Raw genomic sequence first — 72,089 nt, 5'->3', positions numbered from 1 at the left:
CAGAACGAAATCGATCAAACCAACACTGTGCTGTGCAAATCGTTACAGTATCGGGTCCATAAACTACACGGACTTTTTTCGGCCGATTTCGTTGCAGTTTTGCCTCGCAGGTAGTAAAAACGTAAAATATGGCGAAATTCTTGCTTGGTGGATTCCATCTTTGACGCGCTATAACTTGAGACTGAAAAGGACAATCGCAACACTGTCAAAACGACACTTGTAGCACAGATTGTCGTCTTTAAATAACCGTATAAAATGACCCGATGCGATAAGTACAACACAAAATATATTTCAGTGTTGCCATATATTGACAATATACGACATTTCTTTTTCCCCAACCCAATATGAAAAAAACAAAAAAAAAATTAAAAATATATATTTTAGACATTGCAAACTGAAGTTTTATTTGTGAATTAAAAAAAAGAGTGCTATTTTTTTTCTCAGTGTACCGTTCTGAATCATATTTCGGACACTTTTTTCTAATATCTTGAAATGCTTGATGCACTGATGATATAACTATTAAATTTTTATCACAATTGCTTCTTTAGAGTAATTCCTTGGTTTCACTATCACTTCATTTGAGAATTACATTTGAATTATTACATAGTAGGAAAAAATCCATCTAAAATACAATATCCACTCATTTTTGTTTTTGTGGTTGACTTTTGCTTAGCGTGAGCACGTAGAATTTACCCCTTCATCAATATTTAAATTTCTGTCGTGTTTCATCAGTTCTCATCATCGTTATCAGGTTACTGTGATTGCTTGGTAAGTGTTTCGCAATTGACTATAAAATATAATCAAGTGTAATGTAATTTTCGTTCAATGTTTTCAATCAAATAGGTACCAAAGTAGAAAGCTTAAAAGAATATTGAACTAATTTATTAAAAACATCAACCAATCAATACTCTATAACTCTTTCTTGTCTTTTCTTTCTTGTGCTCCCTTGGCCGAGTGGTTAGCGTCATAACTAACAAGTGGTTAGCGTCATAACTAACATACCGGGTGTTCGGGTTCGATTCCCGTTCTGGTCGGGGGAATTTTTCGTCAAAGTAATTTCCTCCGACTTGCACTGTGATCACGCGTATTCTAGAGCTTGCCACTCAGAATGCATTCAAGGCGTGTTATTTGGCATAGAAATCTCAACTAAGTACTAATAAAAATGACGCAAGTAATACTACGTTGAGACGGTGAAGTTCCTCTAGGAACGTTAGTGCCATTGAAGAAGAACTCTTTCTAAGACACTATTTCGGTACGACTCATAGTTTTTGAGATATGAATTATCAAAGATTTCTCTTACTAAAACCGATACGCCCTTTCCAAAAGTTACACTTGAGTCAATAAAAAAACCCAAATGCTGTGGAAAACTCATATTTCCTCCAACCCTAACGGAGTACAAACTTTCGTTCGAATAAAAAATAAAAGTTTTTAATTTTGCATTTTTGGTTCGATTTCATTTGGAATTGCACTTAGCTCTTCACGATATCATACTTCATTACTGTACTTTGAATCAAAGATTTGCAACAAGTAGGTGCCACTATCTCGTATATCTATTGCCTTCCTCATATATACATAGTCTCTTGATTATGTCAGCTTCATAGAACCGTTTATTTAAATCTAATGTACATTTCATCCACATGCATACATATCTTTCACAGGACTTTTTCCCACCAGTTAAAGTATGCTTTATACTTGTTCGCTTTCAGAGGTTCGAGATTGAAACAACTCTCACAATTTATCGCTGTCTCAAAAATAGATTTTTTTTTCTAGAAATACCAAAAATATACAATCGACAAAAAATCAGAGAAACAGAGACCGAAGTCATAATTTTTAGGTGATTTTCGAAATATTAGGTGTACCAGTAAGTTTCTTCGGTTTTACAACAGATAGCGTAACTTGATTTTTATTCCAGTAAATCAAATTTCCAGACATTCGTTGGAAAGCTACTGTCATTGCGCGTCTTTTTCAGAATATGTCAAAAAGTTGAAGCGCAAACAACATAGTGTTTTGCCACTTCGAATATGTCGAATTTCATACCAACGAGTGTTTTTGGGGGAGTGTTACTCCATTACTTCAATATGAAGAAAAAAGCTGAGGAAAGTCATCGCATTTTGGTGGAAGTTTATGGTGACCACGCTCCAACTGAGCGAACGCGTCAGATGTGGTTTGCACGGTTTAAAAGTGGTAATTTTGACTTGAAAGACAAAGAGCGTTCCGGACCGCCAAAAAAGTTTTAAAATGAAAATTGGAAGCTTTACTCGGTCAAGATCCGTCACAAACGCAACAAGATACACTTGGAGTAGCTCAGCAAACCATATCCGATCGTTTCAAAGCAATGGGAATGATCCGAAAGATAGGACATTGGGGACCTATGAATTGAAGCCACGAGACGTCGAACGCCGTTTTTCGCGTGCGAATAACTGCTCCAACGGCATAAAAGAAAGGGTTTTTTGCATCGAATCGTTACTGGCGATGGAAAGTGGGTCAATTACGACAATCCTAAACGTCGGGCAACGTATGGATACCCCGGCCATGCATCATCATCGACGGCCGCGGTGTATTCGCGGCCAGAAAGTTATGGTGTCTATTTGGTGGGACCAGCTGGGTGTGGTGTACTATGAGCTGCTAAAACCGAATGAAACCATTACGGGGGATCTCTACCGACGACAATTGATGCGTTGGAGCCGTGCACTGAAGGAAAACGCCCACAATACGAGCAAAGACACGATAAAGTTATTTTGCAGCACGACAATGCTCGGCCGCATGTTGCGAAACCGGTCAAAACATACTTGGAAACGCTGAAATGGAACCGTACGAAGACAGTTTTGATATAGAATTTGAAATATAAAAGTTAGAGCAAAACAAACCGCTTTTTCATGGTCATTGTTGAACTATGTTTAGCTCTATTTATAAAGAAAAGAAAGTTATATTTTTTTATTTCAACTATAATTTTGGTCACCCTATTTTTGATAACATGAAAATGAGCGCTCTATTATATGTAACAACTTTGTTTAAGACAGTTTTTGTTTAGAGAATAACTATCGAGCTCTAAATGCTAATTTCCACTTAAATGCATCTCCATTGATTAAAGCAGCATTATAAAATTATTTTTATATCAATGCCGCAATCGATCGTCGTATCCAATTGTCGGGAAGGGGATATTATTTTTGCTCTCCAAACGTTAAAAATTCTACTCCTGACCAACGAAATGGTATGATATCCATTTCATATAAAAGACAAAATGATCAAGAGTTATATGATTGCTACTTGTTAACTCAAAAATTGTTTCAGGAGGAGGAATCAATTTCTCCTTTGAGCGTCAATAATAATTTACCGACTAAACGAAGTGGTATGATGATCACTTTATTCGGAAGATAAAATATCTAAGAGTTATATGCTTGTTATCTATTGATTGCTAAGCCAACGTTAGTTCTACGTCCACCTTGCGGTTATGTAACAGATAAAACCCACTTCCAATTTTTGTCAACTTATTTGGGTCCCGGTAGCATCAGTTTTTTGGACCCAAATAATAAAAGTGAAATACTTTCAAATAAGCTAAACAGAAGAAAATTTCCTTAGAAACAATGCTCCCTTTGATTTTACTGTCATTAGAGTAATAGATTAACCGACGCAAATTATTCGTTCCCTTGGATTATTTACTAACTTTTTTTTTCCTTCATTAATCGATTGCTAGATATCACTAGACGAATTATCGCCAGAAAGATCCAATTACAGACAATGTTGGGATGGACATACCTCCACCTTTATTATTGTTTTCACAGTATTTCTTTCTCGTAATGTTGCTCCAATGTTTGTTCAGGAGAGATAGTCACTTTGCATGTGCTTCACTTTCGATTCCCACATGCAAGCTCTTCAAGTCTTGAAGATTGAAGTTTGGTCTCTTCTAGGTCAGATCAAACTCGCTGCAAGTAATTCGTCTCATATTATGAAAGCTTCTAAAGTTCAACGGAATAATATTAAGTGAAGATGGGACAAGAAATTCGTTTCATCAAAACAGTTAACAAATGACGAAAAATATAATATTAAAACAACATTACACCTCATATATCAATTCATTTCCTATAAGCCACTCTTGCAACATTTCCACAACGTTATTTCTTTACTCACCCAATCCACCCATTCTCTCCCAATTGGCTGGTGTTGCCGTGATTGACACCATGCCTGGCACCAGCTCTGCGAAGGGTTATCCACTAGTAATCCAAATATGACGGACAACCTCAGTCCCATCCAGCCTTCCAGCCGTATCCAGCAGGGCGCAGTGTTTGAATGTGCGAACGAGCTGTCACGAGCTGTGATCCACATCCACCCAAAATCTGAAAAGTGAAACGTGTTTGGTCGGAAACGGTACCTTTCATTTCCCCGGAGTATGAGCCGGCATATTTCTGGTATTAATTTCCACAGCCCAGCAAAGGGCTGATAGGGGGTGGGTCAGCGATTCGCATAACAAATGAAGGCTCATCCGGTAGCCACTGCGGGTAGGTGTGCATCGACTGGGAACAGTGGCACGAACGAAGCCTGAATAATGTGATGCTGTCATCCGACCGATTTAACCCATACACAGGGCTTGATGAATTATTTATGTGAACAGATTTTTGGAACGCGCCGATATTTTTGACAGAAGAGGGATCCCTCGGTGAGGCGGTAAAAAAAACAGCAGCGGGAATGTACTTAACCCTTCAACCGGCAACATTTAACACTTTCGCTCGCCTCCGGCAAACTTCCTTCAACACTCTGCGATTTCGTATCTGGGACATGCGATGCCCGAGAGTTTAATTTCCCATCCGAACTCTTCCCGACAGCATGCTGTCAAAACTTCGAACCGAAATATTTGCGTTCAGTAGCGCGTAAAAACGACCCCGCCGTGACATGTGACTTCCTGTCCCGGATCGTCTCCTTTTCGCTAGAAGTATCGTTCTGGCGGCGTTAGTGGGGGGTGACAAATTCTGTTTTCCAAGAAATTTCGCTTGGGGCACACGCTGGGATTAACTCTCGGTACTGCGTCTTCCGCCTCCCTTATTGTCGTTACTGTTGTTGAGGTTGTTTGCTGGAAAGCCGAATTGGAACATTGGAGCTAACTTTCGCTGTCGGGAGACTTTTAAACCGGCGAAAGTTGGATCGCCCGGGGTTGGTTGCCTGCATGGAATTTTTCGTGTATTACAGTGAAGGAGCCGGGATACATTTTTGGTATTTGCACTTTAAGGTGCTAACATGATTTTTTTAATGATTGACGAACAAGAAAGGTATAGTAAGGCCTTGATATGAAGAAACGCATTGCGACATATGGTCAGCTTGTGTAATGTTCTCGCTAGTGAAAGAATAAATCATGAATCAACCATCTTCATCTGATACTACAAAACCATGAAAACCACCTTGAATGAATCAAGACAACCAAATCTGTCTACTAAGAAGCTCATTCTAATATGTCAATGTATTCTAATTGAATAATAGCCCATAATATCCCGAGTAATAAACAAGTGACTGACGAATTTCATGCCGTTGGCAGCACCATCTCAGATAGCAGTGAAACGTTGTGGGTGTAAACACATGGGTCATTTAAGAAACTTTGCATAATTCAAATATTCGAAGAAGAACTAAACTTAACTTTTTGAAAAAAGCCAAAACATTTTTCTCAATTTTTTACAAAAATTTATAGCCTTGAAACTATGATACCTACAAAATTCTTGTCAAAGGATGGACTGTAGGAAATTATTTTAATTTTCACAAAAAAAAATCCAACATTTTTCTGGGAAAAAATTTCACTGAAAAAAAAGGTCTTTCAAAAATTAAAATTCATTTTTCTCAAAAACGTATTCTTTTAAAATTCCTTAAAATATATATAAGTATAAATAGCCCTTATAATTTTCAACAAGTCACTTTTAAATCGGAAGATGGGAACTTTTACAGGGAAAAAGTTTTTCCAACAACAACTTTACCATGTTTTCTTTGAAAAAAAATGCAACTAATCCTAATTCTGTTTGTAATCAGGATAGTGATATAATGTTTAAGCTTTAGATCTTATTAAAACATGAACTTTTGTCGAAGACATCAACTTTCTATCTTTTATAGTGTTTGGAATATAAGTCATTTTTGTATGAAGACAAAAATGATATTTTGCTCGTAATATTTTTGTGTGTAAAATCTCACGTTTGACATCTTCTAGACATGTTTCTAGATAGAAAAAAGTTAGCAGAGCATGTACATTGCGATAATTTATACACAAAAATGTTACGAATTGAACGTTAGTAGTATTTTTTCAAAGAAAAACATGAAAAAGTTGTTGTTCGGGAATTCTAAGGGCTATTTCATGTTCATGTTTTAATAAGATCTAAAACTTCGTCGAATACATTATATCGCTATCTTGACTTTGAACAAAATTAGGATTAGTTGTATTTTTTTTTTCAAAGGAAACATGAAAGAATTTTAACAACAAAACTTTTTCCCTGTAAAAGTGTCGATCTTCCGATGTACGACTTGTTAGATATTGTAAGGGATATTCATATATATATATTTGGGAATTAAAAAAAAATACGTTTTTGAGAAAAATGAATTTTAATTTTTGAAATATTTTTTTTTTCAGAGAAATTTTTTCCCAAAAAAAAAATGGTTCTTTTTTGTGAATATTTAAATAATTTATTACATTTCATCCTTTGACAAATTTTGTAGGTATCATTGTTTTAAAGTTATAATTTTTTGTAAAAAAATAAGAAAAAAAAATTACCTTTTTCAGAAAGAAGTCTAATTCGCAAAGTTGCTTAAATGACCCATGTCTTTACACCCAATACGTTTCACTACTATCTGAGATGGTGCTGCCAACTCCTAAGGCGAGTTGACATGAAATTCGTCGACTAATTCTGTAGTCCAAAGACATTAATGTGGTTGTGCTCTTCTATAAATTGAACTCCAAATTATATTCCATTTCTCTTTCTGGTTGTGTTTTCTAGATCACCTTAGTTTTTCGCTCTCAAAGTTCAACTTTCACAGCATCCGAATAACCCAGCCGCCATCATGTCGTACCGAGAAAACCATCCATCGTTAGACATAACCGTAATCCCAGCATTTCCCATTGTTCGCCATTGGTCTCGAAACGATGACATCGAATGTTCATATAAATTTCATTTGCAAAATATCATTATTGGAAATTTTTGCCTGAGCAAACATGAATTCCACATTTTCCAGCTGAACGAATCTCCCCTATCACTTCGTAAATGTTTTACCTCTCCGGAGGGGGTGGGTGGAGTGATGCGTTCCAATTCTATGAGTACTCGTTGTTTCAAATGTGAAATTTATTTTCACATACTGAATTGTAGGAATATCCTCCCAAATTAAATTCAATTAAATTGACTGGATGTTTTGGTCTTTGATGGATTGGAAAACATAATTTTCGTCACAAATCATCCACATAATCAGCCGTCATCCGGACCATGTTTTGGATCCCCGCCGGAACCGAACTTTCGCTTCCGGCAAAGTTCACATATCATTGCGACAACACAGAACGGACTTGCGGACTCCCTGTTGCTCGAGCCGCAATGGTACGGGATGGGGGAAAAGTTGTGGGGACACCCGGAATAACGAGTAGAGCATCAAATTCTCTTTCCCAGAGGAAGCAACCATTGTCATATGCTGTGGTGCAACGATTGCGCTGCTCAGTTTTGATTCTTCCCTCCCGGAACTTTACGTCCATCCATTCGCTTTCCACCCGATGCTATTAGAGATGAATTAAATATTTAATTGAATTTGGAAACATTCGCAAATATTGCGAATAGTTCACACTCCGCCAGGCATCGGACGTGTGTTCCTGATGAATGCTTTGGATGTGCGTAATGTCATCAGCATATTTCTCCCTTTTTGATAACACACTCTATATGGGCAGTTCAGTTCGAGTAGGATGCTTCAAAAATATGATTGAACTCAGGTTTTGGTATTCATCCAATATAATTTTGAAGGGTTTGTGTGTTGCGATCTTTTTAAGTAGCATAACGCCATCAACATGGTTATCATATCTACAGAATAATCAGTATTTATACAGTTTTTTCACACTTTCAGAGGCCAAGAATTTGTAGTTACAGGGTACAGATTTTTTGGGTTTCATACAGAATTAACAGATTTTTTAAAATAACGTTTCAATATTAGCAATGGCATGATTACAATCATATTTTTTTCCATCTCACCAATTTTATTCATATAGCATTTGAATCAATCAGAATGAGAGTCATTTTGCATAGATAGATTGTGTGATGTCCTGCTCATGTTCGATTTAAGGTGAAAAAATGCAAAAGTATGTGTCATCGGCTAGCGTTACAATGAGTAAATAACACTGTTTATCTTTTTTCTAATTAAAGCATAGTGAATGTGAATTCAAAAGTGCGCTCAAATGCGCTCAAATGTGTGCTTTTGATTGGAAAGTTCTCGTTTTAACACGTTGAGCCCCGAATTTTTATTGCTGCACTTTCCATTCAACCCGCATCAAGAGCGTTTGCACAATATCAGTGTCGGTCCCATCTCCATAAGGTACTTGTAAATAGTCATAAATTCGACTAGTAAGTAGTCAGATCTTGTAAAACATCCGAAAACAAACCGTATGTATTTTTTTTGTAACTGTCTGCCCAAGTCAGTTGGCACTTTCCTACCAAAAAAGCTCAACGTCTGCCCCTAGAGACCGACGCGGGGCTCAACGTGTTAAGGATTAAAAATATCTTAAAGAAACGGGTACAAATAGCGAGTAAAAATTAAAAAAACAAACAGTAAATAGTAAATTTACCAATTTCGAGTGCCTTTTTGCTCAGACATCTCATGAGGGATTCATGATATTTTGGCACCAATCGATTTGGACACTGCCTAACAATACATTGAAATCTATATACATAAAAATTATTTGGTGTCCGTTCCTCACGATTTAACTCGAGAACAGTGCAACGGATTTGAACTGTCAATATCTAGTTTGATGCATTTTAGTCTGCATCAGGTTTATATGACAAAAACGAAATGGTCCGAAATTATTGAAATGAAAATATCAATTGTGGGTGGGATGAAGCTCACCGAGTCAGCTAGTATAATTATAAAATTTCCAATAGTTATATGATGAAATGCGTTGAGAATTTATTTAAAAAGTGTAAATTCTGCCAGAACCTGTCCGTATCCCAAGCAAATATCATCAAAACAACTTTATGATCATTTTCAAAGCGTTGATAATTCTTCTATTATTGAACTGTTATCTTATTATGTTATTGTAATTGTTATAAAAAAGCTACTTGCATAGCGCAATGTACACATACATGCCCTGGTAACTATGTAAACATCCATTACACCTCAATGAAGCTTCGTTTTTTATACAGTTCTGACTCTGCGCGGATACCATCAACATCGTCGAATGCATAATGATACTAGACCTAAGATTATGCTTAAAAATTGCACTTATAAATTGAATACAGATTTTAATACAGATTTTCTGCGAAAAAAACTAAGATAAAAGATTTTTTTGAGACAAAAAACACAGATTTTATTATGGCAACCTTCAACATTTCATTTTTTTCATTTTTTTCAACATTTATGTTGCCGTACGTAGCTGAGGAAATGTTCTTGAAATGGGTATTCTATAGGACAATGGTCTCAAACAAACGAAAAGACGTGCGAAAGCATGGTTGTGAAGGAATGGTCAGTTCATTCACCTGACCTAAACGCTATCGATAATTCGAGGAGTGACATCAAAATGGCAAATGTCAACAAATACGGATCACCTATGAGCTAGTCTCGGTCTTTAATACACGATCGGGAAATCTGAATCTCTTATCACTAATCGGTTTCAATAGATTATGGATTATGAAGGTACTTCCTTATGAACAGGATTACGAAGGTGGAAAGCCGCAGACATATAAAAGGGGATTCTAGAAGAAACGAACGAACGGAATCAACAGCATACAAAATCTATGAGCAGGCTCAGTTACATAGATTTTAAGGAGCCGAATTCTTAATACGTTAAGCCCAGTGTCGGTCCCTAGGGGCCCGACAGAGGCTTCAGGAGGGAGTCTTGAAGCGTCGGATTGCGGCAGACCTCGGTATCTCTGAAACAGCTCTGAGAAAAAGGCTCACATCAGTAAGTGATTTATGATTTGAATCTTGTTTTACTGACAATTTTACTTCTGCTGGGATGTGCCAGCGAGCACCTAGGGCGGTTCAGACCACTATTTACCACTAGTAAACAGTCTGATGATCTGGCGAAGCTTTCTATGGTATGATTCTCGAAGATTCGAGACATCTTTCGTTTGATTTTGCGAAAGCCACAACCTCCAGCACGAATTCAACCAAGTTGCAAAACTGGCAGGAAAGGATTGGGTTTCTAGCTTCATGAGGAATCATCGTTCGTCTTTTCGAACTCCGAAACAGCGCAACGAAGCAACAGCGCTCCAAGGCAAAGCGTCGGAATCCTCAAAACCGAAATCCACGATGAGGAAGAAAAATAAACAATTGCTTCAAAATAATTCAAATTGGATTTCAAATGAAAATTTGTTTTTATTTTCACCATACATTCAATTCAATAACGGTTAAGTTTCGTTTATATTTTCCCAATGATCTTAACGCATACATATGGTCAATGGTCAATTCTGTGCGTTCCAGAACTTTCGACATTCCTTCTGGCGTACCTCAAGGCAGTGTTCTCGGCCCTCTTATTTTTATTATCTTCATCAATGATCTTTGCCTGTTACTCTCCTCATCCAATCTTTCGTTTGCCGATGACTTAAAACTATTTCGTGTCATAGTTTCACCAGATGACTGTGCTGCTCTGCAAAACGACATAAATCGTTTGCTTGTCTGGTGTGGCGACAACGGAATGCGAGTTAACTGCAAAAAATGCAAAGTGATATCCTTCTCCCGATGCAGTAACGTTTTAGTCCATCAATACAACATGGAATCAGTTGCCTTAGAGCGTATCAATTCAATATGCGATCTCGGTGTTACTATTGATTCGAAGCTAAGATTTCATGAACACATCAACATTATAACAGCTAAGGCGTATACAGTGCTTGGTTTCATCCGGCGTCATACATCTGAATTTACTGATGTTTATTGCCTCAAGACGCTATTTTGTTCGCTTGTGCGAAGTATTTTGGAATATGCTTCCCCGGTTTGGTGTCCTTACCAAGTTACACAGAGTCTTGCGATTGAGAAAATTCAAAGAAAATTCGTGCGTTTCGCTTTGCGCTCTCTCCCGTGGAACGATCCGGTCAATCTACCCTGTTATGCTGATCGTTGTAAGTTGATCGATTTGGAAACACTTTCATCGAGGCGCACTAAGTCACAAAGGCTGTTTGTTTTTGATGTTTTAATGGGTCATGTTGACTGTCCTAAGCTCTTGGAACAGATTCCATTGAATATTCCGCCTCGTCGCTTTCGAAACTCTCCATTATTAGCAATTCCTTACCACAGAACAAACTTCGGTTACAACAGTAGTTTTGATTTTTGTTTGCGTTCCTTTAATGTTGTTTGTAATGAATTTGATTTTCTGTTGACAAGAAACGTGTTCAGTACTAGGATTAGAGATTTAGTATAGTTAGTTTTAAGTCAGTCTGTGCGACGTAGTCGAAGATGATGTACTAAATAAATAAATATTGTTTTTCTCAACAATTAGTTTCAAATAAATCAAGTGAAGGTAACTATGTATTTACAAACTTGATCTATAAAAATAAAAATGATTTGGTGTCCGTTCCTCCCGATTTAGCTCAAGAACGGAGCAACGGATTTGAACAGTCAGTATCAGGATTGATGCGTCTCAGTCTACATCAGGTTATGTCAAAAATGAAATTATATACCGCGAGTATAGATTACGTACATAAAAATAATTCCAGTGGGAACTTCGGTGTTCCAAATGATTTATATCAATATATAAATTGTGGGTAGGACGAAGGTCGCCGGGTCAGCTAGTTGTTAAAAAAATAATTCTGTTTCAAATGTGCGACATTTTGAGGACATTTCTTATATTGTCAGTCTCCATCCTCCCATAAATTTCCACGTGGTATGTTCGACCATAACAACCACCCATCTCCACCCATAAAACATCATACAAACAATCCCCCCCCCATCCTCCTCACTGGATCGTACCAACACACTCTAGTAATGATGCTTCTCCCGCTGGTAAAGATAAAGCATTTATTTTTGTTACAAGTTACCTTAGAAGTACAATTCAATAAGTGCGCACCTTTGCCCCCACAATGGGGCAAAAGTACGCATTTGTCATTTTGTATTAAAATAAGTTTTTGTCTAACTACAAACAAAACTCGAGAAATTATTGTGCTACGTTTCGAAGGTGATATATATATATAGTTACAATTTGGTCAGCAAACTGAATTTTATTTGCTTCTATTTCCAGAATTATTGGACGACAACAGTTAGGTGCGCACCTTTGCCCCGCACTACTCTAGGGACAATCACACTCGAAGATCGATAGTTTTAACGAAAACATATATTTGGGACATGTAACCAAAGTCTAACCCAGCCAACACATCTCTCACCGGCACATTGGGTTGTTTTCCTCGGGCCCGAAGGGAGTTTTCTAAATTCGATCTGGCGACCAGATACACTTCGTACGACCAAACAACATGCTCGATGTCGTGATAACCTTGGCCACAAACGCAAAGATTGCTGCTGGCAAGATTGAAATGAAAGAGTAGTGCATCAAACGAACAGTGATTGGACATGAGTCGGGAGAAGGTGCGAATGAAGTCTATAAGCACTTACTTGTTATTATTATAAATCGTTTATTTGTACAGGCTAACACGTTAAGCCCCGAATTGTGGGGGGTGAGGTGTGGGGTGTTGTGACACACAAGTAAAAAAAAATCTACATAACTCATGAACCAATCAAGCTTGAGCTTGGGTAGACTGGACGCTTCGTAGTTGCTCTCCGTGATTCTGAACCAGCGAAATTGCACAAAGAATACACCGAACGACGCTTGGGAGTAGCAAAACATTCTCATTGTGCAAGTTTCGGTGATTCGAGCTTTAAATTTGCTCCCGGTCTACGTCTCAATATTGCAATTTCAAGACGTTTGGCATCATTTTTTTTGAAAACCCCGATTTTATATACTCCCTTCTTGGTTGATTTTTCGGCTTAAGAAACTTAATTTTGACCTCTGCGGCACTAGTAAATGAAGTCCGCTTGAGCTAAAATTTTGCATAGGGTATTTTATCGTGCAAATCAACATTCAGTAGACCCCGATTTCATCATTTTCAAACATCTTCGTGTATATGTTAAGCCAACGTTGAACCGACGGCTTAGAATGCCGGTTTGACATTTGTTTGCCATTATTATCGCGATTTGTACGAAATTATTCGTCCGGCAAATAAAAGACTAATATTTGGTTGTATGTATTTACCAAAAAAAATCATCATGTATACCATTTTTCTACGAGTGTGGATATTATAATAACAACTTGTTAATTCACACAGCAGTCATTGAACATTAACTCCCAATTTCCGAACAAGCAAACAATGGAAGAAAAAACACTTCTCGAACGGGTCAAAAATCGCTCTATAAATCTAGAGCGGCAACTGCAGGATACTTTGGACTATGCCAAGCAGCTAACCAGGAAGTTCTCCATCGATGAAAACCGTTCGATTGTGTCTCGCACAAGTTTAAGTGTTTTGAATGACAGTTCGTTTGTCTCGAGCAAAGATTTGAGTTTGGAAACCAATAGCGAAACACTCGTTGGAAGTGAATTGGAGGTTTCAAATTCAGACACCAATGCATCCATGGAGTTTGAGAAGGATTCAAGCGTGTGTTTCTGTAGGACATCGTCACAAAAGTGCGAAAACTGCATGGAAATTGCACGGGATGTTGAGAAGCGACTGAAAAATTTGGAGCACAAAATGGAGAAGGATGGTATTGAGAAAAGAAGAACGAATACTTACTAATTTCAAATAGTAAAATTGATTTTCAAACAAAAAAAATCTGTTTAGTTTAGCACTTGTTTTCATTGTTCTTCAACGATGATGTTGATACGATTCAAACATTTATTCTCTCCATTCAGCCGAGCATCCTCCGTGGCAACAGGAAGTTCACATTAGCAGTGGAACACAGAGTTCATTGGAACATTCCCCCTGTTCAACTAGTATACCATCTAGTTTCCCTTCGAACCATTCAGTTCCCCACAGTATAAGAAGCCACAGAACTGTTGCGCTTCGATCCCTTCGTTGGTATGCCACAGTAGTTGCTTTTTAATGCAATAAATGGGACGCCGTCATGGACGACGTTACTTTCGTCCGTTTTTCCGTAACGCCGTCACTGGTATTTCCCCGCTTGGACATTCCTGACGTTTGTGCGGCGGACCCATCGTGCAGTGCATTGGTAAATGCGCGCTTCCTTTTAATTGAATCTAATGCAATTATTTTCACTATTCATCTAAATGTGAACACATTCATTTTGCTTGACGTTGAATAATTATCTTGTAAATATGCGAAATGAAGCCGTGAACGGTTGCCGCCGATCGTGGGGTGGCGATGGTTCGCATTTTTATTCCACATCCCTCTGTTGACCGGTGAAAATGGAGATTTCCACCTTTGGGAAATAGTTCCGTTTAGAAAAACGCCTTACTAAGCTTACACTTTGTCCATCTCGAGTTCCCAATCAGTTTGCACTGAATTGAATTCATTTGAACCTAATCTTTCTCCACTGACTGAGCGTAGTTACAATATTTGTTTTCCTTCCGTCAGAATCAAACCGTACAAAGTTTAGATTGCTGGCCCACAAATCACCGCAACTATTTTCTCTGTGGATTGGCGAGTTCCACCAATCATACAAGCGCAACCACTCACGAGAGCTGGATCAGAGATTAAGATGTACTTTCCCTGGCATCAAAGCAGACCAGAAGCGAATCGGGTTCAACTCGAGAAGATACAAAAAAATACAGACTTGGAAACTCTATTCTTTATTCGACTCACGAACGGAATGTAGACTCCGAGTAGGGTGAAGCGTACAGCATCAGTGTATTGATAAAGTGCATCAAAACTCTTTCCATCGTCCCTGGATTCCGTTGGTTTTTTTTTCCAAGTAATAAATTGAGATAATCTGGTCACAAGTTTTTGTATCCGAGTACTGGAGTACATACATATTTTTTCCGTTGTTCGTTGCAATTTGAGCTCTGGTTTATTTACTAGAATAAAAACCTTTTCATCTTAACTTCTTCACACTAGAACAACCTACCGGTCAAAATGACCGGTTATATGATTTGTTCGCAATATTTTGTATTGAAATTTATTTTTATATTTTTTAATGATGTTATGACTCACATTATCATGCCGGGTGTTCGGGTTTGATTTCCGTTCTGGCCAGGGGATTTTTCGTCAGAGAAATTTCCTTCGACTTGCACTGTGGTCACGCGTATTCGAGAGATTGCCTCTCGGAATACATTCAAGGCGTGTTATTTGGCTTAAGAAATCTCAACTAAGTATTAATAAATAACGCTAGTTAATGCATACGTTGAGACGGCAAAAGTTCCACAGGGAACGTTAACGCCATTCAAGAAGAAGAAGATGACTTTTTCTAAATTCATGTATTGATCAATATTATAAATTATTTTGGTGTCTCACTTCCAATTGTTCTGATATACATATATGGTATACCTATTTATACCGACCGATCAAAATAACCGAAAAATTACTGCTTGTAAGTCACAAAATTTGTGAAATTTTTATAATATTATAATATGATAGGCTGTCAAAAAAGTCCTGCGGTATTTCCGCGAGGTGTCGTTGTAAGCGCGTAGTTCTAGTTGTATTCTTTGTATCGAGTCATACTATAGCTTGTTGGAAAGGTATTTTTGTGCGCTATAATATTGATAGTGTTTTGTTTGGATAAGTCGTTCGTGAGTTATAGTGTCGCAAATATGGAGCAAAATAAAGAGAAAATCCGACATATTTTACAGTACTACTATGACAAAGACAAAAATGCATCTCAAGCTGCCAATAAAATTTGTGCAGTTTATGGACCCGATACAGTTTCCATTTCCACCACACAACGATGGTTTCAACGTTTTCGTTCTGGAGTAGAGGTCGTCGAAGATGCGCCACGCTCCGGAAGGCCTGTCGTCGAAAATTGCGACAAAATCGCTGAATTAGCCGAGAAAGACCGGCATAGTAGCAGCCGTAGCATCGGCCAAGAGCTGGGGATAAGTCATCAAACCGTTATTAACCATTTGAAGAAGCTTGGATTCACAAAGAAGCTCGATGTATGGGTGCCACACACGTTGACGCAAAAAAACATCTTTAACCGTATCGACGCATGTGAATCGCTGCTGAATCGCAACAAAATCGACCCGTTTCTGAAGCGGATGGTGACTGGCGATGAAAAGTGGGTCACTTACGACAACGTGAAGCGCAAACGGTCGTGGTCGAAGCTCGCTGAAGCGGCTCAGACGGTGGCCAAGCCCTCATTAACGGCCAGGAAGGTTCTGCTGTGTGTTTGGTGGGATTGTCAAGGAATAATCTATTATGAGCTGCTTCCCTATGGCCAAACGCTCAATTCGGACCTGTACTGCCAACAACTGGACCGCTTGAAGGTAGCACTCATGAAGAAGAGGCCATCTTTGATAAACAGAGGCCGCATTGTCTTCTATCAGGACAACGCCAGACCACACACTTCTTTGGTGACGCGCCAGAAGCTCCGGGAGCTCGGATGGGAGGTTCTTTTGCATCCGCCGTATAGTCCGGACCTTGCACCAAGTGACTAAAGGGTGTGTCACATCAAATTGCATCACGGAAAAAACGCTGTAGAAATTCGACCAGTAGACCGATCCTTTTGAAAATTTTAGACAGTAAAATAAAATCTATTAAACAACTTTTGGCATTTTCTTTTTATTCATACCTCGAGCCCAAGCCCGTATGCTCGTACCTTCCTCTTTATCCCGTCCATAAGGTTCTGTACAACGTCAGGTTGTAGTTTTTTTGAACAGAAATCCATTTTTTCTTGAAGTCCGCCTCCGATTTGACAACTTTTCGGTTCTTCCGGAGGGCCTGCTTCATAATCGCCCATAATCGCTATTGGGCGAAGCTCCGGCGCGTTTGGCGGGTTCATTTCCTTTGGCACGAAGGTGACCCCGTTGGCTTCGTACCACTCCAACACGTACTTTGAATAGTGGCACGAAGCGAGATCCGCCCAGAAGATGGTCGGGCCCTCGTGCTGCTTCAATAGTGGTAGTAAGCGCTTCTGTAGGCACTCCTTAAGGTAAACCTGCCCGTTTACCGTGCCGGTCATCACGAATGGGGCGCTCCGCTTTCCGCAAGAGCAGATCGCTTGCCTCACCATGTACTTTTTGGCAAACTTGGATAGTTTCTGCTTGCGAATCTCCTCCGGAACGCTGAATTTGTCCTCTGCGGAGAAGAACAACAGGCCCGGCAGCTGACGAAAGTCCGCTTTGACGTAGGTTTCGTCGTCCATTACCAGGCAATGCGGCTTCGTCAGCATTTCGGTGTACAGCTTCCGGGCTCGCGTCTTCCCCACCATGTTTTGTCTTTCGTCGCGGTTAGGAGCTTTCTGAACCTTGTATGTACGCAGGCCCTCCCGCTGCTTGGTCCGCTGGACGAATGAACTTGACAAATTCAGCTTATTGGCGACATCCCGGACCGAACTTCTCGGATCACGTCTAAACTGCTTAACTACGCGCTTGTGATCTTTTTCACTGACGGAGCATCCATTTTTGCCGTTCTTCACCTTCCGGTCGGTGGTTAGGTTCTCGAAGTATCGTTTTAGTACTCTGCTGACCGTGGATTTGACGATTCCCAGCATCTTACCGATGTCCCGATGTGACAACTCCGGATTCTCGAAATGAGTGCACAGAGTTAATTCACGACGCTCTTTTTCGTTCGACGACATTTTTCCAAATTTACGAAAAATTGACAGTGAAGCATGGCCAACGTGATCTATACACTCTTATCTGATTTTAAAGCGAAAGCTGAAGATATAATTCCTAAAAATTAAATTTCTACAGCGTTTTTTCCGTGATGCAATTCGATGTGACACACCCTTTACCACCTGTTTTTGTCCATGGCGAACGAGCTAGGTAGTCAGAAGTTAGCCACAAAAGAGGCCTGTGAAAATTGGCTATCCGAGTTTTTTGCCAATAAGGAAGCGAGCTTCTATAACAGGGGTATTATGAAGTTGGCATCTCGTTGGGAACAAGTCATCGAACAAAACGGCGCATATTTGACTTAAAACAGATGATTGTAACTAATTTTATGAACAAATGAAAATTCAAAAAAAAATACCGCAGGACTTTTTTGACAGCCTTTTTTTCCAAAAAGTAGTCTAATTATTTTTCGAACATTTCAAGTATGCATGAAATTCGTCAGGAATCAAATAAAGGCTCTTTAATAGGGTTAATTGGATTTGTTATTGAGTTGGTTTGCAAAAAATTGTGTTAGTCTACAAAAAGTTTAAAAAAAAAAACAGAAAGAAATCGATTTTTTATTACTTCCTCATATTTTTGTCCACTACATCTACATACAACCAGATAAAATACGTTAATAACATACTTCGAAACAAGAAAGTTTGAGCTTTAAAATAATATGCATCCCATCTTCATATGTTGATTTTTTAAGAAGTTACAGCATTTCATAAATCACTTTGCACTTTGCACTTTGCACTCTGTTTCTTTAACTTTTTGTCGAAATACTATATTTTATGCAAATAGATGTATGTTTCATGTACTTGCAATATTAGAATGAAATATATTTTATTCTCTGTTAAATTTCGTTAGAATTTTGATATTTTGACAACTAAATATCATACCGGTCAAAACGACCGGTTTGGTAGAAATAGGTATATAACAACTGTCGGTAGTTCTATTGTTAATGTTGTTTTATAAGTAACTAAGTTTTATAACATTCCAAGTCAAATTAGCTGGTTATGATCATCAAGTAATGATGTTCTAAACCTAGCATGTGAATTCTTTTGAAAGATGCACACATTAAAATATTTAACATAAACCATTTTACAAAATGACAAAATAAATGAAAATATACAAGCAACAAATTGCGAGCTGCAGGTGAGTCTCAAAACCGAACCGCTTGAAAATATTACTCCTATCCTTGAAAATTTATCAACAAATCTCCGGGTTAAAGTAACTCTCCAACCGCTTTCAGTTCAGCTTGAGTCTGCTTTTGAACAAACTCCGGAGTAAATAATTTTCCTCTGAAATCCCCCAACTCATCAAGAGATCTGATTTTAGATAAGCGACTCGGTAAATGCTGGAAAGCTTCGCAGTTGTTGAATAATGAGATGTTTTTCATGCACTTTGTAGTCCCGTGCTCCCGCCCTGCTTCCGCGCTCCTGGCGTACTGTTTTTGTGGTTGCAGACAGAATCCTGTGACCTCTTGCCTTTGCTTTCTATCTCAGTCTCTTCTTAGCGCTAGCGCTTACCGCATTGAGATCATCTTAAAGATAGGATGCGTTTGCAAACATAGACCTCAGCATTTTCCACTCAGAAGGGTTGTATTCATTTTGCTGTTCTTGAGCGTTGCAATGTTGCAATATGCACCGTATGAAGCATATTTATCTATGCAAAAATATAACACTCTCTCTCTCTCTCTCTCTCTCTCTCTCTCTTGTGGGGAGGATGCAGATTGTGAGATAACAACTGATGAGCATCGGTGTGTTGTACCGGCACTCAACTGGATACTCTCGCCTTCTGACTGCCTTTGCAGAGGAAGGGTTGTCTATCCAACCGCATAATCCTAATTCAGGTTTTATATCATTGCTGATAAATTGGGTACAAAGTATGAATCACACACACCATATCATGCTGCTGCTGCTCAACAACTGCTTTGCGTAAGGAAGCAGGAAATCAAAATAAATTCACTAGAGCAAAATTTATTACGCACACGCGAAGTAATTGATGCTAACTTGGCACGAACTGTGCTGAGCTGTTTAGCTGATATTTACCGTACCGAAAAAAGGGTAGCCCGGACTCATGGCATCCGCTCGCAGGAAGCAATTAGTCCAAAATATTACCGGAAGAAGATCAGACAGGGTGCGTCTTTTGTAGCGGCGAAACAACGCTACTAGCCCCTTTTGTACTGCACCGAATACTGTCTAAACTGGCTATCATCAATCCGATGAATTCGATTCGGTGAACAGCAGTGGAAAGTGGATTAGGGGTTTTTTGGCAAGGATGAAGGGCCTCACATGATGATGTCTCCAAAATCAATGATGGGGTGGATATTATAAATGAATCATAATAATAACACAGAAATTTTAATGTGTACAATTTACTGACTTGAAATTTGATTCAAGTTAAACCTGGAGACAAATCAGAGCATAGTTAGTATTATAGTGAAATTATAATCATAAGGTTTCTTAATGCAATTTTAAGAACAAAAATGTATGAGGTGATGTTTAAGATTTGACCGCATTATTGGCGATGAATTATAACACATAACGACGTAGAACACGGTTAACCCTAAAAAAGCAACAGGAACAACTACTCCATTTTCGAAACTTGAATGATCCAATGATATATTTCATGACATATCGCGCTTAGAACCTCCTTCCCGGTAGCAAAATATATTTTTGGGTAACCTGAGAAGTAATATCTAATTAAACAGAGCTTTCATCTGAAATGTATTCCAGTGTACTAAAAAAAGTATGCAATTATTTTTCAAACGCGTCATATCCCACGTTTTGATTGGCCTAATTTGCCTCCCCCTCCCCTGTTCTGCCGTGTAAAAAGATGTAAAAGCCGATTTCCATGATTTCATTGTTCTGTTTCAAACAAATATTTATTTAGAAGAGTACATATTTAAATTTCTATTATTTTTTGTTCGCGCCCGAGAATATCGCAACAGTTATTTTTATAATAAGTTCCTTCATACTTTTTGTATATTCCACCAAAAAATCCCACGCAAAGAAGACAAGTCTAATTTACTCCCTTATGGAAAACAAATCTCCAGCCGATTCCGAGCTTTTGGATACTTCTGTCGCACGGTTTGATGTTTTGTAAGTTGATGTGGGAAAGTAAACCTGTGCTCCCTTGGCCGAGTGGTTAGCGTCATAACTAACATGCCGGGTGTTCGATTCCCGTTCTGGTCGGGGGAATTTTTCGTCAAAGAAATTTCCTCCGACTTGCACTGTGATCACGCATATTCTAGAGCTTGCCACTCAGAATGCATTCAAGGCGTGTTATTTGGCATAGAAAACTCAACTAAGTACTAATAAAAATGACGCAAGTAATACTATGTTGAGACGGCGAAGTCCCTCTAGGAACGTTAGTGCCATTGAAGAAGAAGAAGAAGGGAAAGTAAACCTACCCGAAAGAATTAATTGACTCGGAAAATTGAACTCTTCAAAAATTTTGGTGGTTCTGGGAAGAACCTTTAGTCATTGGCTTTGGTGGTGCTGGATCAAAGCTTTTGTGCAGTGGATGGTGTTGCCGAATTCGGTGAGTTCCAGTGAGTAATTATCCACAAATTGTACTAAGGCAGCATGTTTCATCGAACCGAGCCGAACCCGTTGTGCGTATCAGAACAAATTTCACCTCCAGTATTTGTTCAACAGTAGAACACAGCGCTCATTGCAGTGAAATGCTTTCTTCACACAACTAATCACCTTCAAATTAGCTGCACTTTGACGTCACTTTCAATGCGGAAACATTACGCGAAAATTGAATGATCAGTTGTTAAGCCACCGGCCGGTCGGAATGAACCCAAAAACACCTCTAAGTTCACACAAGCTCTTCTCCGGCGATGGATTGTGAAAATATATTTTATTTTAATCATTTCGAATGTTACTTTAGGATGCATCGAACATTATGCAATAACTGTATGACTTTGCAACTGGTCTTTTTGATATGAACTCCTTCCCGATTAGAAAATGAATCATCGATTCGGAACGTAGCAGCGAAATATATCCAAATTGACTGGCTCGAGAATCACACAGGGGTAAGGCTTGCTACGCAATGTTTCCCTTATTTTTTCTATATAATATGGTCGATGGATAGATACAATTGTTTTCGCAGTGGTATTGATGTATTCCGTTTCCGTTTTTTTATTAGAGAAGCTTAAATCTTTTTCAGTTCCTTCGCCTCTATAAGACCAGTTACGTTTTCCGTTGTTTTTAGTTAATTTGATTAATAAATCTGCAAAATGCCGAAAGCAAAGGAGTTCACGGGTAGAGAAAAAGGACAAACCGATGCATTTCACCAAAAAAAATTTTAAATTAGATAAATTGCTCGTCGGATTGGATGATCCCATCAAGTAGTTCTCAATTATTTGACGAATCTTCAAGGATACGGTAAAAAGAAGAGAGCTCCACGTAAAACGAAGCTCTCTGACCGGGATGAGCGGGAAATAGTTAGAACAGCTTCGAATACTTCAAAATCGCTTATGCAAATGAAGCAATCTTTGATTTTAAATGTTTCATGGGAGACAATTCGTCAAATTTTGGTAAAAGGCCCTTACATAAAGAGGGCTAAAAAGGTTGAAGCTTCTAATCTTAAACCATTCCACATCAAAAGACATATGAATTTTGCCAAAGCTCACATGAATCAACAGTGGGACATGGTATGTCATGACAAAGAACGTTTACAAAAGAATACATTTTTCCATACCATAGCAAAAAGTTCTGCAATAATTTTTGACGTAGAACTATGTCCTTCAGGAAGGGTGCCAAATCAGAAAACAGGTCACGTTTTTATGAAATAAAGTTACCGTTAATAACTATTTTCACTGTGAATGAATTCTCATGATTTGCATACCATCGAGTCGGAAATTCTCTAAGATTTGTTTGATATGCTATGTATTACAATTCGCTATTCTCTAAACGGTTTAAATTCATGGAAACTGGAAGAACTTTCTTTTTCCCATACATTTGTTCTGCCGATTTGTATGCTAACTCTACCCGTATTTCGAACGCTTATAACTCGAGCATTTGCTAACAGATCGGAAAGATGTTTGCATCAAATGATAGGAAATATTTCTACGCGTCTATCACAATTAATAATATATTATTTTTCATGAGATGAACAATTGAATAACTGTTAAATGTCAAGCGATATCTAAACGCCCTAACTGCCATGTTTTGAGGTTTCCCCAACATATACTTCAAAATCAATGTGCCTGGGGGAATCCGCTTTGCAAATACATGCAAGTCGAGTGTATTTTTTGGTGTTGTGTACTTTTGTATTAGCTTGTCGTTGTGCAGACCGGAATATGTTTCCCTACTTTTAAACTGAGAAGCCTGGGAAAATCGTCACTTCAGATACTAGAGATGAATGAACTTTCGCGGATCGGGAACTACGTATACATGGGATGTAAAATACAATGACCGCTTGACAATTCATCTGTTCACATATTTTGGTAGTCCTAGGCATCATATCAAACGTAAAAGGACGTTCATCAAATTTATTTGTAACGAAGAACATAATCTATTACAAAAATTCCGATGCAATCTAAAATAATATTCGAAGATGTAAAAGTGGATTGCATAACATAATTGCGTAGTTTTACGTCGAAAATATGCGGTCGTGTCCTAAATACAACCCCTTACATTTTTTTTACTTTCAACTTTGTTAAGTTATCTTCAGCGACGAAAAAAAGTTCAATTTGGATGGTCCTGGCGATTTGAACGGGTACTGGCGTTATTTACAGAAGGAGGAACGCTCTCCAGACTTGAATCCTATTGAAAATGTTAGGGAGATCCTTGTACGCAGAATCTACACTGAAGAAAAGCGGTACACCACGATTGAAAAGCTCAAGGTTGCGATTTCGGAAAAATGGAAAAATATCGAGAAAGTAGAAGGGTTTGAGCCTAGGGGCACGGACGAAAGTTTGACGTAAGACTGTGATTGTTCAGAACATTTGGTTATTTTAAATGTAATTCTTTTCATTGCTCAGAAATCTGTTAGTTTAACTCTTTTGAAACTATAAATAGTAGTCCTGAATTGGGCCGTTTGCAGTTTGTGCACATAACCTTCAAATAGTTTGTAACAAACAAAGAAAGACAATAAGCTTCTGGCAGGAAGTTCAAATGTATAACTGAAAATGATTAATGAATATCAGTGGGACAAATAACACGGAGGAATGGTAGATGAAGTATATGTAAATCGGTAAACAAAAACAAATATCGTCATTGATTACATTGAATATAAAAATTAATGGGGAAGAAACGAAAAAACAAGTTGAAAATACTCATGATTTCGTGATATTTTGAGGTAAAATACACATTAAATCATGAAGCTGCTTTATTTTAAATTGATAGCTATGGTATTGTGATTTCTTTCCATTGTCTTATTCTTATTATTAGTCCTATGCTAAGGCATCGAGAGCAATAGCTTTTTCGGTGAAATAATGTTCGCTTGCACACTATCATAATCAAGTCGTATTGGTTCTACTGCTCAATCTATCATAGAAGGAATTGAGTCATTGAGAATTATGAAAAAAATATTAATATTTCTTTTTTTTCCGTTATTGATTTAATTAGGCTCAAGTGGATAAAGAGCCACCATCAAGCAATACATTTTAAAACTATTTGAATATATTATAACTACATAATTATTAACTTAAGTCTAATTAGCTAAAACTACAGTGCAATATAAAAAAAAATATAATTTATTCCTTCGTTGCCTCGTCGGTATTATCCTTGCTGGAACAGTGCCTGTGGTGGGTCGTAACAACTACATCGCCAGTTGATGTAGCAACGGTATCCTTTGGTAGTGAGTGCCTTCTTGTTATGTTAATAGCTCCTGTAATGATCTTATCTCAACGGGTACTAAGTTCTGCTTGTGTAATAGGAAAGGAAGGGAGAAAATATTAATATTTCATTTCGATACATTTTTGTGAGGCGATGTAATGCAGAATCTCAATCTACGCATGATACATACCTCATCTATTTTTTAAACTGCTCACTTGTTTTATTATTTCGACTGTTGATGTCTCAGGCGAAAAAAATGCTGGATAAATTTGCCATCTAATGGTATATATTATAACATATATCGTAAGATCGATTCTGTGTAATATGCATTTGAAAACTCTTAATAAACGTTACATTTTTCGTAGAGTGAACCCTCAATATAGGAATCAAAAACGTAGTCCTACGTCAAAAAACAACTGCTTATCAGTGATAATCAGAAAAAAAGTCTCAGAGAGTTGTACAGAAGTCATTCACATCCCTACCAATATTTGTTTTATTTATGCATTACGAGAATACATCAATACTACTACGAAAATAAACAAAGCACAGCGCATATCATTCTATCCAAGGAGATATGCAAAAAATAAAACAACGACAACAAAACATGTACAAGCATGTGTTGAAGGCTGTTGTATGCTATCCTTTTCTATCCTAATGTTGCGGCACATGAAACGGGTTTGCTCCATAGAATCGATGTCTGAAACGAAGCGAAACATTGCGTCGTAAGCCCCACCTCAGTGTGTTTATGCAGCATTTCAATTCGGATAAATTTCACTGCTCTGCTCTGAAGCGATCATTTATTTTTAACGGGGAAGCAGATCACACCAGTAGGAGTGGTAGCATAGCAACCGCATCAATATCGTTAGCAGCGGTAACAGTAGTAGCAGCAGATAAGTTTCAATTTTCCTGGCAGCCTTCACCCACCGTGTTATCGATCCAGTGGGGTAATAATGGTGATGGTACAGATGTAGAATCGCTTGGCGCTTTTCGAGGCCACCGAACCATCTATGAAATAGTTTTTTCAATAAAATTCTATGCAACAGTTTGATGCATTCTAAAGTGATATTCGAAATAATGCACTGCTAGATTATCTGAAGAAAATTAGTGTTTTGACGTAGGATTACGTCTTTCGGGAACATATTGATGTACAAATTGAAAATCGAAAATCGAGTACATCGTGAAAATTGTCCAATTTCAAACGATTATTGCCTAGTTATTTCATGATGGATTATTGATATTTTTGCGTCAATCGATTTCGGCACTCCATAACAATTTTTTTATTGAATAGAATAATATATGCTATGAAACTAACTACCGAAAATTTCAACCTCTATCCTAACGGAAATACCCACTTCTGATTGGTCGAAATTGACGACACATGCGGCGGGTCCCTAACAGGGTCATCAAAACCAAGCTGCATGGGGGAAATCGGCATTGCAAATACATAAAAGTAGGGGAAGCTTTTGCTCCCACCGAAATGTGTTCCCTAACAGAGACATCTAAATCAAGCTGCATGGGGGAAATCGACATTGCAATTACATGAAAGTAGGGGGAACTTTTGTTCCTACCAAAATGTGTTCCCTAACAGAGATATCTAAACCAAGCTGGCAGGGGGAAATCGGCATTGCAAATATATGTAAGTCGGGGGTTGCTTCGTTAAATGTCATATCAAAGACCGATCGTTTATTGTGAAAAAATTAGCACAAATTTAAGTGTGAAATTGTATATGATAGCAGTTGTGTTAAAATGACTTGATATATGAAACGATTTATTTTAAATTCCTAAAATTAAAAACCAAGGCGTGTTCACGCTCGAGAACGGGTCGTTTGGTTGAGGCTGTCTGTTCACCCAAGGAAAGTTTATACAATATATTTATATTATAGAAAAATTGGAAAGGTGAAGAAATATTAGAAAAAGTGATTTCCCATATCCTCTACATATAGTATAAGGTGTTGTTAGTCCAATTAAAATTCGCATTGGGTTGAATAAACACTCAGAAAGTAAAAATTTAAAAAAATTATCTTTTCCATTTCAAATATGTTTTCTCTATATTAAAGTAACATGTTTTTACTGATGAGAAAAATTGATAATTGTGTTTGGTATTGGTAATTATCTTATATTACATTGGTGAGTTTTTTTTCTTCATTTCATCCGTACATATCATAGGAGGCATCTCGTCAAGGATCACAGAGGGCGGTTTCCATCATATCTCGTTCCACTTCGGTATCTTTTATCTGATGCGCACCAATCAACGACTGTTTATCATCCTTCTGCCATCACCACTCGGTAAACACTGGTGGAGTTAACAAACAATACCCAACACCCAAACAAAACGGCCCTTTTCGGGGCCACCAAATCATTATCAAAGAGTTCAACTATGTAATTCTTCAAACATATCCAAAATCAACAAATAATCTAACGGAATCCTACGTGAACTATGCGGTCGTGTCTCGGACACAACCCTCCTGTAACTTTTTTTTCAAAACCTTCGAGCTCGTAGAACTTCTGCTGGGGTTTACTCATATTGAAACACCCAGATATCTAACCCGACTACAGATTTGTTTCCGGCTATTAAGCATAGAACCATGATTTGTCACCTATTGCAATATTTAGAAGCAAATAGATTTTTTTTCCTATTTTTCCTGGGGGATTTACCCCCTTTTTATCTTTATTATTCATATTTGCTTCATGCGAACAAGCTGCCAAGCTCAGTTTTCGAATCGCGAATAAAATAATGTCCATTCATATTTACATTCAATATGTAGCAGGAAACGAATTCAAACCCATCGAAGCGAGGCGACACCATTCATCGTAATGTATGTCTGCAAATAATTGCATTTGGATCATTATATTTCACACTTTCCATGTTTGCTTTCTGTACTTCTGTACTGACAGAGCAAATTGTTTCCTCAACGCTACAGCCTGGTTGGTCCTGGAAGGTGTGCCAATGTTTCGTGCTAGAAATAATAATAGTCTTTAAATATATACACATCCACCTCCATTCCCGAAGGATGACAATGCTGCACTTTGGAGGATGGGGAAAAGCGGAAGGAGAACAGGCGTGCGGCAGGTGCAAGAAACCGATCCCATTTCAACATATGAATGAATCCTCGAAGGCAACGCAACACGGGTAGACTTTCCATTGCAAGGGGTGCTTCCTTAAATCACTCGATATCATGATGCTCGATTTCAATTTATTCATGACAAATTTTGATGATATTCTATTGAGTGTGATATGTTATTCTTTCTTAAACAATAATGGACAAAATCAAGGACGGCATTTTTCCACCTTCTTGGATCTAGTTGAAGCCCATGGCTCAATTTCGAAAGACGGATGGCTTCTCTTCTACATCAACGATGGCAAGACAATGATTCGCACAACGACAGAATATATATTTGTCTCAATTTAAACAGGATTAGCGCTCGATGCAACCATTTCAACATTTGCGTATCCGATTATCGATTCTCGACTCCAATTACCTGACACGAGAAAACTATTCATCACTTTAATTATAGCGTTCCCTGCGTCAATCGAAATCAACGAGCATTTGTTTGAATTGAATTTCGACAAGCTCGGTTCCCTTCGGAGGAGGGATCAAATGATTCGTCGGATTATTGCCTCGCGCAATGTATCAATGCTCCAAAGCTCACAATTATTACCTATTCATAACGAGATCGAATCAGCGCCGGATATATTCGCGAATTGGTGAATCGCAATTGCAATCGAGCGGGTTGTTGTTTGCATATGCCGGAGATACTCGAACTTCGGAAAATATTGTTTTTCAAGCTTTGAACAGACTATAATTCGATTGGTGTAGACAAGCTCTGTTTATGTGTGAATCCTATGGAATCACGTCAGCAGGCTAGATTATACCAATAGCATTCAAACTTCGTTAGGAATTCGTCAATTCGAATTTGACATAGCGACTGGTAAATGGTGAAATTTGTTCACCCGTGTTCAGCTGCAATCTGAGTGAAAATAGTCGGTATAATTTGTTTTAGGAAAAAAAAAACAAAAAAAACTTAACTCGCTTTTATGATATCTATATAAATGTACAAGGACAAGAAATAACTTCTTGGCTGTGTACTTAAATACTTCTCGATGTTGCTCATCAAGTTCATCGAATGTTTCCATATAATGAGAATTCATTCCTGAAATCTGCAACTATATTCAATACAACAACCTCAATAGCTCCAGGGCTAATAAAATATTCACCGATGGCGACAGTAACAAAATCAATTCTAGTCGTTTTTTTTCATAACTTCCCTTTTCGCCAAAAGCGTAAACAAACAAACCACAGAATTTCTATCAATATCCTAGGCTCTTATCCTGCGGCAACAGAAGCCTCTCCTAATCTATGCCGAGTGGAATTCATCCGCTCGGTCAGGTAGACTCTGAAAGCAAAAATAAATTCGGCTCAGAAAACTTCATCAGAAACACCAACTGTCCATTTTTTTACTAACTCAGCTTCATCTGGAGGACAACGTACGACGAGAGACGAGAACACGTTGACCTTTCGGAGAGGTGATAATTCTTATTCATATCGAAAACGATACGATTTTTTTCTTCTTAGGATTCAGCAGCTCCCATCTCAGCTGTGTATCATTCTCGTTATTCGGAACGCATTGTGGCGAAAATATTGTCAAGATGAATCAATAAACGATTGCACGAATGCTGAGAGCATCCTGGGAAATATATTTATAATGTTCGAGGAAATCAAGTGCTCTCGAACTCAGTGTAACAATTCACAGAAATCTTTATTAGGAGACGATGACACGGTATGATTACGCACTTCCTAAAGCCCTAGCACTAGCACTGTCTACATATTACTTTTTGTTATGAAGAACTAATTACAACATGGAACTGCAACTGCTGTTGAAATATTATAAACGAAAGCTTTAATATATTTATTATTTATTTTTCATATTATTTTATTTTTTCGTAGTGTATGAATGGAATAAATATTGCTGGGGATGTGAATCACTTTTGCACGACTCTTTGAGCCTTTTATTTTTTGATAAACAGTAACAAGCGAATGTTGTTTTTTTCATCTGACGAAAAATTCATTTCCGACTCTCTAAGACCGATTTAGCTGACAGTCGGATAGAATACACATTGTCTTGTCGGAAGTTCGGGTTCGATTCAAGAATTTTTCGTCGAAGAAATTTATTACGACATGCAGTGATGTAAGGCGTATTCTAGAGCTTGCCACTCTGACTACATTCAAGGCGTGTTATTTGGCTACAGATAGCTCAAAAAAGTAATAATAAAATGACGCAAATAATACATAACGTTTGCATTAAAAAAATGGACTTTTTCGGATGGTGATGAAAAGAGTCAGTCTCAGCTCAATAGAGGCGATCCGCTCAATGAAAGTTGATAAACGCTCATCTTATTTCCTAACAAGAATAAGACATCTATTGAGTGTTTTGGTCGAAAAATCATTCAAGATTACCTTAGCATGGGTTTCCTCCCATTGCTCGATTCCGGGAAATAAAAACGCGCTAGATAAGGTGGACGCTCAGAAGGTACACTTTTTGAAAGGCAAATTGCTTATTACGAATTTCTTCACATTCCTCGTCAGCACACACTCGTAAGTTGGCAGCGCATGTGGAGCGAAGATGAGTTCGGTCGTTAGTTACACACGATTATGTCTAAGGTCTCGACGAGTGCATGGTTGAATGTAGGTCGTGATTTCATTCGCGTGATATCTCGACTATTGTCCAATCACTACAACCTAAACGCGCATCCTCGATGGGCTCGCAGCAAACGATCTTTGTGATTGTGGTGATGGCTACCACCACATCGAGCATGTTGTCTGGTCGTGTATCCGGTTCCATGCTGCTCGCTCTCAGCTCTCTAGAGCACTGAAAGCACAAGGCAGACAATCGGATATCCCCATCTGGGATATCTTAGGTAGCCGTGATCCTGATCTTCTGCTCCATCTATACCTGTTCCTCAGAAACGCCGATATCAACGTTTAATGATGTTTCCTTCGTGGTGTCCCTGTTTCATATCCCTCCTATCCGATCTATAAACTTTTACTTAGTCGCGGCAATATATACACACACTCTTTACAGATAGACGGGCCGAAGGTTGTGCAGCCCACTGATCATTCACCAAGAGCTGAGGATTGTACCGCTCATGGCAACTCTACACGAGCTGATGATTGTGCCGGCTAGTGACCATTCTATCCTCGATTCCTCGAGTCGAGAAGACGCACCACGCTAGATATGGGGTACAGACTAGGGGGGCGTTGCTGATTAATGGTCAGCTGCATCCCAATAGAAAGTATCCCGTGTCGGACATACGTACAGAGCACTGCAGACTCATCCTAGTTATGAGAACACTTGTAATACTAACCTCGAGCCAACCGCGAGTAATCGGTTACCTATTACTAACATAGTTGTAACGCTACCCCCCCCCCCCCCTTTTTACGATGATACATACTCCTAGGAATTGTTTTTTTTTAACAATTTCTCGCGATGTTTCACATGAAGAAACAAATTGCGACATATGACCCCTTCGTGGATTGTTCTCGCAAAAGCAAGAGAGAATCGTTGCTTCTAGAACTGCTTCTACACAGCCAAGGGTTAATAATTTACCCTTTTCAGGCTCACCGGAACTACTCTATTACTTTATTAAATTTCTTTACATTTATGAAAAATATTTGAATTGATAAACAAGCAAATTAAATGAAAATAATGCGTAGTCCTACGTTCTAAGCGGTCGTGTCTTGGATATAACCACCTACATTTTTTTTGACGTAGAACTACGTCTTTCATTAAGGGTGCCAAGTCAGAAAACAAGTCACGTTTTTATGAAATAAAGTTTACGTTGATAACTATTTTTGCCGCGAACGGATTTTGGCGATTTACATACCAAACGAATCGGAATTTCTCTAAGATATATATACATTACAATCCCATGGTGTGTGAAAGGTTAAAATTCATGAAAACTATAAGCGTTTCCATGTTCCCATACATTTGTTCTGTCCATTTGTGTGCTTTCCCGAACAGAGCTGTCAATAACGAGCAACAAAGAGGAAATCGTATGATTTAATGTCTCCGTGAACAAAGGAAAAGAAGAAGAACGAAGGGGAATATTTGCCTAGAGTATAAACAGTGGATCTCGCTGAGGCAAACTTTCATTATTCGTGAGAAAATCGACTGAACAACATCGTTGCTGGGCGAGCTGGACGGTGAGGGATCGAATGCCTTTCTTAAGGCAATGGGAGTGGAGGAATAATACGAGGAAAAAGTAAAGTTTTCCAAGGGCCTTTTGAAGGACGAATGAACTGAAGAAGTTTAAAGTTTCACATGTCTTAGTTCCGGATTGAGCTGCGGACGCAACCAAATTAGTGACTCGCTGATGTCTCTAGCATTGCAATCATTGCATCAAACTGACGCCATTGCCTTAAGGTTCTGAGCCACACAATTGTGTGGGGATCATCATTCGGCATCGGACTGTTGAGCAATCCAGTTCACTTTGCTTTCGCTGCGCTTCGATCTAAGATTGGACCCCACCAGTGATAATCCAACTTGGATATCGTCGTGTGGTTTTTTTTCAGTTCGTTTTATGCGTTTTCTTCTTCAAGTTCGTTCGTGCAGTAGTGGTGTTATCACATTCGCGGTCCTGTAAAAACACGTTCGGACGTGTTTCGCGTCCATATGGAGGTTGAAGAGACGTTTCTTCTAAAAACGCAACCAAGCGAAAGAAAATTGATCCAATAGCCAGTAATGACGTTCTAGAGGAAAAGCTTCTAAATAACAACGTATTCAGCACATTGGCTCGGCAAACTCCTGATGATTTTCACCCGACGCCGGTAGTAACACATCCGGAGAATATTCCCAGAAAAACTAGGCTGCCACTCATTGGAAAAATAAAAGCTTGTGATGTTCGGCCAACCTATCGAATAACTCGGTTTGGGACTAAAATTCAGTGCTCCTCCCCAACTGATTTCGACAAAATTGAAAAGTATCTGCAGCTGTGTGGATATGAATACTACACTCAAACAAACCGAACGAGCGGCCATACAAAGTTGTGCATCGTGGTATTCCGTTAGTGGATACCAAGGAGCTACTGAATTTGCTTCAGAAAGAGCACAACATTTCCGGCCCGGATGCGTATATCATTAAACGAAAAATGGAAAATGCAACCCAAGATGACTTTTTTTTTTTTTTTTTTTATAAATTCGTTTATTTTTACAGGCTCAGTTGCATAAGTTTAAAGGAGCCGAAATCTTAAATATATTTTTAACACTATATATATGAACAATTTTCTTAAATCTATGGTTAGTAATGTGGGAAACCGATTACTCGCGGTGAACTCGAGATTAGAAGGGTGACATATTTTTCTCAGGAAAAGGATGGGGTTTAAGGAAATTATTACAATGTTGATAATCACACACACTCAATTCTTAAATCTATTCGTACATCTATTGTGAATTTACATTTCATTCTCCTGTTTATAGCAAGCGGACCAATTACTCATAAAGGAAGAAATGGAGGGTATAAGGATATAAGGATAATCACACACGAACATCGATAGATTTAAGGAAAACATATATTTGGGACATGTAATCAAGGTCTAACCGAGCCAACACATCTCTCACCGGCACATTGGGCTGCCTTCCTCTAGCCCGAAGGGAGTTCTCTAAATTCGATCTGGCAACAAGATACACCTCACACGACCAAACAACGTGTTCGATGTCGTGGTAACCTCGGCCACAAACGCAGATATTGCTGCCGGCCAGATTGAAACGAAAGAGTAGCGCGTCTAACGAACAGTGATTGGACATGAGTCGGGAGAAGGTGCGAATAAAGTCCCGACTCAAGTCCACACTTTTGAACCATGGTTTGAGGCTAACCTTAGGGATAATCGAGTGAAGCCACCGGCCCAATTCATCTTCGTTCCATTTGCGTTGCCAGTTAGCGATGGTATTTTTACGGACTAAAGAGTAAAATTCATTGAAGGCGATTTGACGCTGATAAATATCGCCTTCAATCGCACCTACCTTTGCTAATGAGTCAGCCCTCTCATTACCCGGAATTGAGCAATGAGAAGGGACCCACACAAAGGTAATGACATAACAGCGTCTGGATAAAGCACTCAAATTTTCTCGTATTCTCTCAAGGAAGTACGGCGAGTGCTTTTCCGGCCTCACTGAACGGATAGCTTCGACAGACCTAAGACTATCCGTTACAATGTAATAGTGTTCAACAGGTCGTGAGGCGACGCTGTCCAGCGCCCAATGAATTGCTGCCAATTCAGCAATATACACTGAGCAAGGATTCTGAAGACTGTGTGAGGTGCTAAAAAATTCGTTGAACACTCCAAATCCTGTGGACTCGTTTATAGTGGACCCATCAGTAAAGTACATATTATCACAATTGATACCCCCATACTTTTCATCGAAGATCGTTGGAGCGATCCTCGATCGTTGGTAATCTGAATATCCATGGATATCTTGCTTCATGGACAGATCAAAATGCACAGAGGAATTGATGTAGTCAGGGAAACAAACACGGTTGGGAATATACGAAGAAGGATCAACCTGCATGGAGATGAATTCATGATATGAACTCATGAATCCGGAGTGAAAATTTAGCTCGATCAGCTGCTCAAAATTTCCGATCACCAATGGGTTCATGACCTTACACCGGATGAAGAACCGAAGAGATAATAAATTGAAGCGATCTTTTAGTGGGAGTAGGCCTGCCAAAACCTCGAGACTCATGGTATGCGTTGAGGGCATACATCCCAACGCGATACGGAGACAAAGATACTGAGTTCGCTCGAGTTTAATGAGGTGTGTTTTGGCAGCTGATTGAAAGCAGAAACTGCCATACTCCATCACTGAGAGAATAGTTGTTCGATACAACATTATAAGATCTTCGGGATGGGCTCCCCACCAGGTGCCGGTAATTGTACGGAGAAAGTTTATTCTTTGTTGGCATTTTTTACTCAGATACCTAATATGGGCCCCCCAAGTACATTTGGAGTCGAACCAGACCCCAAGATACTTGAATGACATAGCATGAGTGATCGGTTTACCCAAAAGTTGAAACTTTGGTTTTGCTGGTCTATGCTTCCTAGAAAAAACCACCATCTCTGTTTTCTCCGTGGAGAATTCGATCCCTAGCCCAATGGCCCAGGTTGAAAAATTGTTCAAAGTATCTTGTAAGGGTCCTTGCAGGTCGGATTCGTTTGATCCTACGACAGACACCACTCCATCATCTGCAAGTTGTCTTAGGCTGCAATTTTGTGTAAGGCAATTGTCGATGTCGCTTACATAGAAATTGTACAAAAGGGGGCTTAAACATGAGCCCTGGGGGAGTCCCATGTAAGAGACCCGACTTACTGCCGAATCTCCGTGAGAAAAGTTCAAATGCTTCTCACAAAGCAAGTTATATAAAATATTATTCAATAGAGGCGGAAGACCCCGAGAGTGTAATTTGTCTGACAAAACCTCTATTGAAACAGAATCAAAGGCCCCCTTTATGTCCAAGAATACTGAAGCCATTTGTTTTTTTCCGGCGTAAGCCATTTTAATTTCTGAAGAAAGCAACGCAAGACAATATTTCGTCCCCTTGCCCCTGCGGAACCCATATTGTGTATCTGAGAGTAGGCCATTCGTTTCAACCCATCGATCAAGGCGAAACAAGATCATTTTCTCCAACAATTTCCGTATACAAGACAGCATTGCTATTGGGCGGTACGAATTGAAGTCGGATGCGGGTTTTCCGGGTTTTTGAATAGCTATAACTCGTACTTGTCTCCAATCATCTGGAACAATATTATTCTCCAGAAACCGATTGAATAAATTCAACAAGCGATGTTTCGCCACATCAGGGAGGTTTTTCAGCAAGTTGAACTTAATTCTATCCGATCCCGGAGCAGAATTGTTACATGAAAGGAGAGCAAGAGAGAATTCTACCATCGAAAACTCGGAATCAAGATCGCACCTATCTTGTGGTATATCTCGAACAATTTTTTGCACAGGAGCGGAATCAGGACAAACCTTCCGTGCAAAATTAAAAATCCATCGATGTGAATATTCTTCGCTTTCATTCGTTGAAGAGCGATTTCTCATGTTTCGAGCCACTTTCCATATTTTTTTCATTGACGTTTCTCGTGACAAACCTCCCACGAAATTTCGCCAATAAGCACGTTTTTTCCCTTTGATTAAGTTTTTAAATTGATCTTCAAGGGCTAAATACGTTTGAAAATTTTCAGGGGTTCCACGTTTCCGAAAAGCTTTAAATGCATTCGATTTTTCTACATAAAGCTTGGAACATTGGCTATCCCACCATAGATTGGGAGGCCTTCGGGAAATGGTGGAACCTGGGATGGGTTTCGTTTGAGCGCGAACCGCGCTGTCATAGATCAAACGAGAAAGGAAGTTATACTCCTCCAATGGAGGTAAACCATCTCTGGAATTGATGGCTAGAGCAATCACGTCCGCATATTGTTTCCAGTCAATGTGTCTTGTGAGGTCATATGCCATGTTTATAGATTCAGAAGAATTCGACCCAATGGTGATGGAAATTTTGATTGGCAAGTGATCACTACCGTTGGGGTCCTGGATTACATTCCACTTGCAATCTAACGATAGTGAATTCGAGCAAAGCGAGAGGTCAAGAGCACTTGGGTTAGCAGGAGGTTTAGGTACACGTGTTGTTTCCCCAGTGTTCAAAAGTGTCATATTGAAGCTGTTACAAAGATCATATATCAACAGTGAACGATTGTCGTCGTACTGTTCCCCCCAGGCAGTTCCGTGAGAGTTGAAGTCTCCCAAGATCAATCGTGGCTCAGGAAGGAGTGAGCACATGTCAACAAGTTGCTTGCGGCTAACCGCAGCTCTCGGAGGCCAATACAAGCTGACAATACAGAGGTCTTTTCCTCTGATGTTTGCATGACAAGCAACAGCTTCAATCCCTCCAATAGGTGGAAGGTCAATTCGAAAAAATGAGTGGCACTTATTGATCCCCAATAGCACCCCTCCGTATCTGTCATCACGGTCCAAGCGTATAATATTAAAATCGTGGAAAGAGAGATCATCTCGCGAAGAAAGCCAAGTTTCGGACAGAGCAAAAACATCACAATTGAACTTATGAATTAAAAATTTGAATGTATCCAATTTAGGGATAAGACTACGACAATTCCACTGTAAAACAGTGATATCTCCGACCTCTCTATTTGAATTAGACATCAAGAGAGATAATCATTGTAAGGAGGGGCCATGTTTGCATCAATTGGGAGCCGGAGGGCGGAGCCAGCAAAAGTGACTCTAAACGAGTCGGACGGCGTAAATTTCGATTCTTTCCCTTCCTGGGAGACTTTGCCGAGTTGTCGGCATTCTAAGATTTTAACCTTAATCAAAGGCAGCTTTTTAAATCTGCCATCTCCTTCCATAATTGATTTGCACGTCAGACCCGTTTCGGTTATCACCCCCGAGATTTCTACGTCATGGGAAGGCACGTAGACACGATATTCCAGGGTAAACCTCTGGTCGACGACAATACCGTTTGCGTCTTTCCGATCAGCTACGACAACACGCAGTTTGGTCGGTCTAACCTTCGAAATTTCTGTCACGGAGGAGTATCTTGCCAGATCTTTCATGATCTGAATAACATTAAGTGCTTTTCCGTTTGGCTTAGGCCTGAAGAAAACACCCCCGGACCAGTTCCAGGTGCATCTTCAGGATAGACCTTGACACGTGGAGAGAAGACTACAGGACGAGAAGGAGATGACGAGGATTGAAGGGGATCGGGGACAACAGGATGGGGAGGCGAAATCTGAGCTGTTGTAGGAGCGAGGGGGGTTGGAGAGGAGGTATTTGCAGGTTTTTTAGAGGGGGGCTTGCTAGAGTTAGCAGACTCGTCCCCGGACGAAACATCCTCTGATGTAGGAACGCGTTTAAGTGTCTTCGCTGTTCCTTTATTAGAACTTTTTTCAACCAGAGGGGAGTCATCATCAGAGATCTCCATATCTGGAGATCCTCCCCCTCCTTCTGCCATTCTGTAATTGGTACTTATATTCTAATAATTTGTTTTTAATAATAATAATAATAATTAAAAAAAAAATTTTAAAAAAAATAAATCTTATATCTTATTTATTTCTATTCACCACAATGCACCCCAGTGCTGATGAACTGGCAACCGCTGCTTGCTTCTCAATCGGAGCGCTTGAGCGCTCGGCACTATCACACACCACTAAGAAGTGATGCTCTCCTTCACACTGCTGTAAGTTAGCAGCGAATCGCGCTGGTATTGTGTGCGTGCAACTGACCACCGATGTCCGACTTCGACTGCGATGGCGACAAATCGGCGATAACTGAAAGCCGGCTGGCCTTGCCAGGCTTTGACGATTCAGCCTTTCTCACCAATTCCGAGTTCACACTGCGTTCCACGATATCTCGAACAATTCGAAAACGCGCGAAAAAAGCACACCCGGGCGACAAAAAAAATAATAACAGCCAACGGTAACTGAAAACAATGCTTCAACGGAGACGCTCACAGCACACGACCGGTTACTCGAAGCTTATGCCGAAGAATGAGGCCAAGATGACTGTCTCTATTTAGTGCGCTTCGCAAAGGGATACACTAGTTTGAAAAAAATTAGTGAAATTAAAACCATCGCCCATTTCATCGTTCGCTGGGAAGCATACCGAAACAAACGAGCAGACGTGACACAGTGTATGAACTGTTTGTTCCATGGACATGGTACACGAAACTGCCATCTTAGGAGCCGATGCATCAACTGTGGCGATGCTCATACTTCTGAAGGATGCCCCGCTGAAACATCAACTACGAAACGTTGCGTAAATTGCAACGGCCCTCATCCTGCTACGGACCGTAGCTGCCCGAAACGAGCCGAATATATACAAATACGACAAAAAGCAACGTCAGTTAACCAGCCGGGTAGAAAAACAAAAGCTCCAGCTGTTCCAGCCCTCACAGAGCAAAATTTTCCGACTCTTGCTCATAATCCAGTTCCTACCGAAACTCCTAGGTGGGCATATACGCAGCCTGCAGCGAATGCTTGGACCAACCAGCAGAGTGAGCGTCGCGTAGATCCTCGCCTCAGAGCGGCCACACACGTCCCGCCACCACAGCAACCAAACACCTCCCCCAGTGACAACACGAACGAGCTTTTTAGTGCTGCTGAATTGTGGAACATTTTCCGCGAACTTTCAAGTCGATTGCGGCTATGCAAATCAAAAGCGGACCAGCTAGACGTCCTTTATTTTATTAGTAGCAAATATGGGGTCTATTGAGCCCCGCTGCATCAAGATTATGAACTGGAATGCCCGCTCTGTTCGGGTAAAAAAGATCGAGTTAAATGATTTTCTTGCTCGACACTCCATTGATGTAGGTGTGATCACGGAAACCCGACTCAACCTGTGCACAAACTTTTCTCTTCTGGCACACTTTGTGATCCGACTAGATCGACCCAACTCAAATGGTGGCGGCGTTGCAGTAATAGTGAAGCATGGCATCCGCTATGAAATGGTCCCGCATCCAAAAACCAAAGTCATCGAGACAATCGGCGTCAAAATTCATTCCCTCCAAGGTAGTTTTACACTGTTTGCAGTTTACGTCCCCAGACAATGCATGGACGGAGATGGGTCATCCCAGCTATTTGCGAATGACTTACAAATACTCACAGATAGCCAATCCGGCTTCGTGATAGCTGGCGATCTCAACGCTCGACACATCCTGTGGCGCAATCATAGGTCAAACAAGAATGGAAACATTCTTGCAGACCATCTAAGTTCAGCGACATGCAACATCTACTATCCTGATGATCCAACGTTCCTCTCTCCAACCGGTTCAACATCAACTCTGGATGTTTTCCTCTCGGACATGAACCTTTACAAGACCGTTAGCCACCTCGAGCTGAGCTCTGATCATTATCCGGTTATATCTCAGCTACAATTTCATCCCGCTCCAGCACCGGTTGCAAAGAGACGAGACTATCATAGAGTGAACTGGATTGCATTCAGTCGCCTTGTGGAATCCCGCCTCCCTGATACTACAGATTTGTCATCCATCGAATCTATCGAGAATGATCTCAGCGTTTTAGAAGAAGTCATTCATACTGCAGAAGATTCCTTTGTTCACTGGGTTACGATCAGAAATCAGTTCATTGCGATAGATCTACCCACTCGTCGGCTAATCCAACAGCGTAATACCGTCAGGCGCCAATACTAACGAACTTGATATCATTGGCAGAAGCAAGAAGTCACCTATCTCAACCATCTCATCAAGAACCGGGTGCTGGAGATAAGGAACGAGCGTTTTGCCAACAGCATCGAGCAAATGGATGATCATTCGAGGCCATTTTGGAAGGTGGCAAAAATACTCAAGAAACGACCCACGATGATCCCGCCACTGAAGGAAGAAAACTCGGGTGACATCTTAGTATCCCCTGCCGAGAAGTCGAATGCTATCGCCAACATTATCGTCGAGGCGCACAACATCGGTGCTAGCATAGTGAGCCCCCATGAACATGTGGTGCAACGCTCTATTGAACTACTAGATGAACAGGTACACGATACTGGGTTCACAGGCCAAGTCACTGAGGATGAGGTGCGTACTGCAGTCAAGAGAGGTAAAAATATAAAGGCGCCTGGTAATGATGGTATTGTAAATCTGATCCTAAAAAAACTCCCTGGTAAAGCATATCGCTTCCTGGCTCAAATTTTTACACGATGCTTCCAACTCAACTATTTTCCGGTTAGATGGAAGACAGGGAAAGTCATCCCCATCCTGAAACCAAGAGAAGATCCAACTTCGCCAAGAAATTACATACCCATCACGCTCCTGTCGGCTATTAGTAAGGTTTTCGAGCGGCTTATTCTTCAGCATCTAATGGTGCAAATCGATGAGCGTGAATTAATAGTTCCAGTGCAATTCGGCTTCCGGAAGGGGCACTCTACCGTCCACCAACTGGTCAGGGTGAAGAACATTATCCAGAGGAACAATGCACTCTCCACAAATACAGCGGTAGCTTTCCTCGACGTTGAGAAAGCCTTCGACAACGTCTGGCACAAAGAACTTATCCATAAATTGATGCAAGCCAACATACCACTATACCTCACAAGCATAATAAAAAGTTATTTATCAGATAGGACATACAGAGTACATCTTTCTGGTGCCTCCTCCGAGCTGAAAATAATCTCCGCTGGCGTACCACAGGGAAGTCTATTAGGTCCAATATTATACGTGATATACACATCAGATGTTCCGCAGTTTCCTACTGGGTGTAATCTGGCGCTATATGCTGATGACAGTGCAATAATAGTTAGAGGCCGTCAACCTAAAGAATATCGATCGAAACTCCAGCGAAGCGTTACGACGTATGTCTCATACTTGACCAGCTGGAAAATCAAAGTTAACGAGACAAAAAGCCAAGCGATCCTTTTCCGCACAGATTATCCCCGAAGCTGCTTCCACCACCAGACTACGTAATCAAATTAAACGGTCGTCCAATCGAATGGCAGAATCAGGTCACTTACCTTGGTGTTACCATCGACGATAAACAACTGTATCGATCTCATACGGACAATCTAAAAGCAAGGAGCATTGGACTGCTAAAATCCCTGTACCCACTCATATGCAGAAGATCCCGCCTATCAATACGTAATAAACTAGCTGTGTTCAAGACAATCATCGCTCCAGTTGTGAATTATGCTATGGCGGTGTGGAGAACGTGTGCTACAACCCACATAAAGAAACTACAAGTGGCCCAAAATCGGATACTCAGAACAATACTTGATGCCCCATTCGACACCAGAATCAGCGATTTACATCGAGCTGCTGAATATAAAACAGTCCAAGAGCGCATTGTAACCTCGAAAGAAAATTTTATAATTAGTGCCACTCATTCAGAATTTCCGCTTATTCGAGCGATAGTAAACTAGGATTTTTTAAAAATTTATTATTAGTTAGGTTATCAAATTAAAATCGCCAACGATATATAAGTATCGGAAAAAGAATTTATGCCAAAACAAGAACTGAAAATACATCAAAGATGTTAAATTAGCAGCAAAAAGGTTGAAAAATGTAAATTGAATCACTTGTATATGTCTCATTGTATCTTCAAACAAAATGATTAAAATAAATTTAGATTAGATTAGATTAGATTGTGTGGGGAATCATCAAGGTAGGCTATCGTCAGTTCACCAAGAAAATAAATGTTCTGGAATTTTGTCTGTGATTTGGTTTTGGTTTCCACAAAGGATGACAGCTAAGCTGATCTAGACCGGGAATATTTACAAAAAGGGCTTCTGTTGAGAAGAGCGCAAAACGTAGATAAGTATGTGTATGTTCCATCGATATATGGATATTTGTGTGCGTACGTGCGTGCGTTTCAACGTATTGCGCTATCGCGAGTGAACATGTCGATCCGAACGTGGCTACAAAGAAGATAGCGGGAGGGAAATATTTGTGCTAGGGTATTAGTAAAGAATCTCTGCTGAGGTAAATATTCAACCTTTTTCGATGCAGTTGACATTGTTTGTTCTCCGTCATCATAAAGGCTTACTTGGTGCCTTTGACATTGCATCAATGCATTGAACTGACGATATGGTGAAGCAAGTGTTAAGGTTGTGCACCAAAACATTATTTGAGGAATACCAAGTTATTCAATAAGTTAAGTTAAGTTATTAATTTATTTGGGTTCGCGTACCAGTTGCAAAATTGCCTTCAACCAGGATTGCATTTGTGCTAATCTTGATCAGAATGAAGCAGTGCTACTCTTCTCGTGGTTATGAGATTAACAGAAAGAGTTTATTTCATTTATTTAATCACCAAGAAAGTAAATGTCGTTCTGGAATTTTGTATGTGATTTGGTTTCGCTTGCCAGTAGCAAAACTTTCTCCACTAAGGATGATAACTGCGTTTATCTCTAGCATGTATTGTTCTACGGGGATAAGAATGAATCATCGAACAATAATCGTCAAATGATTCCACAAGAAAAAAATATTTCAGGGTGACCAAACTGCTAAATATTCGTAGCAATTATAGCATTATCTAAAAAATCGTAGCATTATAAAATAACATTCGGCGTTTTAAACAAGCGACTTGAATTAAACTACAGCGTAGTTCTACGTCAACAATGCGGTCGTATCTTGAACACAACCTCCTATAATTTTTTTTGGAACATTATTTTGAATTAAGGTGGTTATTTTTGGCATTTTGCTACTTCTGAATCGCTAAATCGATTTGTAAATGAATGATATCTTAGTATCGTGTTCGACCAACCATATGAAATTCCTATCCACAAAAAAGGACAAATTTTGTTATACATATATAAGCTTGAGGTGAGAAGAAAATGTTGATATAATGATTGTTGGACTGTTGTAAGCAACTAAACTAGATGTATGCAATATATACCAACAACCGCAATACATGCTTTTCTCCATTTTGTTCTACAGCGATACAAACTCGTAATCGTACTCCACCATGCAGATCTCTCTTCCTTTCTTTCGAAAGTCGAAAACAACGTTTCGGAACATTCTATTTAGATGAAGTCATAGTGTCATATGAGAGTTAATAGGTTTGCTATCTGTTTTCAGAATAATGGTTTTAATTTCTCTAAGAATGGCGAATGTATGTGCGAATATATGAAAATTGACTCAAACTCGTATTCGTACCCTGGTTGAAAGTTCAACTCGATTTACAAAGCATTGATCAATTCCAGGATTCCATAATAAGTATGGTATTCCTTGTTCATTTCAATTATATTTGGTTGTCTTTAGTCGTTGTCTACGAGTTTTTTTTTTGTATATTCGGAAGGAACATTCATCCATTTTCCGATGAAATGGTTTTAAAAATCATTATTTTTATAAAGTTGATGGTTTCTAAATTTCCTACACAGATAACTTCCATAGTTTTTAATTGGGATTGATGCCGGGAGATTGTGGAGGAGTATCAATAACTTTGGAGCAGTTGTAATGGCTTCACTAAGAGGTAGGGCTTGCGATGTAGTTTCCGCTATTCTTCAGGGACTGAACAGTGCATGTGATGCAAAAATACCCAAGCGCTCTTCACCAGACTGCATGAAAAACTGACGCTTTGTGTTATTTCACCGAGTTCTACTTTGGATTTGAAGCTGCGAACAAAATCGCAACGCGATTTGATGCTGACCGCTCGATCAAGACTGGAGTAATAAATTTAAGATCCTCAAGGTATCTCAAGAAATACGGAAACAAGGTATCAAGAAATACGAATCAGGCATAATATCGGTAATAATGGTTTTAATGGTTTTTATAGAGTTTCTTAATCTCTTCTTGTTTACTTTGTTTCAGGCCTTTTCGTGACATTTATTGTCGAGGTTCAGCTGGGGTTGAACCGCAAACCATCAGCGCGACATCAACCTGAAGTCGTGCTTCCAGCGCCAACATTAGGGAAAAAACAGCTGTCACCCTCTATCTTTGTTCTAAAAATATAGGGGACATCACATCTTCTGACATCCACACTATGAACCAGAACGTGAGTCCTGGAGTTCGTGAGTCCTTTGAGATAACAATATTTTTTTCATATTTTCGATGAAATCCTCATCAAATGCGTTATATCGGCGCTTATGCTACATCCGTTCTGGAATGAACGCTGTGTTATACAAATCCCAGGGTTTCTCCATGTGCTAAACTGTAAATTTATTAGTTTCACTAACGGGTGTTCAATAAAAAATGAGAGTTTCTTCAGTGATATAGTATAAAAATCAAAAAAAGTATTTCGAGCAATTCAGTATTTTTTATTAAAAACATAATTGTTTTTTTTAAAAGTCAGTGAATGTTGGCAATGGGGCGGTGCTCGGCCGTGCGGCGCAACTTGGTGGAGATGCTCTCACAAGATTCCTTCTTCTGAAACATGCGTTCGGCGGTCAACGATTCGATAACACTGAAGAATTTCGTGACGCAGTTACATCGTACTTTAAAAAGTTGAACGCTACGCACTTCACGCTTGGAATAGAAAAACTCGTGCCACGCTATGAAAAATGCTTCGAACGTTACGGCGATTATGTAGAAAAATAGAAAATAAAACGTAGATTACGAAAATCACCTAACTTTATTTTCCCGCGATTTCTGAGGCACTGAAACTTGTTTTTTGAACGACCCTCATATTTATTGTTATTTACAGGTCGGATTTGATTATATACAGTTATTTCAAGAAAAAAAATGTAACCTTTCAACGTTAAGGTGAAATTTAAGTGGCTATTATAAGTGGAGTGGGATAAAAATCGCAATTTTTGAATATTTTGCTTGAATTTTCAACAGGAATTCTTTATATCGATATTGCAGCGAAATTAAGAAAGATAGAAGTTGGGCGTCAAAGAACAAATTGTTGAGTGGTTTGAGAGCTTCAATTTTATTGATAGAAGAATCAAGTTAAATATGATTTTTTGGGATAAAATAATTAATTACTAACTTTTAAATTTTTTACTTCCAAAATGTTATTAAAATACACTAATTTAGATATTCCACTACTATGGGGCTGATCACGAACGCACTTCACGGTGAAAACTAAATGAATTGCATGCAATTTGTATGCATTTTATTCCGTTTTCACCGTGAAGTGACGTTCGTAATCAGGGCCTATATCTTGTACTAAATTTTCTCATTTTTCAAATGAAAGCAACAGAATTGACTTACGCAGCGTACTTTTTAGTGTAGAGCCAGTTTGAGGCAACAGTGTCCGAACCAAAAAAAAAGTACTATAACTCTATCATTGTTGAAATTCGAACATAAGCATAGAAGGATTTTATCCATCAAATATGATTATCTATCACCTCCAGAGAGATTCTGGGAAAAAATATTTTTTCGTGTGAGAAAGGTGTTTTCTAACTTTAAGGGGCTGAATCAAAAATTAAATTCTTCTTTTACTTTCAATAAACGAAAAATATATGCATGAAAAACAAATAAAAAAAAATTGAATCCATTATATACAGAATTCGATTACATACAGTGAAAAGAAATCGGAGACTGTATATAATCGAGTCCGCGCTTTATTTGAAAATCAGTACACAATAATTTTTGTAGGATTTTTCATTCCACTATCAGAACATAATTGTTTCATTTAATCTTTTTCCTTTTCTATCCGTCATGTTGAAGAGCCTTATCGAAGACTATATTTAAGTCAGATAATTTTTAAGTTGTGATTCTTCGATGAAAGGGTGTTTCAACCCTTATCGAATTCTTCAATTCACCGGATTCAATAGTGCTGACAATTCCTGGACGTCCCCGTGATTTGAATCTGTTCTCATTCCAACTGTTCCTTCCAATACGTTACGTGATACGGGAAACGATACGAGACTTAGGATAAACGAATAACACCAAATACGTAGCAGATGAAGAACACTTTATTCGCGGAGTACAACCATTTAATTTATACCAAACTACATTTATTTCTACAATTGAGCCTTTGAGAATGATGATACCGAGTTAACTATGGCGAACTAAAAGAGACATTCTTTTTTCTACTACATTTTCTACTACTAAGATGGAAAGCGTTACTCTTTCTGGCTGCGTTCTTGTTTCTAAGCTCCGTATCTACTATCAACTGTAACAAAGGGTACAATAGCAAACTATTCTCAAATTATATGTATTTTTCAAAATATATTTGCAGTGTGCATCTTTATGAAATTGTAAATATTTCACACACAATTTTGCATAAAAAACGTAATGAAGTCTATTGTCCTTTCGAGACATAAATTATGAAACGTTCAAAATTAAAATCACGACTTTCTACATATTTTCATCTTCAATTGTGGGAAGATTAAATTTTCAATACCAAATCTATTTGAATAAAATTTTCAAAGATTTTTTTCTCAGATTTTGAGTTACATTTACTATGGCTGTAGAAGAACAAATCGGTTTATGCCACTGGAACTCTGTCCAAAGCTCTTTATGAATCACAATCGAGCAGCAAAATATTCTAACGAAATTAGAATCCCCTTCATGGACCGTTCAATTATTAACATCCGAGGACCATTACCAAAATTCTTTCTCCACCCCTTTTTTCTGAAATAGGGTCTGCATCGAATCTCATCCGAACGTATTGTGTCCCATTTTCATAATTGCATAAATTCCTCCAAGCAGACGGCATAAATTTTAATTACGTTCCTGCTGCTCTCTCTCCCCACTCAAGTGAAGTGCTTTCATCGGAGCGGGCGGCGGGCGGTGGGCGGCTCTTGGCGGATGTCACTAACGACAATTGCGCATTTATGAAATTTTCCTCAAGACTAGACCGGGCAGTTTTCCCTACAGACTCCCCTCCTGCCCGCTTTGTCGGAGAGGATGTGGTTCAGTGGGTGCGAAAATCAACCGCAACATCAGCAGGCGACAGTCTTGGGGGTTTCCACAAAAGTCTAGACACGTTGTCAGTGTGAAACAGGAGGAATGTTTATAATGTCTGTATTGTACTACTCATTCTTTTGATTGTTCAGCTTTCTTCGCCTGCAACCTTAATGGCAGAATGTTACCTTTGATGAACTACGTCTTCTTGCCCTATAACATCATAAGTAACACGTTTTGATTGTATTATGCGTGACAAGTACAAACATGCATTTAACAATGCGAATACGACGATTCTTTTTTGAAACACAATAAAATAACTTACTTTTATAAATAGTATCTTTCATCATGCTCAAAGATCGAACTTTTCCCTATCCCCATTATCTCTGAAGTTTCATTCGAAAAGAAACATTAATCCCAATGAAATTATACAGATCTCGCAAATGGCCTCACAGACCATTAAAAACTTTGTCATTATTGTCCACTGGTGGCACGGTACTGACCGAAAGCGCCACCACTTTCGAACTCTTTCGCCCCTCCCCCTTGTGTCTGTGAATGATGATTTTCCCTTTCTCGACATCTCGGGTACAATTATTCAAATTAATTTCTCCGTGACTTGCATTGCTTCCGGATGAACGTATCCATCACACTAATTAAGTGAAATAAAAATATTTGATATTTTTTCAACAGCAAAAAGTGTGCCCCGAAGTGTCGTTCCTGGGGAGAGGAAACAAGTATTAAGCGAAATTAATGATCCTGAATGGTTGTACTCTGTGACATGCCATAAATTAAAATTAAAGATTTTAATTTCAGCACGGAATTTTCGGAGGGAGGGGAACGAGGCAGCAGTTTTCCGAAACCCAGAATGATATCTCTGCCATATCTGAGTCGGCTTAATGGCACATTATGGAAATTTTAGGCACACAATTGCGACCTAGCCGAAATATTTTAATGAAATGGGAGATTGAACATTTGTTTCGTCCTGTGCGTTGCGAAGCGTGTTTTATTTGCATTCTTCGGAGGGAGCAATAAAATCTGCGTAGCGGAGATTTGGACGCAGAATTGATGTGTACTTTTAATTTTAGCCCCATTAATTTCGTTTTCAGGCGATTTAGGTCCGTGCTGAAATAGTGGATAAGTGTACATGTAGGGTGCCCTGTCCGCAAAAATAACCATTCGTTGATTGGATTATCTGGCTTTTATTCGAATCAGTCTGAACAGCTCTACAAAAGTTCACACTTAAAACTAATGAGTGTGCTTTCAGGGCAGAGTAGTGCCAGCAAATTCTTTCTGTGATAGAATCTGTGACATAGCAAATTTGCACTTCAATCGGCTGCCGCCGGAATTTCACTTTGTACAGTCAATCGCAAAATTGAGTATACACCCCGTGTTGGTTTGTTGTTTTTGAGTTTTTCGGGGTTAAAAATTAAAAAATTAAAAGCGACTTATATTCATCGTGAAATTGATCCTTTTCGCTCTCATGTAGTGATAAGAAAAAAAAATAAAATGGTCACATTTCTGCTTCATGTTTGAAGAACAAATAAAAAGTCTTTGATTCAGACGTTGCAAAATTGTGTGTACAGTTCAAGTTTATCTTAAAAAGAAAATTGAAATCAGCTCATAACTGTTAACAGATAACAAAAAACAATCCCTTAGTATTTGGTATAGCTTCCTTTGACGTCCAGCACTTCCTGCAAGCGACGAGGCGAGATTTCTGGTCACCGAAGACGGAAGTGCCTCCCGGATATCCGTAATCGTCGTTCCGAGTTCCGCGTTGTTCCCTGGATTTTTATTCTTCAGATGGTTCTTGATTTCCCACCAAAGGTACTCAATATTGTTGAAGTCCGTTGATTTCATAGGTGTTTTGAGTTGATTGGGATATTACAGAGCAGGTATTCCCGCATGATGAGATCAGTTTGCTTCGGGTCATCATTCTGTTGAAAGTAGTAATCACGAGGGCGAACCAATTTGTACACGGGACACTGAAGGTTACGTTTCAGGATGTTCAATGAAGCCATCTTGTCCATCGCCAAATCGATAAACTCCATGGTTCCATTTCCAGAAGTCGCCATCTTACTTTATAGTAATGTTCGAAATCCGGACGCTTAAGCGCTTACGAATATAACTTCAACTACAGAAAAAAATTTACATATCATAGCGTTCCAATAGAATTAGAAGGCCTTTTCGTTTTTTTCATGTCATTCTCAATAGCTTTGAGACAAAAATATGAAAAAAAAAAACTGAAAGTACATCTTACTTAGGTGTATCGATCAATATTTTCAAACAATTTTTTCATCAGAAAATCAAACACCAATAAAATTTTAAATTAATTTTTATCTTTATTTTAAATTAAATTTATTTTTTTTTTATTTTGACATTCAGTACTACTCTAGTTTATATTCAAATTTCTTCCTACGTCTATTTTAGGTATATGTGATTTTTTTCAGATTTTTTAGAGTGTTTTTTGCGGTACAAAAAAATTATATATATTTTCAGGCATTTCGAAATTTTGAAAAAAAAAATATTACTCTGAGACCTAATTTTACTCTAATTTTTATTTAAATGTGTTCGTATGTGTTGTTTTCTCCACATGTATCTAATTTTTTTCTTGGATTTTTAAGAGGATTGTGCGAAAAAAAATTGTTTACAATTGAAAACCACGAATGAAATAAAATAATCGATTTCAAGAAAATAAAAAAAAAATATGCAGACGATGAAGAAAATTATTTTTGTGCGCCGCAATGCTCTTAAAAATTCAGAAAAAATTACGCCACATGTAGAAAAAAGACACATACGAACGCATTTAAATAAACATTTGAGCAGATATGGGTCTCAAAGTTATATATTTTATTCAAAATTTCGAAATTCCAGAAAATCTATAACATTTTTTTGTACTGTGTATTAGATTTAAAAATAGTTTGAAGATATTTATCAATCTTGAAAAGCCGTAGGAGCACATTTAAATATGAATTAGAGTAGTACTGAATCTCTAAATCCCAAAAAAAAAATTTCAGAATATTTTTTTTGGTACTAAAATTTTTGATGAAATTTTTTTTATATTTTTTCTTGATACACCGTAGTAAGATGTACATTCAGTATTTTTTTTCAAATTTTTATCTAGGATGTTGAGGATGGCGTGAAATAAACGAAAAAGTAAGTTTTTCACCATAGATCCTATGTTAAACCACATAAGGGTTCAAATAAACCGCCAAAATTTCTTATTTAATATCCTTTACAATATTGGCCATACAGCTAGTGATTTAGTTTGGGGGCACTTTTTACTCCCTTACCCGGCCAGGCCCTTTCTTTCATCGTGTCGTGATTTTAAATCCGGACACTATTTTAATCATGCTTTGAATTCCGGACACTTTTACTTTTAAATTCGGTCACGTGTATTTTTTGCAATTTTGTGAGAGAAATGATTTATTAATTATTGTAGAACTTATTAACGGGTGCGTCATAAGTAGCGGGATTAAATGGAAACACGTTTGGTACAAAAGTTTTTTTTTATTAACTCAATCATTTACTGTATTTCCACAAGATGATCACTACAAGATGGCGCCATATATATATTTTCGAAATCCCATCAATATGGGCATCAAATGAAAAAGCTTGATTAGTAGAATAAAGTAATTTATGAAAAATGTAAATTCAAGATGGCGGCCACTACAAAATGGCCGATTACATATTTTCTCAAAACTCCATCAATACAGGTATCAAACGAAAGAGAATGACTAGTAGAACACAGTTATTTATCCAAAATTTTAAATATATTTAACAGTTTTATTGTAGAGAAATATACTAATGATACAGATAATGTACTAACATTTAATAATATAATAAGTAAAAAACACTTTTTAAGTTCAAGGGTTTCATTATGATTATTATTACAGATGATGTACTAAAGGCTAGAAAATAATTAGGCAAGTAGCAGTTAGTAGGTATCCCACCCTTTCTTCATTAATCTAGGGCATTAATGAGACTAAAATAAAATCGTGGATCATGTAATGAAACAACAAACTGTAGATAATGGAAATCTGACGTGGCCCATTTTGAATTTGCATTTTTCATAAATAACTGTGTTCTAATAGTCAAGCCCTTCCATTTGATACAAATATTGATGCAGTTTTGAGAAAAAAATATATGGCACCATTTTGTGGTGGCGGCCATTTTGGATTTGCATTTTCTATAAATAACTGTGTTTTACTAGTCAATCCCTTTCGGTTGATATCCATATTGATGGAGTTCTGAGAAAATATGTATTCCGCCATTTTGTAGCGGCCGCCATCTTTGATTTACATTTTTCATCAAGAACTGTATTCTACTCAAAGCCCTTTCATTTGATACTCGTATTGATGGGGTTCTGAGAAAATATGTAATCCACCATTTTGTAGTTGCTGCCATCTTGGATTTACATTTTTCATCAATAATTGTATTCTACTAATCAAGCCCTTCCATTTGATACCCATATTGATAAGGTTTGGAAAAAATATATATATGGCGCCATTTTGTGCTGGCGGCCATTTTGGATTTAAATTTTTCATAAATAACTGTGTTCTACTAGTCAAGCCCTTTCGTTTGATACCCATTTTGATGGGGTTTAGAAAAAATATGAAATCCGCCATTTTGTAGCGGCCGTCATTTTGGAATTTCAAGATAAAGAAATACGCAGTTTTATAATGACTGCAGAGATAAAGGTGTGTTCCAAAATTCAGATCAGTCAGTCAACAGGAAGGGAGTTAAATTTTTATTAATGCGGGGCAGCGCTACAGACAAAGTTACAAAGTTACCCACGTGAATACGAACGGATCATATAATCGACCCCGTGCTGTATATCGAAGAGTTTTGCGGTTTTCCGGGTCGAAAATCTTTGCTCCACACTCCATACTCCATACTAAGTCTTCTAGCATACTCTTATGCAACTCCTTCAATGAGAAATTTAATCGTCAACTTTTGACCGTCCTGATTCAAAATCATTTTCTGAATGTGCTTTTTATTCCGGACACGGGTTCGTGAAATTCACATCGATTTTTGATTTTTAACCTTTTTTTATAAACAGCTAGGTATTGTGTTTGACACTAAACTAAAGTGACACAATAGTAACTATCAGTTACACTAATTGAACATGCAAACAATGTCATGGTTTTGGAATGATATTGAATGTAATGAAAAAGTGTCCGGATTAAAAAGCGCCCGGATTCAGGAGCATCACTGTACATCATCTGACTACCGCCGTCGTGTTTTACTGTGGGAACCAAATGCTGAACCTGAAGCACCAATCCTGGTTTCCTTCACACTATCTGTCCTTCATCCGATTCAAAGAGTTTGGTTTTCATCTCATCCGTATAAAGGACCTTGTTCCAGTACTCCTTAGGTCAGTTTACATATGCCTTAGCAAACTGTAGTCGTTTTTTCATAAAGGGTGTGTCACATCAAATTGCATCACAGACAAAACGCTGTAGAAATTCGCCCAGTAGACCGATCCTTTTGAAAATTTTAGACAGTAAAATAAAAACTATTAAACAACTTTTGGCATTTTCTTTTTATTCATACTTCGAGCCCAAACCGGTATGCTCGCACCTTCCTCTTTACCCCGTCCATAAGGTTCTGTACAACGTCAGGTTGTAGGTTTTTTTGAACAGAAATCCATTTTCTCTTGAAGTCCGCCTCCGATTTGACAACTTTTGGGTTCTTCCGGAGGGCCTGCTTCATAATCGCCCAATATTTCTCTATTGGGCGAAGCTCCGGCGCGTTGGGCGGGTTCATTTCCTTTGGCACGAAGGTGACCCCGTTGACTTCGTACCACTCCAACACGTCCTTTGAATAGTGACACGAAGCGAGATCCGGCCAGAAGATGGTCGGGCCCTCGTGCTGCTTCAATAGTGGTAGTAAGCGCTTCTGTAGGCACTCCTTAAGGTAAACCTGCCCGTTTACCGTGCCGGTCATCACGAAGGGGGCGCTCCGCTTTCCGCAAGAGCAGATCGCTTGCCACACCATGTACTTTTTGGCAAACTTGGATAGTTTCTGCTTGCGAATCTCCTCCGGAACGCTGAATTTGTCCTCTGCGGAGAAGAACAACAGGCCCGGCAGCTGACGAAAGTCCGCTTTGACGTAGGTTTCGTCGTCCATTACCGGGCAATGCGGCTTCGTCAGCATTTCGGTGTACAGCTTCCGGGCTCGCGTCTTCCCCACCATGTTTTGCCTTTCGTCACGGTTAGGAGCCTTCTGAACCTTGTATGAACGCAGGCCCTCCCGCTGCTTGGTCCGCTGGACGAATGAACTTGACAAATTCAGCTTATTGGCGACATCCCGGACCGAACTTCTCGGGTCACGTTTTCACTGACGAAGCATCCATTTTTGCCGTTCTTCACCTTCCGGTCGATGGTTAGGTTCTCGAAGTATTGTTTTACTACTCTGCTGACCGTGGATTGGACGATTCCCAGCATCATACCGATGTCCCGATGTGACAACTCCGGATTCTCGAAATGAGTGCACAGGATTAATTCACGACGCTCTTTTTCGTTCAACGACATTTTTCAAAATTTTCGAAAAATTGACAGTGAAGCATGGCCAACGTGATCTATACACTCTTATCTGATTATAGGCGAGAGCTGAAGATATAATTCCTAAAAATAAAATTTCTACAGCGTTTTTTCCGTGATGCAATTTGATGTGACACACCCTTTATTCGCCTTTGAGATGAAAGACTTTTCAACAAGACCTTTCATATTGTTCCTGTATGCTGCTCTCCGGACAGAGTCTGTGCTGACAGGTCTTCCAATGATGCCGGCTGTTTCGGTAGTCAACTTAGGAATGTTTGTCCTGGATTTTTTTCGAAATGTTCGCACAATTACTCGTTCATCATCAGAAGACAGGATACGTTTGTGTCTTCTAGTTACTCGGGAGATTTTTCATGGTTCCTTCGTATGTCCACTTGTTTATGATTTTCTTTGCTGTATAGTGGGTTCTTCTTCCCACGACAATTCAAACTTATTATCATTGTACGTGTATCAATATCTCTTCCTTTCTTCTAACTTGCCATTCTGATAAAAACTTTTCCAAACATCAACAAAAACAAAAACAAACACTGCCCGAGCAGTGGTTAAGTGGTTAAATCACTGACGAAAAAAAGGACGCTAATTCGCATAGATCTTACTTAAAAGGTTAATTTTTTCGGAGAAATTCAAGGTGTACACTCATTGTTATAATGCCTAGAATAGAGATTGTTTTCAATTTTTGGGAATAAACAATTAGCAGAAAACTTTTCGCAGAATTTTATTGCACGTACAGCTAGTTAAATATGTAAGTAATTAATATGCATCCAAAGAATTAATGTAAGGTACACTGGGGCAAGTTGAAATTCGGGGTAAGTTAAAACGGAAATCATAACTTTCACTAGGAATGATGGATTGATGCGAGAAAAATATATAAAGTAAACATTTTCTTTCAGCCCACCTTATGACAGCCATTACCAGAATATTGGAATGCATTAACGCAATCCGCGCCTTTGTTTACTCTTACTTGATCCGTGAAATCAAAACAAACATTTTTACGCGCTGACTGAATCGGTCCAAAAACACTGATTTTTTCAAAAATATCGCACGTCAGTTGATCAAATAGGGATACTCAAGTGTAGTGGTTTTGAAAACTAAATTGAAAAATCTTTTTCCGTATAGCTCTGAGCATTTAAACTCACCCCATGTTCTTTCCAACCCTGGGGTAAGTTGAAACCAGTGAAAATCGACTATTTTTTAAACATTGCTGCAGATACCGGTCGTTATTTGTCATTAATTGCTGTATGAACGAATGATAATAAATTGAAAGAATAATAATCATTCATACTTCGTTCCTCAGTTTTTTCTACATCATTTATGAACACATACATACATGATACAAGTAAAATTTGTTAATTTTGCAACTAGGGGATGAAAATATTACGTAACGCATTTTTTTACTATTTTGGACTCCCTCTTCCCTACATTACATGTAACAAATTGTCATTTGCGTAAATATGTTTAGATTTAGCTGGATTTATTTCTAAACGAATTTTATCCTCTCTATTGAGTGTGTTACGTAATATTTGAATATTTGAATGATCCTTTAAACCTCATGAGTGGCCGTTTCGAGTGACTCTACTCTGACATGAAACCGTCTAAAATAGTATTCTTGATGTTATTGTTTCGTATTAATTCTTAGTATGTAGTGTCCATTTTGTGTCTTCCCCACTACTTCCCCACATCTCACGTGTACCAAAACTTCTTTTTTTTTCAATTGTTTATATGTAATTCTTTCAATTTAATGTTTTCTAAATCGTTTTAGATAGCTCGAGAAGCAAAACTGCACATTAAACTCATGATAGTTCCGCGTTTCAACTCACCCTGCTCTACGAGACAACGGGAAACAATACATATGAGAACCAAACATTTTCAAAATTGATATTTTTCGAAGCATCCAATGTGAATCCCTATTTTTTACCGAAAGTCATCTGTTATACCTTGTACAGTCAACTCTCCCTAACTCGATATCCAAGGGACCATCGAGTTAGGGAGGTATCGAGTTATGGAGAGAAAAATGCTTGTAAAATAAATCAAAGGTGCCATGAAATCCATCGTGTTAGGGAAAATATCGAGTTAGGGAGAGTTGACTGTATATGCTGCAAACAGATTTCAATTTAGTGATTTAGTGATTTTTTAAGATAACTTTCAAGATGAACTTCGAAAAAATCGTTTCAACTTTCCCCGGTGTTTTTCCACTCACCAAGGAAAAAATCTTCGCTTGTCCCGACCCAAAGTTTGAGAATGTTCCGATTGACAAGGTGTGCCATTTTAAATACCTTGGAATACATTTAGACACAGGTTTACCATAGACACAACAAATAAATTCTTTAGAAAGAAACTTTGTGGTATATTGAATAGAGTATCCTACTTTGTATCACAGAGGCGGTTGAAAATTTTTATTTTGCATGTGTTCACTCATTACTGAAATATGGGATAGTAGTTTGGGGACAAGCATGTGAAACGAAACTTGAACAAACTAAAAGTGTTGCAAAATAGGTGTCTGAAAATAATATACAGACTACCAATCCTCCATCCAGCGTTAGACTTATATTCCGACGATTCTCATAAATATTGTCTCTTCTTGGACTACGCGAATTTCAGACTATTAAACTTATCCGCAGCGTTATAAATGACAATAATATTCACAATAACTTGACAATTCCTATAGTAAATCATCAACACATCACACGACAAGCACAAAATTCAATGCGAAGTAGAGCAACGACTAATGTTGGTCAGCAACGCTTTCTGTTTTATGGACCATCTCGTTTTAATGCCTTGCCATCTGAAATTCGAATTATCACTCGTTCTGAAAATTTTAAAAAGAAATAAAAACAATATCTCAAATCAGTGACCAATGTTTTCGTAATATAGATCGATCAACCCTATTTTGCGAACTTAATGTTTCATGTTTATTAGTTTTTTTTCTTTTATATGTTTTTTCCTTTTATGTTATCGATCCCTTAAAAGAAATATTATTTCTCACTGGGGTCCATACATTTTTTTCTTCATGCTTTTCCACTCACCTCGTTTCTAAATGTTTGCTTGTGTTCCTTTTTTCAATGACTGGAGCCCAACTGTAGTATCCTCAAATAAGAGTATCTTCGAGATGGAGGTGAGTGGAGAGCAAATAAAAAAAAAATAAAAAAAAGGGGAGTGGGTTATACTTGTTGTATAACCGCAAGGGTGACGTAGGACTATCGTTGATCATTTGTTTTTAGTTGTATTTGAATCAATTCTGAATGAATGAATGAATGAGTATTTGGCGAACTTCCAAAACGAGAGCGTTACGTTGAAGGCACAATATTCAAAAAAAGAAGCAATCACACGAAAGTTGTATAATACATAATACATTGCTTGTATTGTGATATGATTTGCATTCCATTTCCAATAGACAAAATATCTGTTGCATCAAATCAGTCTAAATAATTTTTGCGTTCGTTCATCCTTTCTCACAACACCCATTTCTCGTTTGAGAAATTGTTGAGTAAACATCGTTTGCCAGTGCGCGTAGAGCGGGAATTCCTTCTTAAGATTCTTTGCACCTCTAATAAATTGCCGAAAGACGTGGTCTTACGTTGATCGCACTTGATTGAAAAATCACAAAACCAAATGTATTTGGTCGCAGTGTTATATGGATAAGAAACATTAAAGTAAACTCTTTCGCTTGAATGTAATTTTCAATTCCAAGGGAACTGGCAGATTATTTTTCAGCAACGATAACATCCTTCCGGAATCTTCTCGACGCTGGATGGCAACCAAACGAAAATAGTTCCGCGCGTGTATGTGTGTGTGTGGCGGCTGCTCCGATGTCTCCGATGTTTTTCGATGCTGATACTCTCTTGATCGCCTTCTCTTCTCCTTCTGATTTTTACGGCTATTGAAACAAGTTTTTGGATGAAAAAGTAACAAGTATATAACGCGTAGACATTTTATCTTTCGAATGAAGTGTTTATCATACCATTTCGTTCGGTTGTTTAGGAGCTATCAACGCTCAAAATCTCGGTCTTTGGCGTAACGCTTTAGTTTTCGAAACTTTGATTTTACACCCCGGTATAGAAATGAAAGACGTAGTCCTACGTCAAAAATTTGACAAAAAAAATTGCGTTGACGACATTGCACTTTCTATCACGGGATTTATCTGAATTCTAGAAACCAGACTATACATGTGAAATCTGAGCCAGGAATTTCCTACGTGGTTTTGCAGCAAATGGATTTAGAAACAAGAACATGAAGTTTGATCCTCTTTTGGCATTGAGAAACTCTGATGCAGGGTCAAGTTGAACTATGCTTATACAAAAATGCGTAAGCTATTTCTTTGTGAATTCCAATATTGTTTAAAATTTTAAATATTGAAAATAACCTAAGAATACCAAAACATTTATTATGGTAGCGACGCTGTTTCCAGATCCAGGTAAGTAGCTAACTCACGTCGTCTGTGTGCAGACTCGTGATAACGATAATGGTCCTCATGTTACGGGATGGTAATAAAGTATCGCTTATCACCTTCATAAAGTAGGAGAAACACAAACGTTGACATCAACGCCGCAAGTCCGTTATTTTTCCACCACAGTGGAGAGTGGAAGCCGTTTCCGTCGGCGGTCACATTTCCCTGCAGCGTGAATAAGTGTACTTCATGGTCTCATATTCTGTCCTTCAGCACAGGTAAATGAGGTGATCCGTGTGAGAGATGAGCTCGTATTTGTATTTATTCAGTGTCACGTATTGACATAGTGAACTTGGCTGATAGGCAATTGAGCGGAAATTATATACTTCCGAGCAAACAGAGCTTTTGCCTCTGTTTGCACTAACGCAACTTGTGTGTCCTCCGATGCGAGTTATTATCCGCAATGGAGCGGAAATAAAAGAAACCACTTCGTGTATTTGTGAGCACAGTGAACGATTATAGCTTCTTTAATGTAATAGTGATATTAATATGTAAAAGTCAAAGTCGCGATATCAATTTAATAACCGAGAAATCTCAGTCTCAGTTATTGAAACCATGCAAGGCAGTCTTCCTCTGTTACTCTGGCTCATGTAAATTTGCCCAATAAAATCTCATTTTCTAGCGAAATCAAACAATTGAATAAGGACAGCAATAATAAAATCATCCATAATGGGGAATAAAAACCAGAGTTAATTGGCGCCCCACTGAAAAAAGTGCTCTTTGTCCTGCAAAAAGAAATCCTTGGAATTGATAACGAGCCGCAGCATATTTTACAGCTTTGCCGTTGATTACATCGCATCGTCAGTCTCTCGTTCCGATAATTTGGTCGTCGTTTGCGGCCGTGGGACCGTCGCGGGTGTAGCGAAACGTGCTTGAGAATATTCCCTGGAACGATGTCTTCCGATCGTACTCAATTATCGCTTTAGCAAAGATATTGTCAGTTTCCCTCGAGGCTCACCAAAAATAGTGCCGCTCTCGTTGTGCTGTTTTCCCAAAACACTCAATTAATTGGTTGCGAGAAGTTTTCCCCGGAATGGAAACCCTGTGGGCGATTAAACCATTGCCATGGGTCTTCGATTTGTTGGAAATATTGTTTCTGGGCTAGGATAATACAATCAGGTCTAGACTAGTTGGAGGTCATCGGTGACTATAACAGATACAGCCAAAAAGTGAAAAGGGTAAATTTTAAATGATAGTCACTCTACTCACCACATCAATTACTTTCACGCCGGGGCTAACTTATTACCCGTGACAAATGGCAGGACAAATTTCCGTCCAATCGGTCTGAGCCTGTCCCCAAATTACCTCCGGTCAATTCGGTATGCGTTCGCTAATCCGCAGAGCGGAGGCATCCCCAAAATGGAAAAGTACCGGTCGGATGATGATGCCATGGGGCCGAACGCATGTGGCCACACTTCAGAATGTCACACTGGATGAACTGGTACGGTGGATTTTCCATGTGTCATTTGGTGTCATTCCCGGTTAGGCTATTGTGACCTGGGTGGATCGGGAAATCTGGTGCTAGAGAGGGAGAATTAATTTTTGGCGGAACAGCGATAGGATTAAATAGTCGGGAATCCCTACCGTATTTGATTGCGTCTAGACGGATGGAGCGGATTATTTTCGATAAAAAAATTCTTCGATTCAAGAGTGAAACCGTGGGATCAAAAAAGAATATTGAGGAATGTTTTATTTAGCGAATTGGTTAACAGGTTGAGTTCCGAATTGTTCTTGCAGCACTTTCAGTGTCGGTCCCAGCTCCCAATGATTCTTATTGGATACATTGAAAATAATCAGAAATTCTACTAGAAAGTAGATATAATTTGTAAAACTTTATATTTTTATTTTGTAACTGTCAGTCCCTGGCTGGCTCAACGTGTTAATAAACGAATTCTATGCCAGAATTCTATGATTCTTAACTATTTTGCTTTTGGTTCCAGCTTCCAGACAGTCCATTTGTGGTCGTTTGTCTGCTCTCAGCCATCACAGCAAGAAACCATGCTAATCTTATATTTTACCCAACTAAGTATTAGTTTATGCTTTTCCTAAAGGAAGTTTGATGTCTAATGAACCTGTTCACGAATCAATACGGTGCTCCTATGAGTAATAAATAACGGTATTCAGTACCAAACAAAGTGGTCACCCACACAAGATAACGCATAGTGCGTTGAATGCATAAGAATGTGGGAAAAAAAATCATAACAGCAGAATTTAGTTATTGTAACACTTTGGTGTGATGAAAAAAATTGTTTATTTTCTTTTTTTTATTAAATCGTTTATTTTTACAGGCTCAGTTACATAAATTTAAAGGAGCCAAACTCCTGACTATATTGTTACAAGTATATATAAACATTTTTCCTTAATTCTAATGTTAGTGGTGTAGAAAACCGATTACTCGCGGTCTACTCGAGTTTAGAAGGGTAACATATTTTCTTCAGGAAAAGGAAGGGATAAAAGGATATGTTGACATTGTTCACTCTCACATTCACACTCACATTCATTACACTCAATTCTTAAGCCTATCTTATATCTAATATGTATTTACATTTCACCTTATTCTATTGTTAATAAGAAGGGATTTGATTTCTCGCGAAGGAAAAGGAAAAGGAGAATACAAGGATATAAGGACAATCAGACACGAAGATCGATAACTTTTAGGAAGACATATATTTGGGACATGTAATCAAGGTCTAAACCAGCCAACACATCTCTCACCGGCACATTGGGCTGCCTTCCTATAGCCCGAAGAGAGTTTTCTAAATTCGATCTGGCAACAAGATACTCCTCGCACGACCAAACAACGTGTTCGATGTCGTGGTAACCTCGGCCACAAATGCAGAGATTGCTACCGGCCAGATTGAAACGAAAGAGTAACGCGTCTAACGAACAGTGATTGGACATGAGTCGGGAGAAGGTGCGAATAAAGTCCCGACTCAAGTCCAGACTTTTGAACTATGCTTTAAGGCTAACCTTAGGGATAATTGAGTGGAGCCACCGGCCCAATTCATCTTCGATCCATTTGCGTTGTCAGTTAACGATGGTATTTTTACGAACTAAAGAATAAAATTCATTGAAGGCGATTTGACGCTGATAAACTTCGCCTTCAATTGCACCTACCTTTGCTAATGAGTCAGTCCTCTCATTACCCGGAATTGAGCAATGTGAAGGGACCCAGACAAAGGTAATTGTAGAGTACAGAATAGAGTGAAGAAATAATAATAACAATAACAATAAAGAAACATGAGAAGCAAGCCATGAGAACTATAGACCAATCATATGTAAGAAAAAGATGAGCCAGGCTATAAAAGCGCGAGCGCCTCCGCGCAGCAGGCATTCTTACAACGGACGTGATACGAGCAACATCAGAAAGAAATACCAGCATCAGTGGCAGCAGTGAACAACGGAGCTAACCCGAGCAGCCGATAATCGAGCTAGGTGTTGCATCGGTCTGCTTCAATAGCAGCAGCAGCAGGAGCAGCAGGAGCAGCAGTAGCAGCGGACATCGAAGTTTATCCGGACAACCAACAATCGAGCTTTGCCTCGCATCGGTCTACTTCGGTAGCAGCAGCAGTAACATCACGAGCTGAACATTGGACATGGCACTCTCTCTCCGCTGATAGTTTGAGAACGCGCTTCCATTGAGCCGGGAGAGTGTCGCAGTGTGGAAGAGAATCAACACCGCATTACGTGATTGGCACCCACGTATTAGCTAGCTGCAGAAAGGGTTTTAAAGAGTTTTCCCCGCTGTAGCTAGCAAAGAAACTTCTGGACTGAGGCTTCATATTTGAAGCCTATCTATTGATCACAATGGATAATATTGGCGGTCGCGACAGTAATGACATAGCAGCGTCTGGTTAAAGCACTCAAAATTTCTCGTATTCTCTCAAGGAAGTACGGCGAGTGCTTTTCCGGCCTCACTGAACGGAGAGCTTCGACAGAGCTTAGACTGTCCGTTACAATGTAATAGTGTTCAACAGGTCGTGAGGCGACGCTGTCCAGCGCCCAGTGTATTGCTGCCAATTCAATATATACTGAGCAAGGATACTGAAGACTGTGTGAGGTGCTAAAAAATACGTTGAACACTCCAAATCCTATGGACTCATTCATAGAGGACCCATCAGTAAAATACATATTATCACAATTGATACGCCCATACTTTGCATTGAAGATCGTAGGAACGATCCCCGATAGAAGGTAATCTGGAATATCATGGATTTTCTCCTTCATGAACAGATCAAAATGTACAGAGGAATTGATGTAGTCAGGGAAACAAACACGGTTGGGAATATACGAAGAAGGAACAACCTGCATGGAGATGAATTCATGATATGAGCCCATAAATCCAGAATGAAAATTTAGCTCGCTCAGTTGCTCAAAATTTCCGATCACCAATGGGTTCATAACCTTACACCGGATGAGGAACCGAAGAGATAATAAATTGAAGCGATCTTTTAGTGGGAGTACGCCTGCCAAAACCTCGAGACTCATGGTATGCGTTGAGGGCATACATCCCAACGCAATACGGAGACAAAGATACTGAATTCGCTCGAGTTTAATGAGGTGTGTTTTGGCAGCTGATTGAAAACAGAAACTGCCATACTCCACTGAGAGAATAGTTGTTCGATACAACATTATAAGATCTTCGGGATGGGCTCCCCACCAGGTGCCGGTAATTGTACGGAGAAAGTTTATTCTTTGTTGACATTTTTTACTCAGATACCTAATATGGGCCCCCAAGTACATTTGGAGTTGAACCAGACCCCAAGATACTTGAATGACATAGCATGAGTGATCGGTTTACCCAAAAGTTGAAGCTTTGGTTTTGCTGGTCTATGCTTCCTAGAAAAACCACCATCTCTGTTTTCTCCGTGGAGAATTCGATCCCTAGCCCAATGGCCCAGGTTGAAAAATTGTTCAAAGTATCTTGTAAGGGTCCTTGCAGGTCGGATTCGTTTGATCCTACGACAGACACCACTCCATCATCTGCAAGTTGTCTTAGGCTGCAATTTTGTGTAAGACAATTGTCGATGTCGCTTACATAGAAGTTGTACAAAAGGGGGCTTAAACATGAGCCCTGGGGTAGGCCCATGTAAGAGAACCGACTTACTGCCGAATCTCCGTGAGAAAAGTTCAAATGTTTCTCACAAGGCAAGTTATATAACATATTATTCAATAGAGGCGGCAGACCCCGAGAGTGTAATTTGTCTGACAAAACCTCTATTGAAACAGAATCAAAGGCCCCCTTTATGTCCAAGAATACTGAAGCCATTTGTTTTTTTTCGGCGTAAGCCATTTGAATTTCTGAAGAAAGCAACGCAAGACAATCATTCGTCCCCTTGCCCCTGCGGAACCCATATTGTGTATCTGAGAGTAGGCCATTCGTTTCAACCCATCGATCAAGGCGAAACAAGATCATTTTCTCCAACAATTTCCGTATACAAGACAGCATTGCTATTGGGCGGTACGAATTGAAGTCGGACGCGGGCCTTCCGGGTTTTTGAATAGCTATAACTCGCACTTGTCTCCAATTATCTGGAACAATATTATGCTCCATGAACCGATTGAATAAATTCAACAAGCGATGTTTCGCCACATCAGGGAGGTTTTTCAACAAGTTGAACCTAATTCTATCCGTTCCTGGAGCCGAATTGTTACATGAAAGGAGAGCACGTTTTTTCCCTTTGATCAAGTTTTTAAATTGATTTTCAAGGTCCAAATACGATTGAAAATTTTCAATGGTTCCACGTTTCCGAAAAGCTTTGAATGCGTTCGATTTATCCTGATAAAGCTTGGAACATTGGCTATCCCACCATGGATTGGGAGGCCTTCGACGAATAGTGGAGCCTGTGATGGGTTTCGTTTGAGCGCGAACCGCGCTGTCATAGTTCAAACGAGAAATGAAGCTATACTCCTCCAATGGAGGAAAACCATCGCTGGAATTGATGGCTAGAGCAATCGCGTCCGCATATTTTTTCCAGTCAATGTGTCTTGTGAGGTCATATGCCATGTTTATAGATTCAGAAGAATTCGACCCAATGGTGATGGAAATTTTGATTGGCAAGTGATCACTACCGTTGGGGTCCTGGATTACATTCCACTTGCAATCTAACGATAGTGAATTCGAGCAATGCGAGAGGTCAAGAGCACTTGGGTTAGCAGGAGGTTTAGGTACACGTGTTGTTTCCCCAGTGTTCAAAACGGTCATATTGAAGCTGTTACAAAGGTCATATATCAACAATGAACGATTGTCGTCGTACTGTTCCCCCCAGGCAGTTCCGTGAGAGTTGAAGTCTCCCAAGATCAATCGTGGCTCAGGAAGAAGTGAGCACATGTCTACAAGTTGCTTGGGCTAACCGCAGCTCTCGGAGGCCAATACAAGCTGACAATACAGAGGTCTTTTCCTCTGATGTTTGCATGACAAGCAACAGCTTCAATCCCTCCAATAGGTGGAAGGTCAATTCGAAAAAATGAGTGGCACTTATTGATCCCCAATAGCACCCCTCCGTATCTGTCATCACGGTCCAAGCGTATAATATTGAAATCATGGAAAGATAGATCATCCCTTGAAGAAAACCAAGTTTCGGACAGAGTAAAAACATCACAATTGAACTTATGAATTAAAAATTTGAATGTATCCAATTTAGGGATAAGACTACGACAATTCCACTGTAAAACAGTGATATCTCCGACCTCTTTATTTGAATTAGACATCAAGAGAGAAAATCATTGCAAGGAGGGGCCATGTTTGCATCAATTGCTGTAAAATTGTCTCTAATACTGGAAGCATTGAGATGACAAGGGTTCTGATGGAGTCGGAAACATTAAAACACGTGAAGATTTGATCCAAAAGGTCAGACAACTTTATAAATCCCGATTGGGAAGTTGAGCTGGACGGAAAAATAGGGACAGTTGGGGTTTTTGATGTCCCCTCGAGTGCTGGGTCATTCGAAGGTGAACTATTGCCACGGAAGCCAGGAGGAACCTGATTTTGCTTGTCCGCTGCACTCGATTTTTTAGGCAAGCTAACAGGGGTTATCACCGGAGGGACTTGTCCTTGAACTTTGGGAGTGGTCACATTTTTGCGCCGGGGATTCCCTTGGAAAATGAACGGTGTGCCCCCGTTAGCTGTGTCCGCTTCCATTTCGTCAACGGGCAACGTGGCGAAGGCATTTTGTGTGTTGATTGGTTGTTGTTCTTGAGCCGGTGGAGAAGCGCCCTTTAAAATTTCCGCAAAAGTGCGCTTCGAGCGTTCCTTCAAAGAGCGCTTCTGTTTATCCCAGCGACTCTTATAAGTTTCACAAGCTAAGAGCTCGTGTGGGGATCCCCCGCAATATGGACATTTATGCTCAGTCGCACTGCAGGATTTCCCCTCATGTTGCTCTCCGCAAGTGGCACAGCGCTCCTTGAAAAAAAATGTTCATAAACATTAGAACTACTGTTTGCATAAATGTCTCATGTTATTTGAATAATCGTATAAGTGTCTCAAGCGACAAAATCTTTGTGAAAAGTTCTGATCATTTCGGATACACAGAAATCATTATTTGAGTAACTACTGGTTTGAGTTATGTTGCGGTAGTTGTTTTTAAAGAGCAGAATAACTGTTTGCATAAGTGTTGCATCTGAATAATCTGTAAAGAAAAATCATTGTTAAATTGAAGACTGCTGATCTTTTCGGATACACATTGCTGGCATTAATTATACATTTATTGCATTAATGGCAAAAGTGTCTCATATACAACGGATAGTAAAAATAAAATTACAAATACACAGTTGGTTATGGTTTGAGGTGGAATTTGTGGTGTTAATAATACTTTCTTGATTCCAGTGGGGCTTTGGAAACGCGAAATTAATTATTATAATAGTCTCGAAAAACTTGTTATTAGTAATGTCAGCGTCTTTGTCTAAATTTTATATCATCTGCAGAGTGTCCACCCTACTCACTGGATATCTGAAAGACTACAGCATTTATTTTGTTTTAAACGCATAGGTCCTGGCGGCTCAGAAACTGGGAGGAATTGAAGCGAAAATTAATCTAAAATTGTTAAAAAAATTAATACCGGATATTGGTAACATGGATAGTTTGTGTCAATGTAAAAACTCTTCATGTTGATAATAGTAAACCTTTATGTTATGGGTTTACTATTTTAACCAAATCTAAAGATTTGGATCAATTTGAAACAATTAACAAAATTCGACCAATAATTGTTCAATACTGCTAGATAATCTAATGTTGAATCCTGTATATTTCATTTTCCACCTATTTTTCACTTAACATGTGGCCCCTATCCAGTCCGGATCACAATCATTTGCGTTGTTCCATAGGGCGCCTTATGATGGTTAAGACATGTGCTAAGCGCCACTCGAACGGGACTGCTCTCGAGTGAACTTTATCACGAACCTAGAGGGGAATGGATTCGGAAATTGTAATCGGAATTCGTCGGTCGTTCCGAAACCGTATTGAAAAGATTTGTGCTAATAACGGAAACCCAATCGACGATTCACTTACTTTTAAGTCCGATACTAAGTCTACTATGGGAATAAATAAGTATGCTTTGCTAAATGTTTTCAAAACTTCACATTATCAAATGGTGGAATCGTTATACCGCATACAGTATTTTTCCTCGATACATATAGTGACTCAAATCCGTAATCGTACTCCACCATGCAGATCCCTTTTCCCTTCTTTTGAAAGTCGAAAACACGCTTTCGGAACATTCTATTTAGATAAAATTATAGTATCATATGAGAGTTAAAAGGTTTGCTATCTATTTTCAGAATAATAGTTTTTATTTCTCTACAAATGGCGAATGTATGTAGTTTTGCCAGGACAATGACCCAGAGCTCAAGAGATATGAAGTACGGTGGAGTATGGTGGAGTTCGATTACGGATTTAAGTCACTGTATTAAGGTAAATGATTTTGGTTTGTCCAGTCGAAAATATGATCAATGTTTGTCCACTTTTTTGAATGCTCTAATTCAGCACACCTTTGTCAAATCAGGTATTCGAATGTTTCAAAACATATAAATAAAATTGTCTTTTTCATGATTTACAGTAGTTTTATAATATATTTCTACGGAATCACATGTTTTAAAGGATTATAAAATACATCTTCTATTGGTGTCAATGCGCCCCTCATTCGAGCTAACTTTTAATCGATCACCAGACGATTATTTCGCAGGTGTTTAGACCTTTTCTGGATTATAACATTTGGATGAAATCAATTCTGATCATGAGTTGTCCAATTCACTAATATTGTTTTGTCCACATGATTTCTATGGCAACCGCTTGGCGCGCTGCAGTTTGTTTATTGTGTTCTTCGTGCATAGCAGAAATAATGTTTCTATGTGTTGAGTGTGTTGAGGGTAACACTTTTAAAATGCCCAAGAAAATACATATTCTGAAGAAAGCCTAAATAATGAATGGATCAATATGATGACAGTAAACTCAAGCAATGATAAATGCAACATCTATTTGATAATTCGAATGTTTTCATTCAAAAATGGTAATTTCTAAAACCGGACAAACCATGATCAGAGGTGGTCAAACGATGATCATAATTTCTCTTTGAGGAAAATCGTAAAAAAAAACATAAAAATTTGAATAATTTCAGCGCCTTATGGTAGTGTTAGCAACTATAGACTTGGGGCTTTTCAACAAACCCAAACTCGTTTCGATTATATGTGATTTTCATAAAGAAAAATCGATTTGCATTTACATTTACTAGTTACGAGTGCTCCCGTGGCCGACTGGTTAGCGTCATAACTAACATGCCGGGTGTTCGGGTTCGATTCCCGTTCTGGTCGGGGGAATTTTTCGTCAAAGAAATTTCCTCCGACTTGCACTGTGATCACGCGTATTCTAGAGCTTGCCACTCAGAATGCATTGCAAGGCGTGTCATTTGGCATAGAAATCTCAACTAAGTACTAATAAAATTTACGCAGGTAATACTACGTTGAGACGGCGAAGTTCCTCTAGGAATGTTAGTGCCATTGAAGAAGAAGAAGTTACGTAAAAACACCCCAAATCGGACAAACCAAGATCATTTACCCTACCACTAGGAAGACGTCTGTGATGACGATAACGGAAGCCAGCCCGGAAAAGTAATTTTTCCTGCGCCGCAGAAATTAATAACAAGTAGGAACGTTTTCTCTCTCTCAATGTCACTTTGTCCTTGAACCGCATCGAGATACATTGTCTATAAATTGTCGTTTAATGTTTTGCCATTATCTCGATTTCGACGGCAAAATCCCCTCCGGTCGACAGGATCGCCAGGGAACCTCTCACTTGCTTGCAAGGCATGACGAGGCGCGCCCTACGTTTGTCTGGTCCACCGTTTGTGTAGTGAGTGGGTTCTGTTCCGGTTTCTGATGTTCTCCTGGTTGCGAGCGGTGAAGAAACATATAACAAGGGCGAGAACATTGTCCTTTCTTCACTCTTCACCCCCATATTATCCGTGATCCACGTTTCTCTATCCTTCGAGCACAGGGCGTTCGCTTCTTGTCGGGGAAATAATCTTGTCTATCCATCTCAGCGCCTATTATTGTACAATTTCTAGCCCCGACGGCTTTTGTACTCGTCCCGTCCGTCTACACACCGTCAGGACATACAAAAGGGGGAGATGAAGAGCTATCATCGCCAATGGATCGGTGTAAAAATAGATTTTCTCAACATATGGCTTTGGCACGTAGTTCTTTTCTTATGGTGTTTTACATGTGAAGGTCCATTCTCACGGACATTGCATAAAGTCAAATGCATACAGTTAATCGCAAATGAGTATACAACTCGTGCTGGTTTGTTATTGTTGTGTTTTTCGGAGTTAAAAAATAAATAATTTAATGCGAAAAAAATAAAAATGGTCGCATTTCTACTTCATGTTTAAAATACAAACAAAAAATCTACAATTAAGATGTTGCAAAATTGAGTGTACAGTTCAAGTTTTTCTTAAAACTGAAATTGAAATCAGTTCAGAAATGTTAATAGATAACATATCCCCTAGCGTTTGGTATGCCTTTGAGATGTAATACTTTTCACGGCCAACACGACCTCTCAGATTGTTCCTGTAATCTGCTCTCCGGACAGTGTCTGCTCAAACAGGTCTCCCAATGATGCCGGTGGTCAATTTAGGAATGTTTGTTCTACGATTCTTTCGCAATGTTCGAACAATTACCCGTTCATCATCAGTAGATAGGATCCGTTTGCTTTCTCTACCGGGAGATTTTCCATGGTTCCTTCTTATTTTCACTTGTTTATGATTTTCTTTACTGTAGAGTGGGTTCTTCTGACAGCAGCTGCTATTTCCTGCAATGTTTTTCCACGACAATTCATACTTATAATCATTGTACCTGTAACACTTTCTATTTCTTTCCTCTAACTAACCTCTAAAAGGTAGTTTTCGAACTTTTTGTTGAATAACTATCAAAAATTAGAGTAAAACACAATTCTGATGACGTAAAAATGTTCTCTAATGATGAACACTCGTAAGTGTTCAAGGAATTGTTGAATAATATTTATTTTTCACTGAACTACGATTGAATGAAAGTTGACCCAATCTCACCCCTTAGAGGGGATGACAATGGGTCAAAGTAGTGAATATTACTTTGTATTAAGAATTGTGTTAAGAAATCAATTTCTCAGTAATTTCAAGATAATTTAACAACATGAAAGTGTTTTGAATGATTATTTGAGTTACGAAAATAGGTTCAATCCACCTAGAAGTGCAATGGAAATGTTTATACAGGGTAACTTCGATATAACGTACATTTTACATACTTTCAAAATTGTACGTTGTATCGAATTGTACGTTATATCGAAGCATAATAAAGAACTCTGGAACATAGCTTATATTACTTTATTGTGTTGCTGTTTGAGTAAGGTTGATGAATAAATTCAATTAGAAGACGAAGCCAATTTTTCTCATGATGTTTCACTTCGTTCTGTTGATTGAAGTTTGATTCATTTAGAAACCTGGAATCTCAAAACAGTTGTATTTCGGGATTGGTTAAAGTTACAACACAAGCTTTAGTATCAAAATACAGATAATTTACTGTTCTTTAAAAAAAATTCAAAAAATTATTTTTTGGACTTTGATAATCTGTATGTTATATCGAGGTAAAATGTACGTTATATCGAGTTACGTTATATCGAGGGTATGTTATAACGAGGGTACGTAATATCGAAGTTTTCCTGTATACAGCCATTCCATGTCAAACCGATATAGTGGCTCTCAGATTTTCGTGAAAAGTGATAGTTTTGTTCTTTATCGCAATACATTAGACCAGTATTTTTTATCATTAAGGTGCTCATTTCCATTTTAGGGTTGCCAACAAATATTTGTTTTACCATTTTTTCCAGAAATAACATGTTTTTGGATTCATAACTTTCGAAGTGCTGTACCGATTCGGATGATTTACATATCAAATTAAACAGGTGACCATTTCCATTAAAGGGGAGTCTGATAGTTTTTTTTTCTTTATATTTATATATTTTCTTTATAAATATAGCGACCTTAGTTCCTAAACCATGTAAGCTATGAAAAACAATTATAACCAATAATTACGAAAACAAAATCTTTTTTTTTCAAGTGTAATGTGTGAATAAGACTAGTTCGTTGGCTTTAATTCGATATATCGATCATTGAAATCGGTTTAGTAGTTCAAAAGTTATGAAAAAGGTCATTTTTGGAAAAAGGGGGAAAAGTTGATTTTTCGGACCACCATAAAACGGAAATGGCCAACCTGATGAAAAAATAAAGAATACGGGTCTAATATTTTACGATAAGGCATAAAACTACAAATTTGGTGGAGGAGATCTGGCGTAGTGGTAACATCCATGTCTCTCACGCTAAAGGTCACGAGTTCAATACTCACTCCCGACATTCTTCCAAAAATGGAAGTAAAAGTGACGAACCAGCCAAATGAGTTGAAAGTCACTATAATACAGATAAAAAAAAAACTACAAATTTTCACGAAAATCACTATATCACTATATCACTATGTCGGTTTGGCATGGAATTCAATTTTGTGCTCGACCCATTCTCACTCCCACTCAGTGTAAATAAGATATTATTTCGAAAATATTGAAATTCGAATGGAAAAAAAAATTGATGTTCAAAATCAGTAATAACTCATCTGGCAACACTTTAAAGAATAATTCTATCCAATATTTACAATTTTAGTAGTTCTGTATAATGCATTAGATTTATTCTGGTGTGATATTTGATGGCTACTTACACATCAAACTGTGATGAATTATTAAATAATAACTACGAGGGTCACTATTTATATTTCGGGAATTGGCAACACTGATGTCATGTGAGTCCATCTGACGGTTCCATCAATGTCCTGGAAAAAAGGTAATGAAGATGGTCGAGTTTTGAGCGACATAGCATGCGCTGCCATCACTATATCGCAAATAGTGACGTCAGTCTTTGTGTTTATCTTTGATTGCCCACCGCATCCATGTAAAAATGCTATTTTCAGGAAGTAATTTATCAATTAAAAACGTACATTTTTGTAAAGCTCCCGCTGAATATGAGGCTAACGTGATAGCGTGGAGTAAATATTTGTGAAATCACGTCTGAAAATACGGATAAAAATGATATTTCCATGTGCCATTTTCACTCCCCCACGTTCATAGAAATAAACGAAGTTTCATTATTTTACCGTTATGAAGTTGATGTTTAGAAGGCTCTCAGTGTCGGTGTGTATGTTGTGAGATAATAATCGCCAATTAATCAATATTTCACCGAAAATGTTACGGCTTTCGAGAACTAAGCATACGACTGCTCTCTGGACCTTTTTACCACATGTATAATCGAAACAAGCCACAATATAACTGTCATCTGTTAAAAAACAACCAGTTGAATGATTTCATAGGAATTTTGGCTCAAATTATCATGCAACCGTGAGTACTTTCAATATTGTTTTGTTTCTTCCATATACATTCCTTATTGAATGCAAATAATTACGACACGATATTTTGCTTGCCAATACAGATACACTTGGCCTACTGCTCCACCTCTATATGTATCTCATTGCGGTTCCATCGTAAAGTTTGACATTTTTGACGATATACGTACTCAGAAAATTTTG

Source organism: Toxorhynchites rutilus, chromosome 2, assembly GCF_029784135.1.
Source record: "Toxorhynchites rutilus septentrionalis strain SRP chromosome 2, ASM2978413v1, whole genome shotgun sequence".
Lineage (NCBI taxonomy): Eukaryota > Metazoa > Arthropoda > Insecta > Diptera > Culicidae > Toxorhynchites > Toxorhynchites rutilus.
Note: the sequence above shows the minus strand (reverse complement) of the source record.